At 42.4% G+C, this 60948-nt stretch overlaps 2 protein-coding genes across 2 annotated transcripts in view; both read right to left on the bottom strand.

Annotated features, from left to right (window-relative positions):
• Nucleotides 1-516: 516 nt before the first annotated feature.
• On the bottom strand, nt 517-43488 carry trappc14 (trafficking protein particle complex subunit 14; the record flags this gene model as incomplete). The annotated part of the gene is made up of 12 exons (XM_080023120.1): nt 43017-43488; nt 42215-42310; nt 38301-38430; nt 37421-37507; nt 31415-31535; nt 29381-29528; nt 19146-19207; nt 8785-8957; nt 4958-5094; nt 3332-3498; nt 1202-1351; nt 517-565 (listed from the first exon to the last, which is right to left on the bottom strand). Exons 1-12 carry the CDS (start codon nt 43437-43439, stop codon nt 517-519), a joined length of 1743 nt encoding a protein of 580 aa, XP_079879246.1. The 5' UTR covers nt 43440-43488.
• Nucleotides 43489-51728: 8240 nt separating this feature from the next.
• gal3st4 (galactose-3-O-sulfotransferase 4) overlaps nt 51729-60948 on the bottom strand; it is a 26049-nt gene continuing 16829 nt past the window's right edge. The window contains exons 3-4 of the mRNA XM_080023435.1: nt 58030-58330; nt 51729-57292 (exon numbers count right to left, since the gene is read on the bottom strand). Of these exons, the coding sequence (XP_079879561.1) occupies nt 56219-57292; nt 58030-58330 (1375 nt within the window). The 3' untranslated portion in view covers nt 51729-56218. The remainder of the gene's footprint in view (nt 57293-58029; nt 58331-60948) is intronic.

Raw genomic sequence — 60948 nt, 5'->3', positions numbered from 1 at the left:
CCAAAAAAAAAGCGACATTCCCATGATTTAAAATGCTCCTTTTAAAGCTATATCTCGGAAGATCTATGTTTTCCCCCGTATTTATCCCGGCAGTATAGAAACTCGTGTTTTTCATCCGCTGTTATGTGTTTGAAACAATGGGTGGAGACAAAAAACTAAACAAAATAAAATGAAATAAAAGCTGAAGATTAAGGTGCAAGGACCTGTGTTTACAGGTCAAACACAGATATTGCTGTGGCTGTATCCGATTGCCTCATGTTGGTGTAGGGCGAAACCTTCTTTTGGATGTTCACGTTTTTCTTTCATCGATTGTAAAAATGAATCCATTCCAAACAATAATTAATTGTAAGGTAAGCTCTGTACCTTGACATAAATTTGAGGAGGATAAATTAAGATACAGCAATGTGCAACAATTTGGGTTCATCTTACGGGCACCTGTGGTTTGATTTTGGACGTTCCATTACTTCACCAATGATGGAATATGGGCCTTTCATCTTACCTTTTCATTCAAAAGCCTCATGTGAACATGACCACGGAGAGATAAACGCCCACATCCAACGTGCTTCTATGTGACAAAAAAAAAAAAAATCTAAAACAAAAACAGAAATTCAAGCGTCTGTTCTTCAACATCTGACATCATTGATAGGATTTTTGTATTGGGGATACCCCTACATACATATTTTAGCACTTGATATCGAACTGATATCACCAGTGGTATATCGGTGCGCCCCGATCAACAACTTTACATCTCTATGAATCTTGACCTGCATCATCCTCCTGTTGATTAAAAAGAAATAATAAAAATAATAACCATAAGCTGCCATGTTTAAACACCGGCAGGAATGTGTTCGAACGTAAATGAAACTTTTTTGTCAGTACTGGATGGAAGTGGAAACAATTCAGATTAGTTATTTTCGAGCCGGGGCTTTAACCAAGGAAGTGCTTGGAGATGTACAACTGTCCCTGCAGCTCAGTGTGTGTGTGTGTGTGTGTGTCTCCTTTCATCTTCTTCATCATCGTCATTGTCATCAAGCTCTGGCATCCCTCTCTCCTTATCTATCCCAACATAATAATCCCTCCTTACCCTACTATCCCCCCTGATGGAGGGATGACAGATGAGTGTTAGGACGGAACAGTGCATTTCTCTCCCGTACGTCTGTTCTGTGACCGTGACCTGGGGGTTCCGGAGGTGTCACCTGACCTGGCCTGCTCCCAGTGCCCCAGCACCAAAACCTTGCACTGCCGCTTGGCCATCTTTTCCAGGGACGGGATGGGGCGGTCGGGGGTCACGTGGAGGGGTTGCCCCCGCGGCGAGCCCAGCGGAGGTGTGATGGCACAGCGGTCCATCATGCTGGCCGCCCTAAATGGAGAAGGTACAGCCAAGTCAGGGGTGTGTGTGTGTGTTTGACCTATTAGAACCCCACTTATACTGTATGAAACTCATTTACCTTAATGTGTGTACCGTCAAATGTGTGTTGAATTATTTTTCCGGCGCAGTGTAAATAAACGGGGATTGTTAGGGAGGGTTTTATATCATCAAACTCCTACAAATGAAATTAAAAGGCTGGTGGAGTTCGGTTGAACAAGCAGTTTGGTTGTATGTATAGGGAAATAGGGCGGCAGAATCTATTTCACATTCAAATGTGAAAAGGTGCTGGGCGAAATGAACGCGTCAGCAGTGAAATGAAGGTGGAAGGATTAGGTCTCAATGACGATGATGATGATTTTAGTCCTGATCCGTTATAGCCACAAAAATCTGTTTATCTCATTGCAATGAGTTATTAAGTCATTTGAATGCGTTACTGAAGTCTGGCAAATGACAAATTGAGCTGACTGCGCATCTATCGTGACTGCTAGTTGCAGCAGAGTGTGTCTTCTTCGGCCGACGATGCAGTGAGTTGTTCCGCTAGTGATGGAGAACGAGTCACTCAGTAAAAAGAGCCATTCGATCTAATTCAGTCTGTTTGATGCACGGTGAGCGAGCGAAAGGAGGACTTGAGGGAATGACGAACGAGTCAGAGGAGCCGGTCCGCCCTGGGTTGTCAATGGAATTCTCGCAGGAATCATCTAATTCTATGAATTGTTTATTTTGGTGGAACACAAAGTGTAAACTGGACCTTTTTTGCTTAACATTAGTCCTCAGTAATTATTTTCACTTTTGAGTCAAAGATTAAGACTCCAGAATCATTCAAGGTTAGTTCGCTATGAACGAATCATTCACAAATCGTGGATTACCAAGTTTCAGGCGGCTGCAGGAGGTTTTCCAATGAGACTGGATAGGTTTTTAATAAAAATATATATTTTTAAATACTTTATCGCAATTAATCGCATGACTGTCCATAGCAATTAATTGCACAATTCTTATCTGTTCAAAATGTACCTTAAATGGATATTTTAAGTGTTTAATACTTGATCAACATGGGAGTGGACAAATATGCTTTCTTTATGCAAATGTATGTTCATTGGAAATCAATTAACAACCCCAAATAATGATAAATATTGCCCAGAAACCTTCAAAAGGTACTGCATTTAGCATAAAAGGATATGCTCAAATAATAACATGGCAAACACAAGCCAAACAAAGATCAAAATTGTCCTAGTTTTCACCACAATTAAAATAATAATAATAATAATAATAATAATAATAAAAATAATAATAATGTTATACTTATTTTCAGCTCTTACATGGAAATGATCATGTTCTGTCCCACTTATTATCACCTAATCTAATCAGAAAAATATAAACAATGCACCAAGCGTCTGAATTCAACACTGATTTGTCTGTATGTCAATCAATCAATGTGTTGTTCATAGGCACTGAGAGCCACAAGTGCCACAGGCTGCCTATGGCGCTTGTGGCTCTGTTTGACTGAGTCTGTCTGTCTGCCTATGGTGCCTGCATAAGAGCACATACTCTCCCATTTTCCCTGGGATTCTCCCATATTTTACCCTCGCAGTCCTCCCATTTATTTTCCTTTCTAAAAAACAGCCTGTGCAATCGGAGCGATTAGACAAACGCCTTCTCAGTCACTTTCCCCCGTAGCCGACTTTTCTAACACGGTGCCTCACTACATAGTGTACAACATGATATCCAAACAAACAAACAAACAAACGGCGGAATTCTAAGTGCTATAATCAAAATTGCAAGAATTTAAAAGTTAGAGAAAAGTTCTATGTTAATTTATGCCAAGATCCTTTATGGATGACTTTAAAGCGTAATCCATAAAATTGAGATGTGGATGCATCCCCGATTTAGATTCTCAGTGTACTGGCGAGTACACCGACAGGAAATGCTTGTTGTTTTCCCCACATTAAATTATGTTTGACCTACCTGCTGAAATGGGACCTGGGGTGCTGCTGGTGAGAGAAGCTCTGGGACCTCCCCAGACTCCGTCCGCCCAGCAGCTCACGGACGGCAGGGCTGGACGGAGGGGAGCTCTTCCAGGACAGCGACTGTGTTGCTGTGAACTGGAGCTTAAGCTTCATATGCTGGCTCAACTGTGGAGAGGGAAGAAGAAGAAAAGAAGATACCAGTCAGCTCGGGGCGACGTTGGATACTTTTGACATGACAACCAGTGTACATAAAAAAATTAAAAAAATAAAAAGTGCTGCATTTGAATGTATTTTTAAGGTCATTTAAGTTCAACTTTATTTAATTTGTGTCACTTTCAACACACGTGGTGTCATTTCCTTTTCAGCTTACTTTAAAAGGAGAGAAAATGTTTTTTAGGTGTTTTCTAAACAATGTTTAGATGACACAAAGCCGACATTGAAGTGGGCAGAATACATACAACAAAGAAAGAACTTGACCCCACATGTCAGACGAAGTACATTCAGAATCATACGGTGAGGATAACAATCTAACCAATGTGGCCAATCGTGTGAACTTTGAACCAACACACACACACACACACACACACACACACACACACACACACACACACACACACACACACACACACACACACACACACACACACACACACACACACACACACACACACACACACACACACACAACTATTATGCAAAAGTCACTTTATCAGTGCTTGTGCACATACATTTGGTCTCTGATGGGCCTACTAACACACAAACTGTAAAAGAAGACAACCCAGTCAGTTTATTGTGAGCTGTCCGTTTCAGAAAACATGTCCTAAAATGAGCCGTTCACCTTTATGCCTCAGTACTATGGAGCACTGAGACATATTCTAATAAGAACCTCCTCCATCTGAGCCGCTCCACCCACAGCTGGAGCGCGACCGGACCCGCTAGCTTCTTTGTTGTTGGCTGCAGAGACCAGCACAAATCTTTTAAAAGAAAGAGAAATAAATACCCACTGTCTGTGACAAAACTGCAGACAGGGGAAATCTAAGTATTTAAAACATAATTCTGCTGTGTGTTTCTGTGTGTCCACGGTAGGTTGACTACTGTACAGTAGGCTGTACAGTAATAAAACATAGATGTATTTATTTTATTTTCCAACTTCTCCAAGTCGGAACAAACTTTTAATTGACGCCTTGTAGATCTAATATGAGTGAAGATTCAGCAACTGTATTGCTTATTTAAATAAATTTTAGCAGGCAAAAAGACGGTAATTACCGGAACCAAACACTTTTCCTGTGTTTTCGTACCTGAACACCAAGTTACATATTGGAAGAACAGCAGTCGGGGCCAGGTGGGAATGAAAGAGGTGCCATTCTCCATATTACAAGTCGGTATACCATTAAAATTATTTTAAAGCTGTTATTTTAAGGTAAAAAAGTTACATAGTGTTGCTTTAACATTCCTAGAAAAATAAATCAAAACAATAAAATACAATAGACGAAAAAAAAAAATCTAAACAAGAATAGTCAAATATATCAAATATAAAGAACCTACAATGCGATCCTATGCACAGGATAGGTAATTGGATAAACCGGGGCTTGGGCTCAGTGTGAGTCGAGCATTCTGCCCTTACCTCAAACAGTCCGCTCCTGAGTATCTGGAAGGACACGGTGAAGGAGAGGGTGCTGCCCTTCCTGCACTGCCCCAGGTCGTTGCAGGGAGACTGGCACACCACGGCTCCCACCCTGGGGTCACCCTGACTAGCTCCACCTGGGTCAGAGTGCGGAGAGGGGAGAAAGGAGATGCGAAGGAAGAAAGATAGGTAGGAAGGAGGGAGGGATGGATGTGAAGGAGTGCAAGTAGGGATGAAGCAGATGGCCGATTGAAGAGATTTCAGCGATTCTGCTGAAATGTACACCCCCCCTATTAATTCAAATAATAACATTTTGCGGGCCCCGAGAATTCCTGCTGTATAAAGCATATGTCCACCATACTGTATATCAACCACATGTTGACATGTTAAAATGTTAGCTCCCATCGCTTATAACCATTCATAGGAAGACCTCCCTGATCGTTTTATTATTGAGGAATTTACCGCTACTGAAACTTAGGCTTATATTTAAGCCTTAAAAAACCCCCGCTAAATCTCCGTTTTGAAAACGGGAAGCTCACATTATAGTTCCATGCGTCATAGTGTATCTTTTTAATGTTTTGGACAACAGCATTTTATCACATTTTATTTGGAACTACTTTTTTCATCAACAGAGCCATAAATGAAAATGAAAAACATGATGCAGATGAATCACTGTGTTTTTAAGCCACTAATCAAAAGGCATAAAACCGATGAACCAGATCAACATTCCATGAACCAGCTTCATGGCCAGAGAAGACTGAGATTTCAAAGCTCAAACTGCAGTGTCAGGCTTGCAAGGGCAGTCCGGCAGGACATCAAAAAAAAATTCAGATATGCTGTCTTGTCTCAAGGACATAGAAAAGCAAAATTTGACATTCTTCTTCTTCTCTTTTCGGCTGCTCCCGTTCGGGGTCGCCACAGCGGATCATCTGCCTCCAATACCCTCTGTTCTGCGCATCTTCCTCCCTTACACCAACTGCCTGCGTGTCCTCCCTCACCACATCCATAAACCTTCTCTTTGGCCTTCCTCTTTTCCTCTTGCCTGGCAGCTCCATCCTCAGCATCCTTCTCTCAATGTAACTCTCTCCTACATATGTGTCCAAACCATCTCAATCTGGCCTCTCTCACTTTTCCACCAAACTGTACAACCTGTGCTGTCCCTCTAATGTACTCATCTTAATCCTGTCCATCCTCGTCACTCCCAATAAAAATCTCAACATCCTCAACTCTGCCACCTCCAGTTCAGCCACCTGTCTTACTGTCAGTCCCACCGCCTCTAAACCGTACAACATAGCTGGTCTCACTACCGTCTTGTAGGCTTTCCCCTTCACTCTTGCTGGAACCCTTCTGTCACAGATCACTCCGGGCACTCTTCTCCACCCACTCCACCCTGCCTGTACTCTCTTCTTCACCTCTCTCCCGCACTCTCCGCTGCTTTGGATGGTCTACCCCAGGTACTGCCTTCTCCACCTCTACTCCTTGCATTCTCAGCTTTTCGCCGCCCTCCCTCCCATTCAGGCACATGTATTCTGTCTTACTCCTGCTGACTTTCAGTCCTCTTCTCTCTAATGCATGCCTCCACTTTTCCAGGCTCTCCTCAACCTGCTCCCTACTCTCACTACAGTTCACAATGTCTCACTTCCTCTCTCGGCACCCTCTCATATGCTTTCTCTAAATCTACAAAGACGCAGTTCAACTGCCTCTGGCCTTCCCTGTACTTTTCCATTAGCAGTCTTAAAGCAAACATTGCATCTGTAGTACTCTTTCCTGGCATGAAACCATACTGCTGCTCGCTGATCCCCACCTCTCCTCTTAACCTAGCCTCCACTACCCTTTCCCATAGCTTCATGCTGTGGCTGATCAACTTTATTCCCCAGTAGTTACCACAGCTCTGTACGTCTCCCTTATTCTTGAAGATGGGTACCAGTACACTTCTCCACTCCCCCAGCATCCTCTCCCTTTCCAGGATGGTGTTAAACAGTCTCGTTAGGAACGCCACTGCCATCTCACCTAAACATTTCCATGCTTCCCCAGGTTTGTCATCTGGGCCAACTGCCTTTCCACTCTTCATCTTCTTTAATGCTGTTCTCACCTCAGGCAAAATTTCAAGGAAGATAAACTTAAAACTAGACTCTAGACATGTAAAAACAGCTCAAAGTCTATGGCACAGGGTGAGGGACAAAGTTAAGACTACTAAGAAGTCAGCGGAAACTATATCCTTGCTGAAGCCAGCTACTCACCTGGCCAATTATAAGCCAGCGCTGGTAACTGAGAGGCTGGTGGTAGGAAATGAGAAGCCAACTACTCATTCGACCAAGGTGGTAACTCATGCGTTTAACCTAGAAACCCACTGGATTGGCTACTTGGCTTGGCTGGTCATAGCTTCCCAGGCTGGTAACTAGCATGCCCAGGCTAGTAACTGGACCACCTTGGACACTCTGTCCAGTGTCCCTGTCCTAGTACGCACACATTTATTTAACAAATCTAAAATGAAAATAGCATTTTATAAAAAAAAAAATAATAATAATTTAATTCCTCATCTTAATTTCGTTACTGTTGTACTTTTATCTGTCTTTTCAAAATCTATTCTACAGGTAATAGATTGGATTGTGGGTAATGTAGGGGCCCTGCCGGCGTGTGGCTAGAGGGGGGGTGGATGACGGAGTGATTGCTGATGAGAGCAGCTAGCTTGTGTGTTATTACTTTATGCCAAAAGTTAGACTGTGGCAGTCTACTACCGGTCCTCAGATATATGCAAGTCCAAAGAGTACTGCCTCAAGGTGTCTCTGTGGAAGACAATGACTCATTGTTGGAAGGCTTCATTCAAACTAAACTAAACACTGCATGGGAAATTGATATTTAATCAATTTTATAAATTTTCGAGAATAAAACAAAACGGACACAATTCAGATCTATTGCTTTGGAGCTGTAAGTGAACTCCATGTGAGGACACAAACACAAATGTTTTAGACTGAGTTGGGAGCGAATAAGGAATGTCAAAATGAAAATTTTAGGGTTGAAACCCCAGCAGGAATGAATATAACGTCACAGAAGGCCTATCCCGGATGTCCTTTCTCTGCAGTCTCTGTTAGCTTACTATCGACAAGGACAATGTAATGGTTACGACCTTTAATGGTTATTTAATATTCTCCAAGATTACATTTAATCTTCTGTAAAATTAAATGTCCACAGTCAAATATTGACTTAATTCAAGATTTAGTCAATGAATGGAAAGTCATAAAAACATTTGGAACTTTGCTTACTTCTACTTGTGGCTTCGAAATATTTTCATACGTGGTAGGTTGTAACCTTTATCGACACTTTGTCAGTGAAATTTCAAATGATACCGACAGTTCTTCAGAACACAAATATCGGCCGATATTATTGGCCTACCGATATATATTGGTCGGGCCCTACAATATTTATCCCGGATCCTGTTTGGGACGTTCAGCTGCCAAAAGCTACGTCATTGGCATCTACTGGAGCCCAGTGCCCGGAGCAACCTCTTCACACCAGACAAAGGCCTGGTTAGGGATTATTACAAGAGGACAGTGACAACTCACTTATTTAATTCTCAGAGGGACTTTTAGGGTGGCGTTATGAACCATGAGCTTTTTTTGTTTGATCGGTTGAATAAATAGCAATTTGTCGCAAGTCTGAATTCGAGTTCCGAGTTTTGTTTAGCATCCAACCAAGAAATTACTTAATACCCCCCCCCCCCCCCCCCCCCCCTCGGCTCCCAACCCATTTTTCAGAGACAGAGACGGAGTCATGATCCCGAGCCGTCCCTGTAGGAACCAAGCTTTTTGTCCATCTGGGTCCCTTACCCTCTGGGGTCCAGACCAAACGCACAGCGAGGAAGTCATGAAGGTTGTTGAGCAGGGTGTAGGTGACCGGGAAGCGCTCACGGGGGTGGACGGCGCTGGGACAGGAAGCGGTCATCACCAGCTGAGGGCGGTTCAAGCGCACGCTGGGGAGGGAGTAGTGGGTGGAGACGGACCTGTATGCCAGGGCTTCCGATTATTCATCTGACTAGTCTCATTGTGGTGTATGCATATATTAGTTAGACGAACAGACAGACATTCCAATTCATGGGAAATTACAGAAAAGCAACAAAGACAGAAATAGAACATTTCATCATAATGAATGGGTGTGAAAGTGATATTTTTCGTGCAAATCTGGGGGCAAATCTGGTGGTGGAACGATGAGTATGAGCCACCTGGTACCAGTGTTGTGCTAGTTACTCCAAATTATTATTTAGTTACAGTTACTCATTATCGCTATGAAAAAGGTAATTAACTTACTTTATTGTATTGCATTCCTGCAATCATGTAAATGTCATATTGAGCATAAGCAGGCTGGCTGGCTGATTGAATACTTTGTTGTGATAAGCTGATTGGATACTTCAAATTAAAAATGATACTGTTCATATATATTACTGTTCATATAATAATAATAATGTTAATCAAGGCTCCAGGGTGCGACCATTTTGGTTGCACATGAGACCAAAACACAAAAGACCAAACATTTTTCATTGGTTGCACTGGTGCGCCTGAATTTTAGCAGGTCTGATAAAAAAGATAAAATAGACATAAAAATATACGGGCTACGCAAAACGGGCTGTGTCTGTGTGTTTAGCTTTAAATATAAACAAGCAGCCAGGGCCCTAGTTCTGTGAGCTAATGGGGTTTGAGCACAAGTTACGGGTTGTGTGAGCCAATGGGGTTTGAGCTTTACTCTGGATTCCGTTGTATTTCTCTGTAAACTTTCACAGATTTCACCTTACTAGTACACTAAAATCTGTTTCTGAACAGATTTGAGGCAAGAAATAAGCAATCCAGTTGCTGAATCTTTGATCATATTACATCTACAAGGTCTAAAAAAAGTGTTCTGACTTTCACTACTGTGTTTGGAGTTGCGCGGAGCACTCGGGGATATGGTGGGGCTTGGGGCTTTTTTGTTTAATTCAATTTAATGTCAGAAACGTCTGAAAATACAAAAAATACATCTACGGTTTTGTTTGGAGAAACACGGAGTGGATCAAATAAAAGCCCCAAGCAAGGCTTGGGGCTTTTATTTTAAATAATTCCTCTTTCTTTCAAAAGATTTGTGCTGGTCTGTGCAGCCAACAGCAGAGCAGTTCCCATGCTTAGCTCTTATTTTCGAAGCTAACGGGTCTGGTCGTGCTCCAGCCATGGGTGGAGTTCCTCAGATGGGGGGCAACAGCTTGTTTCAAGACATCATCTGAATCAGAACACGCACAAAAAACTGACTGAGCTGTCTTATTTCACAGTTTGTGTGTTAGTAGGCCCATCAGAGACCCAAATGTATGTTCACAAGGACTTAAAAAGTGAGTTTTGCATAATAGGTCCCCTTTAAAATATAGCTTAATTCAAAAATATGAAAACTATTTCAGGGTGCAATAATTCACCGATACGAATCAGAAACCGTAAAATGAATCGGTTAAAGATGCAACTTTATCGAAACGCGAACCCCTGGATTGATTGATTGATCTGATTGATGAACTGGTCGATGGTCCAATTCTAAAGTTACTAATTGATTGACTGAAGCTTTGCTGCTAATTATACTTAAGTATAATCCAGTGGTCTCAAAGTCAAATGATTAATCAAGCATTATGATTTGAAATAATTATTTGCTGGCCAGATTTATCAATATATTATCACCATGTAGCGGGCCACATTAAATTGTCTCACGGGCCGGATGTAGCCCCCGGGCCTGTTGTTTGAGGCCCCTGGTATAAGCAATGACTCACTGATCTAACACTACAAGCCATGTTACCTTCAAAGAGATTGATTCCTCTCCATAACGCAAACTACCGTCCTACCTGTCCCATACCTCCAAGCCGGTATGGGACAGTCCCTTATTTGTGTTTCAAAATTTTGTTTCATACAAGTAGAAACTAACGAAAATAAATAGATCTAAAATAAAAACACAGGAAAACCGGCACGGGAATCAGGTCGGCATGTACGGCACAGCGGTCTGGAGGAGAAAAAAAACCCCCTCCAATTCTCTGAGTTAGGTTTATGTTTTTCCTTTTCCAGTATGTAAGAAGCTAGATAAATCTTAATCTTTCTCTAAATCCCTGCTCAGCCTGAAACCTGCATTGTGTCTCAATGTGCCATTCAGAGCTTCAACTGATATTGATATTGTAATGGTCTAGATGTCCTTATTACACACCGAGGTTTATTGTTACCTTCCAGGCTACTGTTTTGGCAGTAACCTACTCCGTTGAACCACCAACAAACAACCAAACACTTCTCACTCACCCTCTCTCTCGCTGATTCTGTCTTGCCACACATCCAGGCACCAGATCGCTCGCATGGATTCTCTCTCGCAAGACTTGTGAATAATTAACTAACAATTAATTATTAGTCCAACGCATCCAGGGTCATTACAATATTATATGGTATATTACTGTATCAGAATCACAATATATTGGATATTATTCTTTATAAATTATATTAAATAACAAAAATACCTCTTAATATACTTCTTAAATACTTAAATCCATTTTATGAAATATATCTATTTGAAGGTAGGACATTTTTATAGAATTAGCTTATTTTAATTTATAATGGAAATGTTCAGTGCTTGTGCCCATCGTTTTTAGTCACTGATTGGCCTACTAACACACAAACGGTGAATTAAACTCAGTCAGTTTTTTGTGAACTGTCTATTTGAGAAAGCAAGCTGTTCAGCTTTGTAGCCCTTAACTATGTCATTAAGCACATCAGTAGAACTAGAACTGCCCCCCTCCTGAGTAACTCCACCCATGGCTGGAGCGCCGCCAGACCTGCTAGCGTCAAAGCTAAGAGCTAAGCATGGTAACTGCTCTGTGTTTGGCTGCACAGACCAGCACAAATATTTTAAAAGATAGAGGAATCAATACCAACTGTCCATGACAAAACTGCAGATGAGGGAAATGTAAGTATTTGCTGTGTGTGTCCACTGTAGTGCACACAGCCAGCACTGTCGATTTACAGGAGGTGTTAACGAACCCCACTGAGACTCTGGATCTGTTAACTCGTGTCTAAATTCTCAAACAATAAGAGCGTCAATTGGGACACTCCCCAGATAGGGACATGGACTTGCAACCCACGGGACAGAACGAAAAAGACATCAGGATGACCATATGGCTGTTTTGTCGGTTTTATTTTGGCTGAGACTGGATCAGCAAACCTCCTCTCTTTCCCTCCTTTCACCCATAACCGCATTCTCTCCTGTGATCAAGTCAGACCCCCCCCACGGGGATTCTGTCTCCAAGACATGTCTGGCAGGAGAAAACCCAACATGAGTCCCTCTTCGATTAAGAAGTCTGAATTAACATGAACCAATGTCGAATCTGTCAGTAATTGAAGTAAGTTATTTCTGTTATTATCTAAGTATATATTATATTAAAGCTATTTCTGCAGATGTTTCTATGAAAAATGAACCAACGCTCATCACTGTACAATGTAAATTGGCACAATCTATTTAAAAATGTAAAGTACACAACCTAATTTAAAATGTTGCTAATTTAAACTCTCATGTTGCCAGATTGCCATCTAGTGTCCAACATGTAGAGATCGTAATCACCCAACAGGATTACAATACCCATTGTGTGTGGTATAATCAGAATAAAGATGATGTTTGTATGCCATTTATCAGGAGTGTTGAAACAATGTTTTAATAGTTACAAATTAGAAATCGTCTTGATAGTTAGTCATGAATGTTATGTTACTAATGGAATGGTTTTGTAAGATGACCAATGTCTGAATCATGTGTTTCTTTTTATTTTATTTGTTTGTATGTAAACATTATTACTAGTTTACTTTTAAAATCATCACTTGGTTTGAATATAGTGTTGTGTAAAGATATGTGACTTTTGCGTATGAAGTTAAATTACCTTCACTAGCCAGTTGAAAGAAAGGAGGAGCATGAAAAATCTGCCTACTCCACCATTTTGAGGAAGGGAGATATGCAAACTCCTCCTCAGTCTAGTGTTTAAAATAAGCATTCACCAGGTATCAAAGGGCGGAACCTCACTCGAGTTTCACTTCACTTTCTTTTTATTTCATTTTAAAGTTTTTGATTTTTTTCTTTCTTATTTTCTTAATCACTAAAACCTTGCATTTTTACATTAAATTCTCTTATTTTGGCTTCAACCGATCAACAAAAGATTCAAGCCTACCTGATTAAGTTAGTGTACATGTAGTTAGATTAATTTGATTCAACACTCAACCACAACAAGAGAAGCACACAGAAGCCATTGCCATTCAACCTGGAAGTCATCAGAGTCTAATCAGCTCGCCTGGACCTACTCTGTGATGGTGAATTCACGGCCCCCGGAGCCTCCCCAAGCAAGCGATTCAATGTCCTGGGGACATTGGACTTTTTTTCCCGACACCTGCCGAACCACCGATCGTGATTTCCACATGACGTGGACGAGACGGTTGGACGCGACCACCGATGGAGCTCTGGAGCGCCGCTTAAACTCTCAACCACGACTAAGGTGAAAGCATTCCAATTCTGCTTCATGATGAGGGTTGATGTCGAATTACATTAATTCCCCCTTTATTTTAGAAGTTAACTGCCCATAGTGCATGCCTTGTTTTATTATTTTGATGAGGGAATCACTTCATTTTTTTATTTTCTTTATGATTTAATTTCTTTATCATTTATTTTACTATTATGGTCATTTTTCATGTTTTATTGGTGCCCCATAAGTAACTAATTGAATATAATAATTTAATAGTTTAATAAACCATGTAACGCCAAATAAATTGATCCCGAGTGCTATTTTAATTGTTAATGTGGTAATAACACTACACCACTGTAGGGTGACGAAGATGTATTTATTTTATTTTATGACATTTCCATAATTAAATGAAACAAAAAAAGCCTCACCGTATCCCCCATGGGATCTAAGCTGCACTGCACTGCACTGCGGTGAAATTCAGAACTAACTTTTAAATTAGGCCTTGTAGACCTAATATGAGTGGAGATTCAGCAACCGGATTTTTCTCACCTCAAATTTGTTCAGAAACAGATTTCAGTCTACTGATAAGATTTTTTTTGTCAAGAAAAATGCTGCAGTCCCACGTTACACCTGTCCCCAGCCCTGAAAGACCCAGCCCAAACCCGACATCATCGGCAACATCTCTGCCTGTGTCTCGGTGTTGGAGGGCCCTGGAAATGCCACTCAGGTGCCATTAGGCGGATCTGCCACAATGACACCTGAACAGGGACTCTTGAGCACAGGGTAGGGACACAGAAAGGCTGTCTGAAGACACACAGGAGCCACAGCACCAGCACCCAGGATGTTCAGCGGAGGACCGGGCAGAAGCAGCCGCAGCAGCCACCATGGATAACCACCTGCAGCTAGCTTCTCCGCCCAGCAGTCCAGCGGCCCAGTGGCTAGGCCACTTCCGGCAAACAGCCCCGGCAACATCCAAGCCGGCTACACTTCCACCAGCCAGTGCAGCAGCTGGGGCCCCACATTCCAGAAGGAAGGAGGGGAGTCCCCTGGGGGAGGGTTGCCCATGGACTGTGCTGTTCTGGGGTTCCAGGTCTCCTGGAAAGAGGACTGTTCTGTTGGACAATTGTTTATTTATGGTATGGGGACCCTGTTGCAGAGTCTGGTGTTTTATTATGTTAGGTATAGGAAACCTGTTTCAGAGTCCAGACAGTTTGGGGGGGCAGGCTTCTTCCTGGCCTCAGTTAGGTCTTGGGGGTATGTGGTGTGGTTTAAGCAGCCACACCTGTCTTGGGTCTAGGTAATTGGGCCCGGAATCAGGGTGGCTGTACTTGTTGGAGGGAGCAACTAATTAAAAGGAGCTATTAAAAAACAAAGGATGGGAACTGAAGGTTTCCACAATGGGCATGAACGACCAATTTTCCTGGGAGACCAACGACTGACGGAAGGTCCTTGAAGGAACACTGACAGAAGGGTAAACGGGTACCACTGGTTGTCAATAAAATATATATAGACGGTGTGTTATTGCGAGACTTCTCCACCACACCCAGGTTATTCTGAGAATTCTGAAATGCAAGACGTAAAAATTAACATTTAATCTATCAGGATTGTAGATTTTGCTCACTCTCATCATCTCACCCTCCCAATCCCTCCCTCCCTACTTCTCTCATTACTCTCACAATATGTATGTCAGTTGTTTCTATACTGATCAATAAAAATATCCCAAATCAGAATAAAACTACAAGTTCAGACACAGAAGGGAGAATTCTCAGACTCAATTATTAAACTGGGATTAGACTTCAACACAGTACTCAATCCAAGTTTAGACCGTACACAAACAATTCAAGCTTATTTATTCAGACCTGAATGGCTTTACAAACCCACATTTCACAGAGAAATCAATGGCATCTCCTAGTCTGACCACTCATCCGGGCAAGTAAAAACTCCCAGAAAACCCATTGGGGGGAAAAAGGGAAAAACCTTGAGGAGGGGCCACAGAAGAGGATCCCCCTTCGAGGATGACCAGGCTGCAATGGATGCTGAGTGAGCAACAACAACAATAATACAATCCAGAGATAATTAAAAGTGCTGGCCTTCATCTGACACTATAAAAAATAAATATGAGTGATCTTGCGCTTGGTGATTGTTGGCGATCAAATTGTTAGAACAGAGCACGCATTACTCACCACCCCACAAAAGCTTCTCCAGAATTTACTACTTATTGACAAGTAACTCCAAAATCACTCATCCTGAAATCCACCCTACCATAATCACCGATCACAAGCTGATTAGTTTCAGCCTCATTTATTAAACCAACCCAAACCCTCCTGGCAGGTGTCAGTTTAACACCTCACTTCTGACTGATATGAGATTTAACTTATTTATTTTAACTTTATTAATTAATTTGACAGAGGATGGACATCCTTCATTGAACTGAAGGACTCTCCAGAAATGTCAACATCCTTACTCTGAGAAGTGGCAGTTCTGAGAGGTAGTATTTCATTCTCGCAAGAAAAATAAAGGGCAAGAATGCCAAAATAAGCTCTCTCCTCAATTGACTCACCACCCAAACACCAGAAACCCATTTTGATCGCCTTAACAATCAAAGAAAATAAAATTACTCAATTGGAAAAACAGATCATCTCACCACATTTCAATGGTTACATTTATTAATAGAATACATCTCAATGGAAAGACTATTGGCAACATCCAAAAACAAGGTTGATTTGTTTAATGAAATATGTGACGCACCGGATACTTTAGCATCATTTGGTGGCTTTCGCCTTTTTCCCCCGCATCATTTGAAAGTGGAGAATCGGAGCTTCCAAACAAGGTGTCACTTGCGCAAATCAAGCAAATATTTTTAAAGCTATGACTTGTTAATGACAAGGGTGTAGCAAACTGTGATTATGAGATAATCTCCTCCAAAGTTTTACCCACACTTGCTTCTTCAGCTAGCTCCCAGAATGTAAATGGGGTTGCCGGACAAACAAAGCCTCATGGCTACTTAACATAATGCTGAAAGTGCCAATCACAAACAGCGCTGAACAGCGTCATCAACACACAACTATTTTTGTTTTTAAAAAAAGCTTTTATATAACAGTAAGAATATACATGTTTATAAAAGTGGAATTATTTTGGAGTTTCAAAGTACAGACAACACACCAAAATGTAGAGTCTATCAATTATGAGTCTCAGAAAATCGGAAATCTGAAAATTTTCCAATCATCAACCTCATTGGACTTCATCACTTCATCAACTTCTCCCGTTGCAACAACAGGCGTATCGTCGGTCTACTCCAGTTCTTGAAAATATTCAATTTCATCGTCACATTCAGGTTGAAATCCGCTGTTTGAAATGTTCTCAAGTCCGGGATAATATCAGATTCAGCGTTGCTGTCGGAGAACTATCATCGCGGAAATTGAAGTCCAGTCTGCGCTGCTAACACAGAAATGGATCTATCGCACTGGTCAGATTAAGGTCTGCGATATGATTTAGATCTTCCTCCACCCGCTTCTCCTCATCCATAACAACACAGGGAAATGAAAGTTTTCACAGACAAGTGAAACTGGATCCTCCTCTTGTTTCCAGAAGTAACGTCAGCAATTCTTACTCGATGATACACGTTGGTACACGCCCCCTCCACAACAATGTCTCCGTGTGTGTGTAAAAGTAGTACGATTTAAAGGTTGAACTATATCAAAACGGTTTCACATTGTGACTTCAGATCACATGGAATATGAAGGAATGATCTTGATACCTGGACACCTGGATTGTCGCTTTAAAGGTAACAATCGATTGACCTTGTTCAGTGCTATTCAGCGTCTAGGTAAGTGAACTGAGTTTCCCCATGTAATCTAATGGGAATATTTAACTACACGGTTTAACATTTTTCTACTATTTATAAATCACACTCGATTTTGAAAATACGTTGAGAGATAAAATAAACAGCAAACCCAAAGGACACAAATCTGGAAAAATTGAATTTTCCTTCAAGAAAGGTTTCTTATTCTTATTTGGCTGCTCCTGGCGATTTTAGAAATGCGCGAGATGTCTTGGTTTGCTGCGGTGGGTCACATATGGGCTACTTTTATCAATGGCATACAGTAACTACATCCATCAACACCTGAGTCTTCCTAAGTCAGGGTGATGTTGTGGTGTTTCAGAGCATGTGGGGGTCTTTCGGGGGTCTGTGGTTGGGTGGGTGCTGTGCGGCTGTGGGGACATCCTTGGCGCTTGGTGCTGTAGCCATGGGGGGTACTGTGAGGTTGGGGGCCTGAGGGGTGGCATCTACTCTTGTCTTTGGATTGAGCTGGCCAGTCTCCCGGGTTGGAGAGCGGGGTTGTGCCCTTGGAGGTGCCTGTGGCTGGCTTCCGTGTGGGGGTCTGATTGGCCGAGGGGAGGCCAGGTGGGCCCCCTGCCGTGTGGGTTCATGTCCTGGCTGCTAACCTGGTTCTGGTGGGGTGTTGGTCTGTCAGTATAGGACCTGGCTCCGGGCTGGTGGTCCGTGCCTAGAGCCTGTGGCCCGGGTTCTGCGTCTCCACACGCTCTCTGGTACTGCTTTATGCTTCTCACGGCCATGCCTGGGTGTTGCTCTGCGGGCTCACGGCTTCTCGGGGGAATGAGGGGTCTTCTGTGGCTGCAGGGCATGGTGGTCGGAGCGTTCCTGTAGTTGTGGAGTGTCTATATGGCTGCGGGACTCAGGTGTGGCCTCAGGGCTTTTCTGCATACAAACACTCTTTTATATGCCAAGCATGTTGGTAGCACAGGTTTAAAAAAACATAAAACAAAAAAACTAATACTTTTACTGCTATGATGCCACTGGTGAAAAGAATCCAATACCGTTTTCACACTAAAATTAGCAAAATTTGTTTTTTAAACCTGTGTTAACCCGCGATTGACAACGTTCCCATTGCCAGGAGAAATGCATTTTTTTCTCGTGTGTCAGGTTAGACATCACGAACACGGTGGAAAATGGCCATGTCATGGTTCCAGTGTGATTGGGAATAAAACAGTAGAGGAAACAGCAACTTAAACAAACAACATAAAACTGTAAAACTTGAAAAAAAAAAAAAAAAATGTATTTTGAGCTGTTCAAAAGAATCTGATCGTTCATGAATGACCCAACACTACAGTAGAAGCAGCATGGAGCATGCACTGGTCCCTCAGCGGGGGGACCGGCAGGGAGCGTGGAGGTTCTTCGCTATGGTACCCACGGTGCGATCCCCACGGTGCGATCCCCACACTCGCAACATTTCACGGTCTCCCATGTGGAAAAAGTCAAGAACTTCTGATTCTGGATTCTAATTGGGATATGAAATGATGGAATGATACAAGGATATTCCTGTCTATTTATCTATTTGGCAGACTCTAAGTGGTCCACATACAGTATCAAATAAGTTTGTAAAGTTCTTTAGATATCATGATAATGTGAACACATCACATTCACTAGTGCGATCGGCCTCACATGTTGAAACGGCCATTAATAGGAACAAGCCCATCACTATTAAAAAGTTTTTAATCATCCAATGACAATCTGCGCAATTTGTTTTGCATTGACTTTATGTTGTCAGTTAGAAAATTAAAGGCACACTGTCTAATAATAATAATTATACTTTCATAACCCAAATGTCAGGGCTCGTTTGTTGAGGAAGTAAGCTCTACAATCCCATTAACAACAACAACAGAATCTATGGTCCCGGCGCATCATACCTGGTGAAGGGGAGTTTTGAAGGGGACCACTGTAGCACAGCGACCAAGGGGATCTCCAGACCCTGGGGGAAAGACCGACACCACAACATAGTACACACGTGTAAATACAAAAGGTGATGGACCTTGTTTCCGAAACGTTCCAATAATATTTCCATGGTACAACTTTTTACAACAGTAACTAGGTACATTGAGTTGTATTAAGTTCCTGTTTTACTTCCGCAAAAGTCAAATATTAACATCAGACACTGGCGAATAAAGAAAATACTACATAAAAAAATGACTAATGAAAAATGATGAATAATGCAACAGCATTTGGGGGGGGGGGGGGTAGTAAGTTCTGTCAACCGCCTCCGTCCTAACTTTCCCACAACGCTTTAGATGTGAATGATACCTAATTAAAATCGAATTAATGATTTTAAAAGCAAAATTCATCAATCTGGTGCACTTAGAGGTGAGAATGTAAAGACTAGATCCACATTAAATTTATGATGAAAAAATCCAATAACGTACACCCATTCAAACCATTTAACTAAATAGCATAGAAGAAGAACTTTCCACTACTCTGTACTGATGCCTCTTTCTCTGCTGTCAAACTGGCACCTGTCCCTCTCTCGGGCCGGGCTATTTCCCCTGCTATCCCAGTCCTATGTGGGACTGTACTTGTAGTCTACAATACAAAAACAAGAATAGAATTGCAATACTCTAGATATTATTGCTCTTATTGAGGGGTTTATTGAAGGGTAGCAAGCCTGGCTATTTCCAGTTGAGGTTGGCTGCAGGGGTTTCCCCAGCACAGTCTGTGTGGAACACGAACACAGCTCTGGGAATAGCAGGAAGGGAGGGGGAGGTAGGTTGGGGGAGGAAAGCTACAGCCATAAGAAAAAGACTGAAGGTGTTAGCATCCGGATCTATCTAATAGTAAATCCCCTGGGACACCAGTAACTTCAAGGAAAGGCTGGATGGCAGCCAAGGAAGATTAGTGACTCTGGAAAGACAGGCGTGGGTGAGTGAGACTAGCAACTTCAATCGCAGCACTCGCAAGATCGCACCAGCAAAACATACGGAACTCAACAATGAGTAAGAGTCTCCGGGGGGGGGGTAACTCAACAGGATGGACACAAGGGTAGCGGCCACAGAAAACATACGGATAATGACAGATAACAGTGACAATAACTGCATTACCGCAGTTAGGTGATATTACTACAGTATTGCGCTCATTACCGTCATCACTGCAAATTATATGAAAAAAAAAATCTTTCTGTATTTCATATATTTGCTGGTGAAAGTTACAGGAGGATATGTGCGTATATAAACACAATAATCATTGTTTAGTTATCATCATTAATTGAACCGCCTCTACGGACACACCTCCAGCCACGAAACCGACCGGCAGTCATGAGTAAAGATCCCAGACATTGGACAATGGATGTGTGAACGTGCCGCGTGCAGTCAGTACGCCTGATCAACATTACTGTACTGAGTTGAACAGCTGTCTATACCATTTTATTTTCCAGTTTTGCGTGGACAATGGACATTTGGAATGCTGTTTGTGTTAATGCTTTTTAGGTTTTGTGATTCACGCTGTTGTAATGGAAGATGACCGCAAGTGCACACACGCAGCGAAGCAAAGCACAATCAGTGGTCACCGTCGATCGGCTCATTGTTACCCAGAACTCCTCTCTGTGTTTCTTTCTCACGTAATAGGTAAAATATGACTAGTCAACTACTATAATGAAAAACTTGTCAACTAGAAAAAATCAGTAGTCATGAAACTGCGAGCAGCATCTGCACCAGGACCAAGCTATATACCTTATAAAGTATGCAAAAGATGCCCGACACTACTCCACATGCTATGGAAACTATTAAGGAGGGTATGGGCAAAAGGCATCATCTCATCATCCTGAAAAAGAGCAGATGACTGTTTTGTACCGAAGGCAAGATCGAAGGAAGCGGCCTCCTCTGGGATTAACCAGTCCCAAAACATTTAGCTCCTGAGCGTCAAAGGCAAGATCGTCTTCTCTGTCATGGCCAAAAGGATGACTACCTACATGGCAAAGAACAAGTATGTTAATAAATCAATCCAGGCCTCTCTGAGTGTTTGGAACACATGGGTGCTCTCAACCAGCTGATCCAGGAGTGAAGGAGAGGGCAATCTAAGAGTAGTCTGGCTCGACTTGGCCAACACGTATGGATCAATCCCCCATGAACTCACAAACACAGCTATGGAACATAACCAACTCCCCCCACATCAGGGGAATGATCACCAGCTACTCTGGAGGATTCAAGTTACGTTCAAGAACGCCCGTTTCAAAACCCAATGGCAGGACCTGGAAAAGGGAATCGGGCTGTCTCCCCCATCTTGTTTATCATGGGAATGAATCTGCTCATAACAGTGGCAGGGAAGGAATCCAGAGGGCCGGTAATGGAGTCTGGCACCCGCCAACCTCCAATAAGAGGCTTTATGGATGACCTAACCATAACAACGTCAACCCGTGCACAATGCAGGGTGGATCCTGAAGTCACTTGATGACATGGCAATATGTGCAAGAATGAAGTTCAAACCAAGGAGATCAAGAAGCCAAGGGGTATCCAGGAGAGAGAAACAGGCAGATGAGTGGCTGAGAAAGATAGAGGGATCATGCTTACCAGGAAAATTCGAGGCCTGGATCTTCCGGCAGGGTCTGCTACCAAGACTCATGTGGCTACTGACAATCTATGAAGTGCAGATGACATCAGTGGAAGGAGTCGAGAGGCGAGTGAACAAACACCTCCGCACATGGCTCAGAATTCCACCAAGCTTCACATCAGTAGGGCTAAAAATCAGGTCTGGACATAATGCTACACCTATCATCAGTGGTCGAAGAGTTAAAGGTGGCAAAGTGCAGGGCTGTGATGATGTACAGAGACTCCAGCGATGAAAAGATCAGAGGTGCATTCGTCATCAGAAGATCAGTCCGAAAGTGGGCAGCTGACACATCGATGGCACAGGAAGAAAGCATGCTGAAGTTGAAGGACATCATCGGGAACCCGTGCATGGGGAGACAAGGACTCAGAACCACATACATTCAGTAATGGGGGAAAGCAGGCCCAAGGCAGAGGAGAGACATGATCCAAGCCGAGGTCTGACACCTGGAGGAAGGTTGAAGGAGCCTGGACAAAGTGGGACCTGCTAAAGCGGAAGATTACATGGCCTGAACTTTGGCCATTGGAGCCCTTTCTCATCTCTTTCCTGCTCAGATCAGTGTACGACACTCTTCCAACACCAACAAACCTGCACAGGTGGGGAATGAGGGAGGACCCACTGTGCAAGTTCTGTGAATTGTGAGGCACGTTGGCACACATACAGGCAATGTGCAAGACTGCACTTAACCAGAGGAGAAACAGATGGCATCATGACAAGGTCCACAGAGCACTGGCTGACATCTTTGAACAGGAGAGATGGAAAAAGGGCCAGACTCACATGAAGCCAGCCCCTCTATCCAGTTCATCAGGGTGGGGGAAAAAACACTCTCCTCCAAGAAGAGCCTCCTGCAGGCAGCACAATCATTGGAGATGAGGGTGGACCTGGGAAGAAAACTACACTTTCCCCAGGTCGTCCAAACATACCTGAAGCCAGACTCACATCGTCTGAGTAACATATAGTATATTTACATTTAGTCATTTAGCAGACGCTTTTATCCAACTTACAACTTTTATGCGACTTACAAGGGAGAATAACATTCAAGCTACATTGCGACAGTGATTAGTGTAACAACAACATTAGTGTAACAATAAATACTGCTAGGTAGTGCTAAGTAATTGTAGGTGAGGACAGGAGGTACTCACTGAAGAGCTGGGTCTTCAAGTGCTTCTTAAAGACAGAGAGGGAGGTCCCTGCTCTGGTCATTTTTGGCAGCTCGTTCCACCAACGTGGAACTACAAATGAGAATAGCCTAGATTGCCGTGGCTGTATGGCCGGCAGAGCCAGGCGACGCTCATTTGACGAGCGCAGCATCCGGGGGGCAACATGTGCTCTTACAAGAGCATTTAAGTAGGCGGGAGCATTCCCAGCAATCACTCTGTAGGCCAGCATAAGAGACTTGAACTTGATGCGGGCGGCTACAGGTAACCAGTGGAGCTCGATGAGCAGCGGCGTGACATGTGCCCTCTTTGGCTGGTTGAACACCAGTCGCGCCGCCGCATTCTGTATCATCTGTAGTGCCTTCACCGCACAGGCCGGCAAGCCTGTTAAGAGGGCGTTGCAGTAGTCGAGACGGGACATCACCAAGGTTTGTACCAGCAGTTGAGTGGCATATTGGGTCAGGTACGGCCTGACTTTTCGGATGTTGAGTAGTGCGAAGCGGCAGGACCGGGAGACATGGTCCGAGAATGTCAGTTGGTCATCAATAATGACACCAAGATTCCTTGCAGCCTTGGTAGGAACAAGAGATAAAGAGTCGATTTTAATATCAATGTTGTGATTAATACCTTGTTTGGCCGGGAAGACCAGCAACTCCGTTTTCGCCAGATATATATAGTAAAGTATATAGTAAACTTTAAACGTTTTATATAGCACCTTTCAAGGGCAGAGACATCAGAAAATGCTTCACATTCAAGCATAATCATACAAACATAAAACACAAAACAGAGGAAAGCCACCAAGTACCAGTAACTGGTCCAACATTGTAGGGACAAAGGGTGGCAAGCCTGGCAATTTCCCCTCCAGTTGAGGATCGCTGCAGTGGTTTCCCGGCGCAGTTTGTGTGGAAGATGCTCACAGCTCTGGGAATAGCAGGAAGGGAGAGGAAGACAGTTGTCCACAGGTTGGGAGAGGCAGCGGAAAGAGCCTCGTGCGGGCTCTGGAACAGGCGGGAGGAGTCGAGTTAGAAGCCAGGAGAAAATGCACAGTGACTGACCATCACTGCTGACCCGCCAACTGGAGGACGTTTTGGTTCAGGGTAGAAACACCCGAGGAAAGTCTGACGGTACTTGACGACGTCTTCTCCTGGCCGAAAGCTACAGTCACAAGAAAGTGACTGAAGGTGTTAGCATCTACATGTATCTCATAGTAAATCCTTTCACACATGCAGTCTTTCCCAGCAATGTCCCGGAACCGTTCTTGCTTGGCATCATGTGTGAATGGGAGTCGGGATAGATATTCCGGGAAATCTTTTCGGGTGATTTCCCACCTCAAGGGGCGCCTTTTTTCCACATAATTTGAAAGTGGAGAATCAGAGCTTCCAAACAAGGTGTCACTTGTGCAAATCAAGCAAATATTTTTAAAGCTATGGCTTGTTAGTGACAAGGGTGTGGCAAACCGTGTTTCTGAAATAGTCACCTTCAAAGTTTTCCCCCACACTTGGTTCATTCAGCCAGCTCCCAGAATGCAAATGGTTGGAGGACAAACAGAGCCACATGGCTACTTAACACCCTGCTGAATGGGGCCTTGACACCCTGCTGAATGGCGCAATCACTGCTTTGTTCTTGTGTTTTGAGGGAATGTTGAACAGTGTCATCAACACAACTATTTTTGTTTTTAAAAAAGCTTTTATTTAACAGTAAGAAAATACATGTTTATAAAAGTGGAATTATTTTGGAGTTTAAAAGTACGGACAACACAACAAAATGTAGAGTCTATCAATAATATGAGTCTCGGAAAATCTGAAATCTGAAAATCTGCCAATCACCAAACTCAACGGACTTTATCACATCATCAACTTCTGCCGTTGTAACAACCGGCGTATCGTCGGTCTCCTCCAGTGGTTCTTGAAAATATTCAGTTTCATCATCACATTCAGGCTGAAATCCGCTGTTTGAAATGTTCTCCATGTCGGGGATATTATCAGATTCAGCAGCGCTGTCGTTCTCAGCGTCGCTGTCGGAGAACTGACTATCATCGCGGAAAATTAAGTCCAGTATACGTTGTTAAACTGACTTGGATCTATCGCACTGGTCAGATTTAGGTCCGCGATATGATTTAGATCTTCCTCCACCCGCTTCTCCTCATCCATAGACAAGTGAAACTGAAGGATCCTCGTTGTTTACGGAAGTGATGTCAGCAAGTTGGTACACACCCCCTCCACAATGATGTCTCCGTTTGTGTGTAAAAGTAGTACGATTTAAAGGTTGAACTCTATACAAACGGTTTCACATTGTGACTTCACATCACATGGAATATAGATGAATGATCTTCACCTAGACTGTCACTTTAAAGGAAACCATCGATTGGCGTTGTTCAGCGCTATTCATTTTTATACTATTTAGAAATCAAACTCAGTTTAGAAAAAACGTTGAGAGATTAAAAAAAAAAAAAAAAAAAAAAAAGTAACCTGGGTTCAATTTCGGCACGAGGCCATTTGCTGCATATCATCCCCTCTCTCTCTGTCCCCTGCCTTCCCCTTGCTCCCGGCACTGTCACTACCAAATAAAGCATGAAAATGAAATGAATGAAAGAAAATTAAATTAAAATGAAATTAATGAAAATCGTCACGTTGAGTGAGCATGGGGGTCCCCTGGAAAAAAATTTAAGTACGGCCTTTTTTTTATTGGACTTTACAGGGATTTAAAAATGTGCTAACTAAGCGAATGACTATCTCCGCGTTCTCCATGTCAACAGTAAAAGTGTTTTTTGGCCTATTCAAAATGTTCTAAAAACTTAACTGTTTTCCAAGATGGCCTAGCGGCAGCAGTGCCATGGTGCAGGTGCAGGAGTTTTGCTTTCTCATTTTGCTAAGATTCAGAGGAATCTCACGGAACCGACGCAATGAAAGTGACAAAAGATCCCATGAATCACTATGAAAGCTTGCCTCCGCCCGGTCTATGTTTTTTTATTTGTTTGTAAATGTATTTATTTTTTGTATTTGACAATCTGCTTGCTATTACTGTGTTACCTCAAACGATTCTTCCTCATCATCTGTTTTTAATGCGGTACTTTAATTTACTCGTCTGGAAATAAAGGGTGTCAACATTAACATTAAAACTGAAATTGAACTGGATTATTATTATTATTATTAGTAGTAGTAGTAGTAGTAGTAGTAGTAGTATTAGAGATGCACCGATCTGATACTCAGTACCGTATCAGTCCGATACGGTCCAAAATCACTAGATTGGATATCAGAAAAAAAAAAGTATAATCTGATACAATCCATTAGCTTTAACTTTCACGTAAATGCTTAACTAAACTTTAACATGCCATAAAGGGAGATGTGTCATGACACGAGTAATACAGATGAGCAGCATGTGTCATGTGAACAGTAGCTAGAACGTGAGCGAGACCTTTCAGCAGTGCTGTCATCATGTAAACTGTGTGGAGTTATTTTAAGCTCAAGGAAGAAAAAAGCAAAACTGCCAAGTGCAATTTATACAATGCGAGTGTTTCGAAGGTCGAAGCAGCATTGGAAACTTCCACAGCACAAACTTTATTAAACACTTGCAGAAGCATCATGGCAAGTAGTATGCCGAATTTATACAGGCAGCTAGTGCCAAGAAGAAAAGTGTACCACAACAACGAACATTGCTGTAAACAATTCAGAAGCGTGAGAAACTCCCTCCAGACAGTACCAAAGCAAAGCTGATAACAGAGAAAGTCGCTGAATTCATTTGTGCTTGATGACCAACCCCTTTCTGCTGTTGAAAATGTAGGTTTGAAATACTTTATCGAACATTTGGAGACTCAATACACATGCCAAACCGGGATTTCATCTCCAAAACCGCTATCTCAAATAAGTACAACCAAGTGTGTGAATTCATTTTGAAATGCTTGGAAAACATTGCCATGGTTAGTTTTACAACTGACATCTGGAGCTTAGATGTGTGTCCAATGTCATTACTAAGTTTAAAGCACACTGGATAGACTCAAGTTTTACTTGGCAAAAAGCAGTGCTGCAGGTTAAGCAGTTTAGCGGCTCACGTCCATCGCTACAGCAATAGGGGAGATGTTAAATGCATGGAAAATTTAGGAGAGGAAAGTCCAGGTCATTTTAAGAGACAATGGCAGTAACATAATAAAAACAATTAATCGCCTTGGAGTTGCCAGTTTGGGATGCTGCACGCAAACCCTGTAACTTATTGTGAACTAGGGACTGTAATCACAGCATAGTGTAAGTGATGCACTGGCTTTCGGAAGAAAAAATTGTTGGTCACTTCAAGCATTCGCCACTTTTGTATTCACACTTGGAGGACATTCAAGTGGAGCTGAATATGCCGTCCAAGCGTCTGAAACAAGACGTACAGATATTAGTTAATTTTATATGATTGAGCGCCTTTCACAGAAACGGAGTACAACCTGCCAGCCAGATTGACTGCAAACCGGTGGGAGGTACTTGAAAAGACCGTCGCATCTCTTGCCCCTTTTGAGGAGTTTACGAAAGAGGTGCTCATCTGCATCTGTTGTTATCCCCATTATCAGTGTCCTGAAAGGAGTTCTCACTCGGGAAAACAAGGCAGACGAGGGAATTAAGAACATGAAAGGCACCCTCCTTGAGACTGTGAATGGGCATTTCAGAGACGTGGAATCTGAGCCATTATACTCTGTTGAAATGCGACTAGATTCAAGATATAAAAACAGGTACGTAGGGTCTCTGTTAACTTTATTTAATATGATTCTCGTGCATGTGTATGTGTGTACGAGTGAGTTAGTGAGTGACAGATTAACACACAAATCCCACACCTTTCAGCGTTTGATATGAAAAACTCTTGTTCGATGTGCAAAAGTAAAAATTCCACACAATCATCAGCCTTCAGAATGGGATTAATCCCTTGATTAAGTGTAGGCAAATTCAAAATGCTACATAGGTGTCTTTTTGGCGTTGCAGGTACTTTACAAATGCAGAAATCTAAAGACATGCAAAGGATGCAGAGGTAAGGAAGATGGAAGAAGTGTTGAGGAGGACCACATCAGAAGCTTCAGAGCCAGCAGAGGGGACCTTATCTGAATCAGCAGCCTTAGAGCCAGCAAAGAAGACTCCACCGATGGAGGCTGCAAGCAAGAGCAGACTTGGAAGCGTTTTTGATGAAATCCTGGCGGAAAGCACAGTACAACCTGGTCTTGAGAAGTCAACCACCATAAGTGCAAGCATTGAAGTGCAGAACTACCTCAGCGAGCCGACTATTTGGTGTTCGGACAATCCACTGCTGTACTGGAAAGTCAAACATGATAGACTGCCCTCCCTGGCGGTCACGGCAAATACATTTCTCTGTGCACCTTCAACAAGGGTAGAGAGCGAGAGCCTCTTCAGCACAGCCTGCATTATTATCAATGAAAGGAGGAGCAGACAGAGAGCTGAGGAGGCTGAAATGCTAATATTTTTCTAAAGAACAATCTGCCCCTCATGTTGTCTGACTGGAAAGAAGATGGGCCAGTGGTTTTTGTGAGATTTTAACGGTCAGGCAGCTATTGCGATGTCTTATCATCTTAGGGGAAAACTTGAACCAAATGTTTTAGTTTACATTGCAATTATCTTTTCATTCTGGTATTCATAGGTGTTTTACAGTTCAACCCCAGAGGTTACATGTGAAAGAAACTTTAGAGCTTGCACTGTCTACCCTTGGATATTTTTTTTCCCAATGCAGCAAACTTGTTATCAGGTGTAATAGCCTAGAGTTTAAGTTGAGTGCTTTGAGATTTTATACTGGAGACGTTATTATTTTTATGTTAAGTTATAGTTATTGAAGTTATGGTCTACATTGCACCTTGTTTTTTTGCTATGTCATTGAGGTATAGGCTGTGTTGAGTAGTATCACTGTTTTATACTGGAATTATAATTCCTTTGTTATTGAAAATACCCAGATTTTAACTTTTGAACAAAGTTGCACTTTAAATTTCATTTTGAATGTTTGAATGGTGCCGACCAATCAGAAATGCTGCTAAAAGTTCTGTGTGTGAAAATGTTTGAATAAAAATAATCATCAGTGTTGCATAAGTGAGTCATGTTGTGGGCTATGTATTTCTTCCTTTAGGGTAGGAGAATATTTGATTCACAGTATGAGCATGATGTTTTTTAGATGGCTAGGTTAAGCAATGTGCATCCAGACAAATGTATTATTAACAGCTTAGTTGTTCAATAGAGGGGACAAATATGATACTGGATTGGTTGTGGGTTTGGACATGAAAAAGTGGCATTGAGCCATTCATAATTATTATACATGCCTTTGTTGCCAATCAGCTGCTTGAGCCAGAGTTTTGTTTTACCCTCACTCTATTCCATTTTCAACCCTCCTCATCATCCTCCCTCCCTCACTTCATACATTTCTTTCACCTCACTAGAGCATTCTTCAGGCTGGTCTTGTAGCTGCAGCTGGAACAAGAAGTTCTGTTCCTCCAGAGCACAAAGCATGCTGGGTAAGCGTGATGACTCGCTGTCCACCTGGTAGAACGAGGCTGTGGCGACCTCAGAGGGTTGGTGGCTGACAGAGAGCAATGGAGAGGGAGGGTATTTGTTAGAAAAGGAAACAAAAAAAGGCGCTCAAGCTTTCAATGTTTCCGCTAAGACTGACGACCAAAATACATAGAATAACATCTTTTGTCTTTTTGGATGGATTTACATAAATCCATCCAGGAAGACTGAGATGGAGGAGAAGACTAATTCAAAGGTCACCTCCAGTGTTTTTCTGCAATGTGTTATCAAGGTTATCCACGAAAAATTAGGTGTGGAGGGCACAAATCATGCCCAAAGGTAAAGTGCAATTGCCCCATGAATTTATTTCAAGATTCAAGAGGATATTTGTCACACTCATACTAACGTGTATATATACACACACACACACACACACACACACACACACACACACACACACACACACACACACACACACACACACACACACACACACACACACACACACACACACACTAAAGCTTTGTGACATGCCAGGACTTCTACTCTGTGAGGTAAGTACCGGAGGTAAGTTAAGGTAAGTTTCATTTAGGAGGATTTAAATGTATATTTAATACAACATAGACAATTAATTCTATTATGTAATTATAGAACCCAGAATCGCAATTGTAGCGCTACCCCTTGTGGCCACCTGCGCGAGCATTTTTGGCTTAAAAAACGGATAAATATGTGGGTGCAAGAATGTCTGCAGATTTTTATGGTTAAATCTAGGGATGTTAACGATAGTTGTTTGCTAGTCGTCATTGTCGGAGGCATTTACCAATTAGTAGTTGTTTTTGTGTTAGTTTTTTTAAGATTCTGATGTAGACCTATCAGCTTTAAAATGCACTAAGTATATAATATATATGTTATATGGCTTAATTTTCCACAAAATGTATCTTAATGTAAGGTTATTTTCCCAGATAGACCTTTTTCCCATCAATATGGATTTCCTTTTTCCACACTTCACCACGGCACCGTGTCTGCTCTGTTTCCTTTCAGCACCACAATTGCGCCGAGTGGGGACAGATGTTCGAAATTCTTTCTTTACTATGTTTTGGGCTAGGTCTATAGCCTACATCAACATTTATTCAACAATTTTGTAAAATTCAAAGCAATCATTTTACCGAATCAACAGTGCATTTCTTTGTGTGCATTTGCGAATGAAGGCTACAATTAATTAGCTAATTAATTAATAACATAATTAATTAATTATTATATGAATTATTATATTAGTTAATTATATTATATATATTTATTATTATATTAGTTAATAATATTATTTATATTAATTAACTATATTATTTATATGGGGAAAATAAGCGTTTCATATTTGCTTTGTGCGTGCATTATGGGACAGAAGGCTTAATTCTAAGAAAGCGATCTCCCGCAGCACATGCACATGCACATTCTGCTCCCTCCTACCCCTGCACATGCACACTCTGCTCCCTGTCCTGTTTGGAAAACAGTACCGTTAGCTTTTATTATTTTGAACAGGCTATAAACAGTCAAAAAAAAAAAAAAAAAGATTTCCAAATTTTTATTATTATTTTAATTTTTTTTTTACTGTCGACACAGAGAACCCATCGACAGTCGGTCGAGTAGTCGACACATTATAACACCCCTAGTTAAATCTGAATATTTTAAACGGTTTCCACACAAATTTTCCTAATGTTTTCATTAATTTCACCTTTAATTCCATTTTCAAAGCTTAATTTCAATCCTGGCCAACGGAAGTCCAAGAAAAAAGAAAGAAGAGGAAAAAAAGGCCAACTTAATAGCTAATTTCACAATTCATATTTAATCAGTTACCCTCGCTGTTAGAAGATTGAATTATAGCTTATATAATTATACAGACACACATTCGGACAGACAGACTGACTGACTGATCGAGCGAGGGATTAAACAGACACCAACCAAACGTCGTCAACCACGAGAACCGAACCGTCGGGCATCATGGGAAGGTAGGAGGAGTTGTAGTTGGGATAAATCTTCACCTCCCTCACACATACCTCTTCCTGAGAACTGGAGTTCAACACTAGAGAGACAGCAGAGAGAGGGACAAAACAACAACTACATTGGGTTATGTTGGTTGCAGGTTTATATGTGGGCGTGGAAATTTTAGTTTAGCAAACCTATCTGACAAATGTTTTTTTGAAGGCAACATATCACTTAAATAGTAAGTTATTTCCCGGAAAGAGGACCTTCACTAAAGAAAAATCACATTTTGCTAAGGATTTAATGTTGTTCATTATCGCTTTTTAGTAATCCCCCACCCACTAAGGATGCAATGATTCACAGATATAAATCGGAAACCGGTTTGAACGTTAAAGATGCGACTCGATACACAGACCCCTGAATCGATCTAAATGTACCATGAAATGGTTGATGGCCGGATTCTGAAGTTACCAATTGGTTGACTGAAGATTTGCTGCTAATTCTACTTTAGTATAAACTAAGCTGCTGCGGAAGACTCCCTAACCTAACATTACAAGTCATGTTACTTTCACCTTGTTGAACCGTCAACCGAACACTTCTTTCTCCGCACTCTCTCCAACACGCGCGTACGCGGACGGACACAGACACACACACACGTAACCATCCTGAGTCGTTACAATATTATATCATATATTACTATATCAGAATCACAATATATTAGATATTATATCTAAATATATCTAATATATCTACTTGGGACTCCATGGTCTTTTATGAAATATATATATTTAAAGTTACATTCGTACATACGTGTACTGAAGAAGAATTTCTTATGGTGAGGTTTGGTGCACTTCAGTACAGACCATAAGCATTAAAAAAAAAAATCTTAACGGTCTGGAAAAAGGAAAAATATAAAAAATAAAATATAAAAAGATAAAATAAAATAAAATAAAATAAAAAAAATGCAATGCAATTAAAATTTCAGATATAGAACTAGAATAATATATATAATTTGGATGTATACAAATTGCCAAAAATACAAAACAGAAATCAGATATTTAATACTTTCATAGAATTGGCTTATTGTAATTCATAATGGAAAACGAATGTCAACATTAAATTTTTTTTTTATCGTTAAGAACTGTATCAGATTGCATCGTATAGCACCGAATCGCTCCGTATTCAAATGAATCATCCCTGAATCGTATCCTAGCCCATGTATCAGAGATACGTATCGGATCATCTTATAAGGGAGAGATGCACACACCTACCACAGACTTTCAAATTCTTAAAAAAGAAAGAAGAGGACGCAGCAGAGATTACTATTTAAGGAAACCCCTAGAATAAGCTATTTTTTGTCAACACACACACACACACACACGCACGCACACACACACACAGTGTTGCATGCCACCAAAACAGCTCTGACCCATCGAGGCATGGACTCCACAAGACCTCTGAAGGTGTCCTGTGGTATCTGGCACCAAGACGTTAGCAGCAGATCCTTTAAGTCCTGGAAGTTGCAAGGTGGGGACCCCCATGTTGTTCCCGCACATCACGCAGATGCTCAATCGGATCAGACCCTAACCCCAGCCATCCGCATGATGTAGAAGACAATGTGATTCATCAGACCAGGCCAACTTCTTCCACTGCTCCATGGTCCAGTTCTGATGCTCATGCTTTTGGAGGCTCTTTTGGCAGTGGACAGGGGTTAGCATGGACACTCTGACCAGTCTGCGGTTACACAGACCCATAGGCAGCAAGCAGCGATGCACTGTGTGTTCTGACACTTTTCTATCATAACCAGCATTAACTTTTCAGCAATTAAATACAGAAGCTCTTCTGTGGGATCGGACCAGACGGGCTGTATCACTGGGTAAGATTGTGTACATTAACCGCCCCACCCTTTTTTTTTTAATTTGTATTTTTTATTTTTAAATCACAGCCTTTGCTATTTGAAAATTGGGTTCTGTATTACATTGCGATGTCGGTTTGAATTAGATTAATCGTCCTATAAAAGCCCTACTACAATAGCTCTTCTGTAGGATTGGACCAGATGGGCTAGCCTTCGCTCCCCACACGCATCAATGAGCCTCGGGCGACCATGACCCTGTCGCCAGTTCACTGGTTGTCCTTCCTTGGACCACTTTTGGTAGGTACTAACCACTGCATACCGGGAACACCCCACAAGACCTGCCGTTTTGGAGATGATCTGACCCAGTCGTCTAGCCATCACAATTTGTCCTTTGTCAAAGTCACACATATCATTCTCACGCTTGCCCATTTTTCTTGCTTCCAGCACATCAATTTCAAGAAATTACTTTTCACTTTCTGCCTAATATATTCCACCCCTTGACAGGTGCCATTGGAATGAGATGATCAATGTTATTCACTTAATCGCTCAGTGGATTAAATATTGAGGCTGATCGGTGTATACAGTGGTACTTTGACTTACCAGTTTAATTTGTTCCGTGACAGAGCTCGTAATTCCATCTGCTTGCATAGCAAATCAGTTTTCCCCATTGAAATTAATTGAAATTGAAAGTTATTGAAATTCCTCCAAAAACTACCCCAATTTTTTTTCTTACGTGTTTTTCAATAAGAAAAATGTATTTATAAATAACAAATATTGTATAAAAACATAATAAAACATAATAAAAGAGAATGTAAAGAAATAAACTGGTTTTATAAAGTGTATTTACCTTGGAGATCAGACGACTTGGACTAACGGAAGATGCTGGCGGAGGTGGAGGGTGGAGGAGATGGGCGGAGGAGGTTTGGGGAGTTTGTTTCGTGCTTTTTGGGTCACTTTCGTTTGTTGCTACACTTTATTGCTGAACTTAACTGCTACAATTTATTAATTTTTTTTCCACTTCACTTTCGCTTAACCTAAAAAAAACTGCCAATTCCATCACACGCACACCTCGCTCATGTTTTTCTATGAATTCATGCTTTAATTCAATCGACATCATCCGCTTCTTCTTCTCAGCACTTACTTTCTTAGGACCCATGGTTAGAAAACATTTTTGGGGCAAAATAACTGCACAAAACGCATAAATCGTGAGCACAAAACACAAAAGAGATGCTTCCATGGTCAGGTAACCAGATGAAGTGAAGGAGTGAGACGCGGGATGCTGGCCGGATTCGCCCGCCACGCTAACTAGCGGCGGCACCTGAAGCGCGCTCCTGGTGACTCACATTTATGCTCGCAAATCAATACAAAGAAAATTGCGGCACAACGGCTCGTAACTTGGATAACTTGGAAAACTTGCACTATGTTAGTGCACTCGTAAGGGTGGGTGAAGACGACGTTGTTGTGTTGAGAAATAAATGGAGACTCCTCGCTCCAGGCATTACCAATCTAAAACTGTTCAATCCAGTGCCTACATATGTATTTACATTTACATCTTGATTCAGTTATGTAGTATACAAAAATCGAACCGCCTAGACTCACGACCGGCAGTCGTGAGTCAAGATCCCAGACGTTGGACAACCAATGTCTGAACGCGTGGCATGAAGACTGTCCTGATCAACGTTACTGTACTGAGTTGAACAGCTGTCTATACCGTTTGAATTTTGTGCGGACAACAGATATTTGGAGTGCTTCTTGTGTTATTACTTTTTAGTGTGCGATTCACACTGTTACAATGGAAGATGGCAACGAGTGCGCGCACACCGCACAGTAAAGTGCAAACAGTGACGTCACCGCTGATGGGATAGCCGTTCATTGAAACTCCTCTTTCTGCTTCTTTCTTACATAATGAGTAAAAGAGGACTAGTCGACTGCAATTATGAAAAACATCCAGAAACAGCCTTGAAAGGTGAAATTTCAAGACATTTCTCCTTATTTTAGAAATTGTCGTTGATGGTCTTTATGACATAATAAAATTTATATTTCAAGATTATTTTTTTTTTTTTCTTTTTGCATTTTTAATAAATTCGACAAAGTACAATCTCATTGACACACAATTAATACTTACTTCAGACATTATACAAAGAATTGAATAACAAAAGATACTGGGGGGAATAAAAAATAAATAAAATACACAGAGCACAAATTAGTGTCAAAGATATATAAGGAGATCTATGGAGGCTGCAACTTCAGACTGATGGGGAAAAATCCTTGATACATTAATGTGAAATGCACACCACATTATCACTGTGTAGACATCGCTGGCAGTTGCATTAGTCCACTGCAGCAAAATGAGGACAATGACGCGTAGCAGAGCAATTATAGCATATGGATTAACTGATTAGCGCAACAGAATTAAAGTGGATTTAATCACATGAAAAGGTTCAGGACTGGGGCTAAGCCCCACAGAGCTAGTTAGGCTGCATGAAGCACAAACAATGCTTTTATTTGGCCTAGCTGCATCTTTGGCCTTATGTTTGGATCATTGGAGTAATAGCATTGTGCTTAAAAAGCTAAGTTGCATTTATAAAGCTAATGGCCATTGGTATTAAATTAGCTATTACAAACCAGTTTCTGGACTACTGGCTCCAAATAATAATAAAAACACTCCAACAATGAGTCAGATTGGGTTGATTGATGAGTTGCAGGTTCATCAGTCACAAAAACTGTAAAATAACTTAATGTGTTAAGGCGAACAAAAACAGGCAATTCAAAAATCATGACAGCACATGCCAAAAATGACAAACCGCAGACACTGCCTGCCTCATGTGGTGCAAGTATTGTCATTGGTTTATGTAACAAAGAAGTATTAGCAGAGCTTGATTTGATCCAAATGATCTCCCTAATGCAAATGCAGCAGTATCGTCGTCTTGCAGAAAGGAGATTGCGTCGTCATAAATCAAGATCTCAATAAGAATGCAATTCATCGTGCAGCTCTTATCTAATGTCAACACCAAAGAGGCATGACATGGTCTAAGGAGCACAAAACCTGGAATGCTTCGCAATGGAAAAAGTCTTATGGTCTCATGAGTCATGCCTTCGACAAACAACGCCCGTCTCCAACTCCAAACATAGTGACATGTAATGGTATTAGGTCCAATATGACTATGGCCATTTTACCCCTATTGTTACCTCATAATGTTCCCATATTCTAGGACGATAATGGCCCCATACACAAGTAAAGGTATGAGTAAAGTAGAGTGGTGAGAAGAGAGTGAGGTAGATTTCCAACTACTCCATTCCTCAAAGCTCTGGAGGCTTTTCTTCTTGAGGAATGGTGCAACATCCCACAAAATGAGGCGTAGCTTGCGGAGCTAGTTCTGTCAGACAACTCGACGGTGCCACAAGCTTCCACACCCTTATGGCCCTGCCTATTTAAGCAGCCAATCCCTTTTGCCCTACTTGCTTTGTTTCCTCCTTTGCATTCTGCTTTGCTTGCTGTGGTGCTGTGCTGTGGTGCTGTGCTCCCTGCTCCTCCCCTGCATCCTCCTGTTAGGCTCTACTCTACTATCCAATGGGGGGATTTGAACTCATCACTCCAATATTTTGAGCACATTAAGCATGCATACGTTTTCTGTACACCTTACCGGTGATGAGCAGTGCTAAATAAATAAAGATCATTTTGAAATAAATCAATAAGAGTTAGAAATACAGATTAGAACTGTGTGACTGCATTCTAAAAATGATTGCAGCTGTTTTGAAGGCAAAGGGTGAATCTATCTCCGTTATTACATCCACACCCTGTAAGTAGATCATTATTGGATGTTGAGATTATTCTGGCAAATTGCAATGATTTGATTTTATGTTTCATGATCATACAGAGTTAAGATAAACCATTTGGACTAATTTAGGTAAAGTTTTCATGCATATCAACTATTTTTTCTGTCAGCAAAACATTTGAATTTCCTCAACGATCATGATTCCCGTGGGTAGTCCAAAAAAAATCGGGGCACTAATGCTCATATCATGGTGATGGTTAGAGTACTGTTAAAATAATAGTTATTCACCCTCTGATATCACAGACATGCAGAGAACAGAGAATCCCTGTAACAATTTATTTTTCTCAATCCTACCTTTGAGTATGGTCAGGTTCTTTCCAGAGATGGTCATCTGCTGACACTTCAGTGTGGGGGGTGGGAGAACATTCAGAGTGGTGCTGACTACATGTGGAGACCATGGGAGGATGGAGAGAGGGAGACAGCACAAGACCAGTTATACCACTCATCAGAAACTGCCATTAAAACTCAAAGAACAACATGGAGTAACTTCAGTGAGGATTGGAACTGGAAGTGGAATTAATGTGAACGCTTTTGTAGTGGCTACGACTGTATGCGTTTGCCTACCTCAATATAAGCACATTTTTCCACTCTCCAATCACTTCTATTGCCCTCATAAAAGAGTTGCATAAAAAGCATTTTTCTGAATAAAATATGGTAGCAAGTTTAAATGTTCCATGTAAGCATTTTTAAAAAAGAGACATATCGATCATATAAAAACTGTTCCATTGGTATTGTGTTGCCGCCACTAACAAAAAAGCTAGCTAGCTTTAAAGCAGCAAGCTACTTCATTGTTTAAATGAGAGATGAGTTTTTGAAGTCAAAAACTGAGATCCCAGTTTTGTGATTTTTTGATATACAGTAGCTGTACAAGATGATTTAACTAGATTCATAGATTAGTCAGAAGTAGGTTTTTGAAGCATTGTTTGTGAAAGCAATGGAAGGGGAATAAAATACTGAGGTAGGGAAAATATATTGCCAAATGTTCCACAGAAGTTCCACATTGTTTTAATCTGTATGACATACATAATCAAATGTGGATGTTGGAAAAAAATAGATGCACTACTACAATGCACTACTTCCATTAAATCAGCACATCCCCAATTACTAGCATGTGTACAATGACAGACTATCTGCTGAAGCTGGAACAAAGCAGAGCTGATAGGTGGCTCTGTACCCTGCGCCTTAAAGGTGCTGAGGTCCTTCCTGAAGGTTTGCATAGGGCTCCTCAGCTGGAGGACAGTGAGGTATCCATGCTCCTTGATCTCGGCTTTTTCCTCCTCCTGCTTCCACACAGTGACGACGACCTGACACACAAGACGGACATAAATTTGGCAAATTCCATATCCAATCGCTAAGGGTGTAACAAAACACGTTTGCACTGAACCATTCAATATGAGGCACATGGATAAATGAATTTATAGCTGAACGATACCTTAAATTTGCTCAATAAAGTGGACACAAAAAAGTATAGTTTTAACAATAAAAACAAAAAAAAATGTATCGCTAATCGCTCGAACAAGAGTGAGTTGATCACAACTCTAACTGCAGGCAGGCACACATAAATTTAATAGCGTCTTGAATCTATGGAGCTGCGAGTCACGCATGTGCAACAACACACCCAAACAAAATCCTTATGTTTTGATTCAGTGAGTGGGCGAGAACTGGAATCCAAACTTTAGATATTCTTCCTTTATAATTTTTTTCTAATAGTTAAAAAAAGATTGTACTTTTATGATGTTAGATGAATTAATAAATAATAAAAAATGTGCATGGAACATGGAAATTTAATCCACTGCTGCCTTTAAACAACTTTGTCTCCTTTGAATATCACGCCGTCTTGGTGACTGCTCCGGTGACAGCCTATGTGGTCGTCATCTACCGCCCACCAGGACAACTAGGTGACTTCCTACATGAGCTTGACACCCTGCTGTCATCAATTCCTGAGCATGAGTGTCCCATGCTCGTCCTCGGAGACATGAACATCCACTTGGACAGTGCGAGCTCGGCTGACTTCCTGACCACTTCTTCATCCACTTCAATGTCCAGCTACCAAAACAACCCCCCACCCATGGTTACCATCCGCCGCAATCTCCGCAACCTGTCTCCCACCCACTTCTCCTCTGTGCTCTCCTCTTCTCTTCCGCCTCACGGCACTTTCTCCTCTCTGCAGGTTAATGATGCCACTGACTCCCTCTGCTCCACCTTGAGCTCATGTCTGGATAGCCTGTGTTCACTATCCACCAGACCTGCTCGATCAACCCAGTCGCACCCTTGGATGACCGACAGCCTCCGGACAACGCGCACTGACCTCAGAGCAGCCGAGAGGAAATGGCACAAATCCAAAACAATTGAAGATCTTGCTAGCTACCAGACACTGCTGTCCTCCTTCTCTTCCAGCATCACTACTGCAAAGAAGGCCTTCTTCAACGATAGGATCAACGGTGCCACAGACACACGTAAGTTATTCGCCACCTTCAAGTCTCTGCTTTACCCTCCACCACCTCCCCCAGCTACTAACCTCACTGTTGACTGCTTTGCCTCCTTTTTTACTAACAAAGTGGCAGCCATCAGCAGCCAATTCACTAAACAACTTACTCACAACCTGTCTTCTCCAGCCCTAGGCTCATCGTTCCCTGGTTTCACCCACCTCGCTGAAAGTGAGGTATCTAAACTACTAACATGTAGCCGTCCTACTACCTGTCCGCTAGATCCGATCCCATCTAACCTCCTTCAAGCCATATCACTGACTATCACCCCGGCAATCACACATATGATTAATTCTACCCTAACTTCCGGCACTTTCCCCTCCGCTTTCAAAGTGGCTAGGGTTGCACCACTGCTCAAAAAAACCCTCACTCGATCCAACTCAAGTAGAAAACTATCGGCCGGTCTCTCTCCTCCCATTCCTTTCCAAAACCATAGCGAGGGCGGTCTCTAGACAGGTAACAGAATACCTGTCAAGAAAAAACCTTCTCGATACACTTCAATCTGGCTTCAAAAGTGGTCACTCCACCGAAACAGCCCTGTTGTCTGTGACAGAGGCCTTAAAAACTGCTAGAGCTGCTGCCAAATCCTCGGTTCTCATTCTGCTTGACTTATCAGCTGCTTTTGACACTGTCAATCATTGCATACTCCTGTCCATACTCTCAAGCATGGGCATAACGGGCAGTGCACTTTCCTGGTTCGAATCTTACCTTACTGGGCTCTCCTTCAGTGTGACATGGCAAGGCCAGCTGTCTGTGCCTCACAACCTCACCACAGGGGTGCCCCAAGGCTCAGTGCTAGGACCCCTCCTCTTTACCATATACACCACCTCACTGGGCCCGATCATCCGCTCACATGGCTTCTCATATCACTGCTATGCGGATGATACTCAACTCTATCTGTCCTTCCCGCCCGACGACCCCACTGTATCGACGCGGATCTCAGATTGTCTCGCTGACATATCCACATGGATGAAGGATTACCATCTTCAACTAAACCTGGCGGAGACGGAAATGCTGGTCTTCCCGGCCAAACAAGGTATTTATAACAACATTGATATTAAAATCGACTCTCTATCTCTTGTTCCTACCAAGGCTGCAAGGAATCTAGGTGTCATTATTGATGACCAACTGACATTCTTGGACCATGTTGCCGCCGTCTCCCGGTCCTGCCGCTTCACACTACTCAACATCCGAAAGGTCAGGCCGTACCTGACCCAATATGCCACTCAAATGCTGGTACAAACCTTGGTGTTGTCCCGTCTCGACTACTGCAACGCTCTCTGATGCTGGCCTACAGAGTGATTGTTGGGAATGCTCCCACCTACTTAAATGCTCTTGTAAAAGCACAGGTTACCCCCCGGATGCTGCGCTCATCAAATGAGCGTCGCCTGGCTCTGCCGGCCATACAGCCACGGCAATCCAGGTTATTCTCATTTGTAGTTCCACGTTGGTGGAACGAGCTGCCAAAAATGACCAGAGCAGGGACCTCCCTCTCTGTCTTTAAGAAGCACTTGAAGACCCAGCTCTTCAGAGAGTACCTCCTCCCCTAACTTACAATTACTTAGCACTACCTAGCAGTATTTATTGTTACACTAATGTCTCTGTCGCAATGTAGCTTGAATGTAATTCTCCCTTGTAAGTCGCTTTGGATAAAAGCGTCTGATAAAAGACTAAATGTAAATCTTATTAAACCCAACCATGAATTTTATCGACCGTTACAACACAACAGATCAGACATACATACACATGGCTGGACATGTACCGGAGCAGCATGTCTGATGACTGGATACAGTCAGCCCAGTCGTCAGGTACAGAATCAATACTACTATGGTAGAAATATGTGCCATTGTATGGATTTAGCTGTATTGTTTATACTGGTACAGAATAGACTTGGATGTTAACTGTTTTGAGAAAACACATATTTACATGCATATCAAAGATAAGTTAAATAAAGATAAATTGAGATCGCTCTATAATCCTTATGGCCCGGATGTTGAAAAAAGTTGGACCTTGCATGGAAAACGACAAAGATGATACATGTATGCTAGTATGAAAATGAAAGTAGGCATTGTGGAAGGATAAATCTTTACAAACTTCATTTTATTAGCCTTTTCTGAAGAATGATTATGATGTTCAGAACTTTATTGGTTTTACTTTAGCTTTCAGTTCAGAAAATATTCTTTAATTGTTCTACTTAAGGTCAATGGGAAATTCATCTTCATATACGGAATGTGGCAGAACCGAAGAAGAGTAACATTGGTCAGTCTGACATGAGAACCAGAGAGATCTTTGATTGACAGAAAAACAACCTATAGTGCATCTGTCTTCTATCCAATAAAGTAATATCTACAGAAGTTATTTCAATGGGTCAGGACTGATTTAACCGAGAAGGAAACCAGAGCAATGTTACTTTTTATCATGGGGATCAAATGGGGGTCAAAAATAAAAGAGTAAAAATGTAACTTCATACCACTTAAAATGGAAACTAAATCCAAAAGTGTTATGTTGTGTTGGCATCTGGTTGAGGTAGTGGAGCATCTTTACTTGTACAGGAACTTGCACCCACACAAACACAATCAAGCCACAGAACACACAAACTGACCTTAGCTTTGACTGTGTTAAGGGGCAATTTGTCCAAGGAAATGGTCAAAGGGAAAATGACCTCCTCGTTGAGCACCATCGGTGCATCCAAGGGACACTAGGGGAGAAAAAGAGTTGCCTACAAGTTATGAACATGGTAAAGGAAAATTGTGTTAGCCAGAAATAAAACACAGAGGTATAGAAAGAGAGAGAACGTCACCAAAAAGGCAACCATCTTTTAAGAATCATGTTCTAGAATCATAAGAATCATTTAGCATACATCCCAAATTCGACCTCTGCATTCAGCCCATCTGAATTATTAAAAGCAGTGGCAGTCATAGTCCAATGCCTTGGGACAAACTCCAGTTCTGGAACCAGTGCCTTAGTCCAGGCAGGGGTGTGTAACTAAACATATACATGGAAAGAATGACGTGCAAGCTCCACACAGAACAAACCCGTCGCGCAACCATGGAACTCATTCTGTAGGCTGGTGGTAAAATAGGGGAACTGTGAGCAGATCCACAAATAACACGATGCAAAAAACGGGTAAGTACAAGGATTTTCTTGGATTTCATTACAGGTTGTTTAGGGGTTTCTAACATCAAAAATATTAACTGATGGAGAAGATTTAACTCATTTATGGCAAAATAGATAAAAACATTACATTAGACTAAATTATTATTGTGTGTGTGTGTGTGTGTGTGTGTACATATACATATATATAGATAAATAACATTTATTTAAAAAATAGTTTGGGAGTTTTTAGGAACCGCAGAGTGGCGTTCAACAACGCCACACCAGTCACAAGTTGTTAAATACACAACCTGCACGGCTGCTGCTTTCCGGCTGGCGTGAATGAGGAGCGGCTGGCAGGGTCGAAAGCTGCGCCTCCTCTCTGGTTCGCCGGTGCAGACGTCTGTCGACTCGTCGGCACCCGCCTTCTCTTCTCCAACACTGCTCTGAAACTTGCTCTGGAAGCGGTCGGGTCGCTGCTGTTCGCCTTCGCCCGGGCAGACACTCGCCACGGCGGAGAGAGACTTCGCAAGCTCACCGCACCCGGCGCTGGGTGATCCGTCAGCCCGCGCTGCCGCCGCCCGCTCCCTGAACCGCAGAACAAGCAGAAATTCCACCGTCTCGCCGAGGTAGAGGTGACTCCGCCGAGGTAGAGTCCGATATTCGGCTGGGTCAGGCAGGTCCCAAATGGGAACGGCTGGGAAATACATTAAGTAGTCCGACTGTGATTCCATCACTCAAACGGTTCCGCTATAGTTAACTCCGGCGTAAACAAGAAGTTCAGAGGCGGTTCGTTTTTTTCCCCTTCTGGTAGCACGGAAAGATTTATAAATGTCACCAACTTAAAGATGGCAGTGGGAGACGTTTGAAACACAGTTACTGAACAGGCATCGTAATGTAGCCCGTGCATGCTAGCTCTCGCTTTCAAACACGGGCTCTGGGATAGCCAATCAAACACGGGCTCCGGGATAGCCAATCAAACACGGGCTCTGGGATAGCCAATCAAACACGGGCTCTGGGATAGCCACTCAAACACGGGCTCTGGGATAGCCACTCAAACACGGGCTCTGGGATAGCCAATCAAACACAGGCTCTGGGATAGCCACTCAAACACGGGCTCTGGGATAGCCAATCAAACACGGGCTCTGGGATAGCCAATCAAACACGGGCTCTGGGATAGCCACTCAAACACGGGCTCTGGGATAGCCACTCAAACACGGGCTCTGGGATAGCCAATCAAACACGGGCTCTGGGATAGCCAATCAAACACGGGCTCTGGGATAGCCACTCAAACACGGGCTCTGGGATAGCCACTCAAACACGGGCTCTGGGATAGCCAATCAAACACGGGCTCTGGGATAGCCACTCAAACACGGGCTCTGGGATAGCCAATCAAACACGGGCTCTGGGATAGCCAATCAAACACGGGCTCTGGGATAGCCAATCAAACACGGAGATGGAGCGTGTTCTAAGTAGACGAACTTAATCAAACAGGAGCACGAGTGCGTTGAATTGACAGACTAGACAAATCGATTCCTATTTTAATTTTTATTTTTTTACAATCGTTTGTATTTTAATTTGACGTGCCCCCCCCTCACCTTTAAGTAAGCATGCTTTTCATGTATTTTTATTTAACACAAAAAAGATCTGTTTGCGCCAGAGGCGTTTTCATCAGGGTGGAGGACAATTACTTAAGCGCTTATTTTTACCCTATTGTTTTTGCCCGGATTTTTATTATTATTATTATTATTATTATTAATAATAATCTTCTTGGTATTTTTCGGGTTAAAAGTATCAGAAACACAGCAACCACAGTTCGCACAGACATGATTGAGGCCCCGTTGTTTGTGTTTCACAAAACCCCCGAAAACTATAGTCGGTCACTGAAGGCGTTTTCAATCCGCAGGGAGTCCTAAGAACCTTCGGAGGAACCGTCCCTTCTTTTGTGTGCGCACTGCATGATCCAGGAGAGATCATAATTGTTAAAACACTGTTCTTGAGGGACATTTTTTCTCTCTACCCCAGGCTAGGGAACTAATTGACAAAAGAGGAACATTTAGTGACATAAGTCCACGGTGATGGGCAACACATGAGCCAATGAAGCACCAGTAACCGACATACTTAAAAACATGTCTAAAACATGAACAATAAACGACCAAAATAAGATGCTTCATTTAGAGTAAACATGTCTTGATTTATACACAATTTCTTTCTTTCTTTCCAAAACATTAAATCTACATAAAAAAAACAGCATCCCTCGGCTTGACCTTGAAACGGTGGACTCTGAGCAACCCTCGATCACGACAGGTTTTCCTCAGTGTGACCCCACCAAGTCACATTTATAAATATGGGATATTTTGTTCTGTGGTGTGGTCCAGACTTTTCATTAAAACAATTATCTGACATGTGTTGTCATCATTCCTCCAAGTTACCAATCCGCTCTATTTTGCAAAAAATAACATGCTTGATTCAAATGTGTTCAACTGGCCTAACATTTGATATTGAACAATTGGCACATTTGGAATTGGTGTTGCAATAAAACGCTGTGTTTTGTGGAACCTCGGAAACCTGTAATATGTACCTAACATCACTAAACTGAACCCAGGATTGAAAATGTAATCCACGGAAAGAAGTCACTACGTAGATTCAACTACTATCTTTTTATTTTATTTTAACCTGTGCTGTCAGCATGCTGGGCATACAACACAGAGTATTTGTATGCCATTGCATCCAGGACAGAGTTAGTCTGCAAGTGGAGTTCAAGTTCTCAACCTGCAATGCAACTATTTATTAATTCTTAAATCATCAAGAACTGCAGCAATAACTCTGTCCTGTGGATGCCCTGTAGAATGACAAGAGCACAGTTTTGGTTATGGAGAGCCACCACCAACCCCCCTCTTTGGAGAACTATTTATCATGTTTGGGTCTATAAGCAACTGATCACTACTCCAAGAGGGGGGGAATCACCATGGTGAGACAAATAAACATAGAAACAAACAACATTTACACAAAAACATGAACACTGGATGACAACATGTATTGAAAAACTGAATTAGGTCCAGGAAAACTGGAACTACAACTGGTCACGTGGCCTCTTCCTGTCAAAGTTATGGCAGAAAATGAGGGAGGAAAGGAGAGGAAAGCACCCCCAGTTGCTGGGGTGCACTCCAAGCAGGGGTGCGTGTGTGCATGCGTGGGTGCGTGAGTGGGTGTGTGTGTAAGATGTCCACCAGTGTGTGTACATGACTTATCCCCATTGGTACTGGTGTAGAAGGTCGGTATTCTGTCACGACGCCTCCAAGCAGCGCAAGGGGCCCCGAAGCCCCCCGAACTCCATAGCCCCGCGGACAACCCCCGCCTGCAGGAGATCCCCAGGTTCCCAGCCCTGCGGCCACGGAAAACCCCCGGGCCCCCAGAGAAGCCAGAGGGCCGTGGAGCAACTCCAACGCCCAGCCCGAGGAGCATGACCAAGTCCCAGGGAGCACGAGGAGGCCCCGCACCCCAGGGGTGCACACATACAATGGGTGCACTATGGGCGGGCCGGCAAAACCTTGTGCCCACCCACGCCCCGCACAAAGGGGGGCGTGGGTGGTGCCCACACACGTAGCAGCAAGTGCCCAGCACGGGGCACCTTGATGTTACATCCCCCCCCGGCGATGCCGGCAGGCCGCCAGGTATACAGGCCCTTCGCCACCCCCAGCACCTGGGGCACCCACCGCAGAGAAGCCCCGCTGCAGAAGCAAAAGGCCAACAGCCGCCCCCACACCCCAACTCACACCCACAACGACAAGCAGTCCCCCCAGGGGCCCCGGAAGAGGATTGGTGTGCCAGTGTATGTGTTCTAAGATAATGTGAGTGGGATTAAAATTTTTGGGACAGACGAGAAGCACGTTTGGGCAGGAGCGTGACAGGCAAGATGGCAGCTGCCTGCCGCATCCCCACCCACATAGCCTGCACCCCGCCATCCCACAAGCCCTCAGTCTATTGTGTGGTGTATGTGCTGAGTATGAGTTTTGGCACTGGGAGAGATAGGCGAGTCGTGACCGGTACAATCCAGGGGCGCAGCAGGCCGGGGAGCAACCACGCAGAACCCCTCCTCCCGGACCCAAACATGCCCCAGTGAGCCCACCTCCCGTACCTGGTGGCAGACAACCCACATCAATCAGCCAAGGGCGCAGAGCATCCGCATGCGCCTCCACCATGTCGGGCAGCTCCGCGCCCACATCAGGCCCTTGGTCAGCCCCCAGCCGCCGAGCACCCCGCGCACCGAGAGCATCAGAGAGCAGGTACCTCGGCAGCCCTGTGGGATGACAGGAGACCGCCACCAACGAGGGAGGCCACATGGTGAGCCCCGCGCCTAGCACAGCCAGCCAGGTTCAGGACTCAGGTTGACAGGACCAGATGGAACGCCTAACCAGCCCCGGCACGACGGGCCACCCCCCACTACTATCATAAACCTCCATAAATATGGAAACCTGCGTAAATAAGTCATAATGGACACAGGAGACCAAATGTCACCTTCCGTCACTGGGATTCTACATCTACTTATACACAAAGTGAGTTATAACAATGACAAGGTTTGGTTTAAAGTAAAAAATAAACGGTTGTTTTAAAGAAACTGAACGTAGCAAACTTAAATGAAAAGGCAGAAAGTGTTAAGTATAGACAAGTTCTTCCATAATAATTAATGCCAAATTAATGTTAATGTTTGTCGTGTTCAAAATTTCCAAATCCGGAGTGATGCGACGAAACTGGAACTTTGAGCTATGGAGAGTTTATTGAACGGTTTGAGAATCTACCAAAAACATTATACGTCGACGTAATGAGTCCTAAGCTGCGTGTCTCATCTACCAGACATTTCACCCAGGAGTCCGCTAAAACTTTTCCCGCTCATTATTTTGTTACAAACGACACACACCCCTTTGCTCTGACTGATCAATGAAGCTGTATTTCATAATTACCCACAATATGAATGGTAGTAATGTATATAAATACATCCATGTAATGTATACTGTAGTATACACACATATAGTTTTGCTGTCGATGATTAGTTCAATCTGTAATGTTATATACAGATTGAACTGTTTATTTATATATATATATATATATATATATATATATATATATATATATATATACTCACATGTTCCATAAATGCATTACAATATAAACAATTAAGCTATTATACTGAATTTTCTAATTGCAGATTATTAACAGAAAATACTGAAGTAATAATTAAAACTAAGATTTGTTATGTTTATGAAATAATAGTATTTATTATTATTAATATGCCAAGTAATTAGGTTCGTTTTTTGTCATTGTTCCAGATACCGAAAAATAGCCGAAAGACAATAAACAAGCAATTGTTTAAAAAAAAACAAACCTGTTTTTGAGGTCAGTCACAAGATAAAAAAAAAGTACCAAAGAAAAATACAGTGAAAAAAACACTGATGAGAAAACGTTAAATCGTTCTCCAAGGGTTCATTCGCCATATCTGTCAGTGTTAAGAGGCTCATTTCATCAGGATGATTTACAGTTCGGAGACTCCAAACTGTAAATCGGTAGGAGAGAGTCCCTCGGTCCGCTCCAAACGTCCCCGCATATAATCACAAAGCGCGTTTGGGGAATCAGCTCCGCGTGGACGCTGATTCTTCTAATTCGAGGCAGCCGTGCGGCCGCAGCGGCGGACCAAGGAGCGTGGGGCGTGGCGTAGCATGGTCCATTACGGAGTTTTAGAGTGCCACTGATGTTTGTCTAGTACGAAGCACTGAGTAGTTTGCCCTTACAGCTTCGACAGCGGTGGAGTTAGGCGGTAATGTCGAAGGTGTCTTGTTTTCCGCTCCACGACATGTGTCTGTTAAAGCGGCAAGGTTATTTTAATGAATGATGGACATGTCTGACATACAGTCGATAGAGTTTCTGTGTTCCTCGTACATGTAAGATACACAGTGTTGGACTGCAATTCAGTCTCTTCCACAGTGGAGTCGGGTGTTACGGGGTTCGTAGGATTGGGAATTAGATCCTGTGAAGTAAAGATAAAGTAGAAGTAAACACAAAGTGTAATGCATGCAGTGTATGTTTTTGTTTCTTTGATATCAGTTATTTATGTAGTTGTTTTTCTGTGGTGTCGGTTTTTCGACACAAAATCTGTTGCTCTTTAATGTACATGTAGAGTGCTCTTTATTAGGTACACCTGTACAATTGTAATCCAATACAGCAATTGAGTTATAAATGTAGTATTATGGTGTCATGTTTAGGCTTTTTGTACAGTCATAGAAGTGGTGTTAATGCACTGATATGCTTTAGTATTGAGGGCGTAGTTGATGGTGGTGTTGTACTGAGCTGCTTTATATTCAGAGGTGGTGGTGGTGTCCCTCTCAAATGTATGTCATTATGAAGGAGGGGAAATTAGAAAAACCCTTCAATGTAATGTAGTTCAGTACACCACAGTTAACTATGAGCTCATATGAGTCAAAAACATGCAGTTGAATGGGTTAGGGTTAGTGTATGTAGGACTCATTACAACAGAAACAGAGCCCTATAAATTTCTTAAAAATAAAATTCATGGCAGAGCTGGTGTATTGGATTGTACCGATGTATCAAAGTGTACACTGAGTGTATGTTATTACAGTGTATAATCATTTACCTCCGTAATCATTAGTCATTGTGGTAGTGTGTAAACTGAGAAAAAGTTTTAGTGTCATATTAGTATATAATGCAAATGGTGCTCTTCTTACATGACATGTAGATAATAGATGTACTTACTTGTATTCTTGCTGATATTTCCCAGTTTTACAGGTGTTTGCTGGTTGGCAAATATTTTGCAAAGTTGCTCTACTGCAAATGTCCAACTGTGCTGCGTGGGTGTGAATCTACATCTGTATAACATGATATGTGCTTAATAATTGCACATGTATTTCCAGCAGTTGTTAATAAGCATGCGTCATTATTTACCGGTGAACTCTGAATGGCTTTACCAATTGGCATGGCTATATTCTGTAATGCAAAGTCCTAATTTTCAACACCAATACAGCCAGTAACCACTTAAGCATACGTTAATGCAAATGTGGTCTTACAGAAGATATGTTGCTTCGCTGATATTGCAATACAGTGGTAGCTCGACTCACGACTGCATCTACTTACGACTAATCCAAGATACGAGTAGCTATAGTCGCGAAAATTTGTATTGACTTGCGACTGACTGCTCCAAGATACTACTGTGGAAATTTGCAGTTGGCGCGTCAGCGGCCAGTCAACAGTCAGGCAGCGGGCGACCTACATCGTATGTGCATGTAGTTCGTGGCTTATCAAGATTTTTTTCATATTTACTATGTTTGTGCTGTGTATTGTTTATTTTCACCCTTCATGATTTCATAATTGATATGGGGAAAAATTGCTTCGACATAAGACTGTTTTAACATACGACGGTTCTTAGAGAACGAATTAGTCGTATGTCCACTAAGTACCACTTTATAATCTTTTCCTAAAACATTGTCTTTTATTTTACCAGACGTTTTTGTGTCCAGATAAAGTCTAGTTCTTTCTATCAAAACATCATTTCGGTCACTTGCTGCCCATGTCCAAAAAGTTTGGGTCTTGCTATTAAGTACTGCTGTCAAACTGATAGCTGCACACTGCTTTTTCCTGGAGTCTCCAAACCGTGCATTACCCTGATGAAATGAGCCTCTTAACACTGAGATGTGTGGAGAATCAGCAGGTATATTTAAAGGAACTTCATCTTTTTTAAATGTTGTCAGGGATTTAGCAGTAACTTCTGTAGGCGTTTTTTTACAGTCGTTCTTTCTGAGTTTTTTGCAGTCCTCACATAGGTTTTTTTTCAGAGTTTTGTTCAGAAGTTTCAGAAAGTATTTTCCTTTTTTTTTTTTGAGAGAGAGAGGAGAGTAATAATCCAATTCTCATGTGGTAAAACAGTACCTTTTCACTTTGTAACTTTGAATGGTTAAGATTCAAGAGGTTATTTGTCACATACATATACATACAGTCATACATATATGCAGCGAAATGTCATGACACCCGGTGATTACGCACAATTAGCTCTTAAAAAACGAAAAATACTAAAATGTGCATAATGGACACGAGGCGCTTGCAAATTGGTATCCTTGTATTTCCTTCGTTAAAGTCCAACTGTGACCATCTGTACCTGACAGTATTTTGGTAAGGTTTCAGTTATTGACGCACATGATTTGTTTACTCCGTCAACTCACGCATGTGTGCAACGATTTCTCCGTTGCAGCATTCGTGGCGCCATCTTGGTGAGGTGGCGATTGTTGACGATTGTTATTGTCCTTCCACAATATTGAACCGATTTGGATCAAACTCAAATGAAGCCATGTTGGAACTGCCCCAAATACACATCTTATTCAGATTGTCTGTGGGGTTGTCAAATCCATGACGTCAATGAAAGTGACATCAGTGCCATCTGCACATGCAATCATCTCGGTGAGGACCCAGTTGTTGAGCAATCACTAGACTGCAATGCTATCATGTGACCTGTGCGAGCCATCGTTTGCACATCTGCCGGTAACCAAAAAATACAGTTCTTTTACCAAATTATTCCACAATAATGGACCGATCTGGATCACACGTGGACGACTGCATGTTGGAACTGCCCCAAATACACTATTATTCATCTTGTCTGTGAGTGCGGTGGACCCATGAGGTCCACAATCTCAAACAAAATCAATAGGGCTCCCGCCCCTTTGGGGCGGAACTAATAGTAATAATAATAATAATTATAATCATCACTGAAATAATTGTCCCCCACCCTCATAAAAAGGTGGTGCATACATGTGCGCGTGCATTAACCTGCGATACGTCCCGATTTGGTGGTCCTTAACTTATTATGAGAAAAGATCTAGTAATGACGAGATCCTGATCTTGTAATTACGAAATAAGGTGTCTAATTTGTCTTTCTTTTCTGAAATTATCTGGATGAAAAAATGACACTGAGCATCCTGTATATCAGTAGCATTTAATGGAGATTCACTTCTTGGTGACTAGGCCTACAGTACAGTCATTGAGTTTCCCCAAAATAAATTTAAATAACATTTGACGCAAATACTTTTTTATTTTTATGGTTGACAATGTATTGTTTGCACATACAATGTAGCATTGTACACTCACATGTGAAAATGTCAACCATAGTAAAGGGCTACAAAAAAAAGAAGTCACAGTACCTTATTAATGAGGTTTGCCTGATATCCACAGGAAGATGGAACAAAATAAAAAAGCAAAACAAAGTATGTTGGTAAAAATGCACAGACAAATTATCATATTTATGGAGGATGTACATGAGATTAGGTGTGAACTGTACTAATTGAAAGCAATAGTTCAGATTTTGTTTTCAAAAGTTTATTACTGTTTCATACTTACCCCTCATGTGGTACATACAGTAGGTGGCTCTAATTGCTGCAGCAATCCAGCCTTTTCTCCCTACTGGATGTGTGGCTCCATAGCCCCATCAGGAGTTCAATGCAGGTAATGGGGGTGGACTCCACAATCTGCCTTCAGTGCAAGAAGTCGCTCAACTTCTCAGGCAAAGCTCACATGATCCCACAGCAGTCTGATTTAGCAATTTTACATTTTTTTTTTATAATATATGTTCAGTTTAATTGCTAAATTCTGTGTTTGCTGGTACTATTTTCATTGCTGAGCTACAGTGTTGTTAGATTGTGGATTTGTCCCCCATTACTTGCATTGATTGGGAGTATTAGGCTGTGCCCAGTGTGAGGGGGCTAGACTACATGAGTAGAAAAGAGGGATACACTTAAAAACAAAAATCTGAACTATTCCTTTAAGCATGTGCTAGGCTTTGTCATGCAGCACCGTTGTCTTATTCATTTTGTGACTGTTACAAATGGATATATTCCATCTTCACCCATTTAACGCAACTTCAAAGCAGATTTTTGTGCAGATGCTGCTGAAAAGTCCTTTTATCAACAAAATGAATAGTGTATTTTGAGGTACCATAACATACAAACTTGCACCAATATCATCTCCACATGTGTGGAGTTTGCATGTTCTCCCCGTGCTCACATGGGGTTTCCTCCACCTCACGTCAGTAAGGACCCCCCTCAAAAACATGCACACATCATCGTCTGACCAGCGATGGACACTTATCACCTGGTCCCCGGGCGCGTCCACGTATGCTGCCCACTGCTCCTGGCTGTGCCCCCGGAGGAAGGACAAGCCAGGATGGGTTAAATGCAGAGGAGCCATTTCACCGGCCACTATCCAAAAGCATGTGTGTGTGTGCAAGCATGTGTTGTAGTGTGGTGTGCTGTGTGACAAATAAAGATTGTTCTTCTTGTTCTAATACAGATTTTTTTTTTTTTTCAAAAGCCATGGCCAAAAAATGGGACCATATCTTAAGGCATAAAAAGAACTGTATTATTTGGTTTTGAAATGATTTGATGAAGGAACCTTGCCATTTATTTAGTTATGGATGGCCGTGAGCAGCAAGAAGCTGTTCATGAGATACCATATAGATGGAGATACCAGATATAGCAATTTAATTTAGTTTATTTATATAACTTCAGCTCTGTAAGTTTACCACACCCAAAGTTTAAACTTTTGAAAAGTTTTCGGAAGAACACTATTCTGTAATACTGTAAAAAGTGCAACCATTTTGAAGCGGCTTTCTTCATTTGTTCTGAGTTGTTACACACCGATTCCAACTTCCATGGCCATCGTCCTCCTGTATATATCAACCAACACCTCCTCTGGTGTGCGTGTCGGCATCGGGCCCCAGTTCTGATTACAAGTCATTCACATCTTTTTTATGAAACCTTTAGTCCTTCTATTCATATTTTTTCCTTCTACTGGCATTATGATCTTCTGGACCCCTGGTGTGAATGCTCACAAGCTAAATAATTCACTAAGTCACTATGATGACAACAACGAAAGAATCCTTGAAACAAGTTGTCTGTAACTGTGTAACATGTTCAGTGTGGAATAGAAAATGGTTGTGGTAGTCAAACGTGTATGAATTTACTGAATTTTTTTTGTTATAAGCGACTTCAACCATACGGCACCTTGCTCCATCTGTTCAAACAAAACTTGCCCCACTGCTTAAGAGTGTAGAAGATAAAGAATAGGTTCACACTTTTCACAACCTCTGCCTAAGCTCCAATCATATCTGTGAGACAGACCCCAAAAGTGAGTAGCTTTGTAATGGTTGGGACGAAATACAGTAAACAAGGGAACCGTTGGACACCCTTGTGTGGGGTCTGGGTTTTCATTCATCATATTGGAGCCTGATTCAACTACATTTATCTTTAAAAGGACAGGTTTCCAGGTTTCATTTGTCAACCCAGGCCTTATAAAAATGTTGGTTCCCATCATTTATAACTGTTCACAGCACAGCCTCACTGAAAAGTTAATTGTTGAGAAACCTACCATTCTGTTGCAACTTCTCATTATGCTTAGATGCAGTCTAATGGTAAGAAATGTTTAAGCCTTAATGCAAAATGTTAAATCTCCAAGAAACTCAGAAAACTCAAAACTCCGGAAAAACAGGAAACTCACATTGTAGCTACACTTGCCTTATGTAATGAATTACCATAATATCATAGTTTATTTAAAATAACTGCAACTGCCACAGTAAATCCAAGGCATAACGTTGGCTACAGTAGGTTGCCAGATGGAAGTGTTTTGGGTTTTTTTTGGCTTGAAAGTCTGTCCCGTTGGACTCAAATTAGTCGCTGTGTTAGTCAAGTGCAGCGAGAAGCTCCAGCAGAGCAGTAAGTTTCTCACTAAAGTGTTCAGCAAGGCTGTGCTATGAACTGTTCTGCAGTAAATAATGGGAACCAACATTTGAATAAGATGGTGAACCTATCATCTAATACAGAATATAGTCTCATTAAAACAATTGGGCAAGTGGTGTCTGCCGTGGTGTACAATGCAAATCTAGACATTTAACAATGAGTTCTGGCATAGCATAGGTCGTATAAGGAAAGAGTGGGGACCGCAGAAGTGAGCCAACAAGATACAATGCAGCAAACCAAAAAGTCCACCTCAGACGAACTGCTGTAAAATGAAACCATTTAGAACCAAGTGGACTGGTAGCCCGCTGACTATGCAAGAAACAGAACAAGCCTTGTTTGTGTTGCTCTAGAAACAGCCTTCAAATATTCCTTAAAAGGAATATACACCCAGAAGAACCACGACATGTTTCCCCAGCACAATATTACATGTTTGAATCTTATTTCTCAGACTGAATTTGATGGCACCATTTCCACTTTTTCCACATTTACCATTTCAGTTACTCAGAGGGAAAGTATATATATTTCCTCCTCTCTGTGGAAAGTGTAGACCATTTTTATCTCATGCAAATTAATGTAATTTAATGTTTCTACCATTGTCTCAAAAGGATGTTGAAATATAGTCATTGAAAATGAGTTTGAATGACAACTATGTCCGTCTATGCATTGATGTCCACTTTTAGCTTTTTTAGCCCTTTCTTTTGAACCAAATTTAGCCTTGACTTACAGACCTCTTATAGACTTATGGATTTCTTTTCAGACCTTATGTGTCACTTGACAATTAGTCTCTCTGGAAATGATTGCGTAAGGAAGGAGGAGTCGGGCTGTATTGCAAGTCAACAGCCATATCAGTCGGGGGGGGGCACCAGTGGATTATGAGGTATGCAGACTACCTTTGCAAGTATGCACACATATAGTATGCTAAATCACACACAGCGGCAGCATAATTCTGTGCTGAGCAGAGCATAGTACATACAAAGGTTTAACTGCACTATGCTGTATGGCTGTTGCAACCTTTTCTGGTGCCTTCAAGTTCACTTGAAAAAAAAAGTAATTACATCCCATTGATCTGCATTAGACAGACAAACTTATTACATTAATAAAGCATTTGAGAAGCTATACCATCTCCCTTTGGTACAATATAAATCTGTCTGAATGTACCAGGAGTTTCCAGGTTTGAATAATGTTATTTTTCATGCTTTTGAGACTAAATCATTTGTCACATTTGACTGTGTTGAAGCTAGGTAAAAAGGAAGTAACATGCATCTGTCTCCATATTACAGCTATCCCAAAGTAATAAGTGTCTGTGTGACTCATGGTAACATCAGACAACGTTTTAACACTTGGTTGAAAAAATTAACCAAAACAAAAAAACGACAACTATCAGTTAAATTGGAACTAATGTATAAAGCTCTCATCATGAAAAATGGAAACGTTTCTGTGGAAACCATCTAGCCATCTGTTGAACAAAATCGTACCATACTTGTAAGTGCCTTATCCCAGCCATAAAAGAATATCAAATGTTTGGAGAGCAAGTCCTGTGGCACAGGAAGAAAGCCATTGAGAAAGACGAGTTGATAAAAAGAAATTCTGACGTGGAAGTGAATCTTTCGCTGTTGTAAATCCACACAAGGCTCAGAGTTCAATTTATTCTATTTAGTTGGTCCAGTTGTTAAAAGGCGTGAGGTACCATAGCTTGGTGGCTTTAGTAGGGTCATGGTCACCTCACACTATCTCAACCTTACTTTGCCTGCTTGTAATAAAGTCTGGTTGCCCACCGCTAACTGGCTTCCATCCCAATCTCTCCCTGCCTCCTCTATTGTCCTTCCTCCCCATGGAGGTCCTCTTTCTCTTGCTGGAAGCCGTTCTCCTGTCCTTGACGAATCTGGTCCTACATGCCCTGTAGCAACCCCTATTAAAGTTTCCCTTCCAGGCTGGGCCAATTGGGGCTGGGGCCGCTGAACCCTTGGAAATTGCTTGGCATCTAGTACATCTTTGTATTGGATTTCTGGCCTGATCATCCGCAAACAGGCCTGTCTGGTGGTGTTGTCCAGCCCTGGCTGGAGCTCATACCCCAGGATCTTCACCACCCCACTTTGGAATGGCCGGATAGCTTTGTCCCGGATCCGCTGGGCCTCCACAGGCTTCCCGCCATCCCTAAGGCAAACGCGGGCCAAGACCTCCCGCCGTGTCCTTAGAAGAGCCACTTCCTGGTCCATGCGCTCCAGTCCAAACTTGTGGACTTCCTTCCAGAAGGTCTCGTTGAAAGCCTTGTACAGGTGCCAGTCTAAAGCATTCCACTCTCGTAGCTTCTCCCGCTGCCCTTCTGTCAAAAACAGATTTGGTTGGGCCTTGACGATGGCTTTGCCAACCCAGGTGTCGCTGGCTGGCCCCGCGCTGCCCGGCTTCTGTTGGCGAGCATTGAGGCTGAAAGAAACAATAACATCCAGAGGCCAACAGAGGGCATGTCTCAGCAAGACCATTGATTGGTCAAAGTACTCCGACACCAGAATCAGCTTGAACGCCCTGCGGACCGTGGTTTCACCGCGCCGGGCAAGCACCTCAGAAAAGTTGGCGTTGTGGTCCAATCCAAAATCAAACCACAGGAGGTTACGTGCATAGTGGTTGTTCCGAAGCCGGGGGTCGTAGTATTTCCTGGGGTTGTCGGCAAAGTCCCCCAGTCCTCTTACTTTGCGAAAGGCGGGAGCCACTTCTTTGTAGTAGGCAAAGGAAGACTCCGCCAGAGCCACAGGGTCTCGGACGATGGAGAAGTAGAAGGTGTTTGCAGGCATCACCTTCTCTACCTGTGCAATACCAGTCAAGAAAAAATGGCATTTGAGTTGCACAATAGGAATATAATTGTTTCTTCCCTTCCTCTGGTTAAATATTAGCAATGGCATGGGTAAATTCTTAGTCTGAATATTGTGCCTAATATAAAATTTATTACAAGATCATATACAGTAAAACCCTGTTTATCCAAACTTCACTTATGCCAGCCAATTGAACCAACATGCAAGACACACATTTTGAGTCATATTTGATGTCACAACCTGGCTCAGGGTTTGAACTCTTGATCTTTTTAACCCTTTTAGTGTCTTGAACGTCAAAGCCTTGATAGAAGTTCATAATGTGACAAAGCAGTAGTTTTGTAATGAACACACCGTTCCTATACAAACTCTCCAACTATATCTCATCTGATAACAGATAAAACAAATATTCTCTCAGCTTTATAACTTCAAATTCATTTTTTTGTGGCATCCTCCTGATTTACTGTGAGTAACCCTTGCTCTTTCAAGCAGAATGAAAAGTTTGGTTGATCAAAATGCAAATCCATACACAGAAGCTGTTCCTCAATCCATTCATAGCATATTAAAACGGCAGGAACAAAACATAGGAATATCCTCCGTCATCTCCTCACCACATTAAAAACGAAGTCAGAAAAAAACATGATAGAACAAAAGATAAGTGAGGTGTTGGATAAACCATGTTGCAGTGTACTTGTATATTCATGTAGAACATTGCACAACGACAGAAAACGAACCTCAGGCTTGTTAAACCTCATGTGGTTTCCCATTATGTTGAACTCCAGGGCACCGGGCCCCTGGTAACCTTTGACGTGATGTGCATTGAAAGGCAGCGGGTAGCCAAGCTGGTAGCCCAGTGGCAAGGCAAAGCGCAGTCTGCGCTCCTCACCAAAGCGATATAGCATGTTGAGAACTGTGCTGCTGGCCGTCTTGTGGGTCTTCAGGAACATGACGTGAGTGTGGGGCCGACAGGAGCCCAGTGCTGGCCCCTGGGACTCGGGGGAGGAGAAGAATGAGCGAGCGGCTGGCTGCATGCTGCTGAACGAGACAAAAAGAGAGAATATTGGCCCCGGGCATTGGGAGATTGGTTGGTCACATGCACTAAAAAATAATTATCTTCACCAATCAGAAAATCTTGAATATGAACATGAATGAATATGAAGTCTTTGACTATCTTACTAAAAAAAACAAAGCTCATCATAGCGAACTTTTGATAGCTTTTTGACTTTTATTAATAGCCAGAAAACACAGGAGGCAAGCAGGTCGACAGGCAGATCAGTAGACTGGCTAAGAAAAACTTGTCCTACACTCTCTGCCTCCGGAAAAGGAACTTTCCCCACCTGTTCTAGCTCTCCCTGTTCGCATTCCATCCCACATTTTGGGATGGAACCGCACCCCCAACTTTAAGGCACATCTAGGGTCTGAGTGTAATTTTTAAGAAGTAAAAGAATAACATTAAAGAACAAAGACCTGTCTCTGTAGAGACTGGACGTGTTTGAGTTTCCCGTCTTTGCAGCCAAGCGCCACAGTTCAGGTTGGATTCACCATTTTTCTGAATTATTTTTTTTTCTTCCCGAAAATAAATCATTATTTAAGAAATATTCGTAAAAACCCACTGTGAGGGTGCGTACTGGCGCCGGGCCAGGGAATGAGGAAGAGGAGGCCGGCGGAGCCGTAACAGCACCGGTTGGCCTGTTTATTAATTGCTCTTTTAAAATCAAACGGTGGCTCGTGGGCCAAAAGAACAACTCAAGGGCTCGCAGGCCAAAATATATACATAGTCCAAGCGGAATCACTCCTTTTCACAGTCTGTCCGGCAGGAACTTGCCCTGTGCGTCTCGTCTCTTAGGCACGCCAGGGACCTTACTGCGGGGACAACCAAACAATTATTCCTTTCTGTTTTGGGATCAGTTCACTCAGCGGAGTCCCTCCGTTGATTCGCCTAATCCACAGCAGCTGAGTGGCCCCGAGATGGGAGCCTGCACCGCCTGTCTGCAGCGGCGGCTTGACCACGGCCCCTTGGTCCACCACAGGTTCCCATACCTCAAACCAACAAAAGTCCAACAAAACATAACTGGTCCCATTCCAGGGGGCCTGGTCCCCTAGAACAGCGCGGTCCACCAGTGACCCTCCCCCAGAGCGCCGACAGACTCCCCTCCTTCCTTCCAGAGCGCGGCGGGTCCTTGGGCTGCTGTGGTGGCCGGTGGAGGCATGGCCAGGTTTGGCTGTTGCAGGTCTTCCAGTTGAGCCGGGAGCTTGGGTGGAATGCTACTTTGCAGCACCCAAAATCAGCACTGTTTTGGATGGTTCGGCCTTTACAGCCGTATTCTCATTTGGATTTCTTAAACTTTATTTTTCCATTATCAACAGAAAACAGCTGGAAATGAAGGCCTGGCTTCCCAATTTAATTTAAAAAAAATAGTGTTAAAGAAAATGTATTCAAAAGAATGTAGATAAAGTGTCTATTGGCATATGTGAAAATTCAGTGGGAACAGCATAGGATGATTTTTAATTTGCTGTTGATTGCCGATCTCGTGAATGGTGTCTGGATTTAGATGAAAGTGTGAAGAGCTTTATAAACTTCAAATTCGTAACTTTCCCCCCCTGTTCTACCCTCCCTGTCCACTTGTTCCCTCTCCGGCTCCGCGCTCCAGTGTAGCCGGCAGGCAGGGGGACTGCCCATTGTTCCGACACCCCATTATTCTGAAACCCCACTAGTCCGAAACATGTCCCATTGCACCTGGGAAGGTCCGATGGCATCATTCTGCATAATATTTAGCCATGAGCCTCTGTATGTTTGAGAAATTATGGAAGATTCAGTGTGAAGAATGGACAGTTGAAGAAATATAAATTTGCCTCAGTAGATTCATTTCATGATAATTATTACTTGGAAAGTTTGTTTGAATCAAAGTTAACCTAATTTGTTAACTTGGTACACATAATACAGAACACACTGCAAATTCTTCTGCAGAATGACATCACCAGACCTTCCCGGGTGCAATGGGACCGCACCCCTAACTGTAAAAGACACATCTAGGGTCTGAATATAATTTTTAAGAAGTAAAAGAATAACATTAAAGAACAAAGACCTGTCTATGTAGAGACTGGACGTGTTTGTTTCTCATCTTTGCAGCCAAGCGCCACAGTTCGGGTTGGATTCGCATTTTTCCGAATGTTTATTTTTTTATTCCCGAAAACAAATCATTATTTAAGAAATATTTGTAAAAACCCACTGTGAGGGTGTGTACTGGCGCTGGGCCAGGGAATGAGGAAAAGGAGGCAGGTGGAGGCGAAACAGCGCCAGTTGGCGTGTTTATAAATTGCTCTTTTAAAATCAAACGGTGGCTCGTGGGCGAAAAGAACAACTCAGGGGCTCGCAGGCCAATATACCTGTATATACATAGTCCAAGCAGGATCACTCCTTTCCACAGTCTGTCCTGCATCTTGCGTTTTGGCGGAACTTGCCTGGGCGCCTCGTATCTCAGGCACGCCAATCCTTACTGCAGGTAACCAAACAATTATTCCTTCCAGTTTTGGGATCAACAGAGGGACTCCGCTGATTCGCCTGATCTACAGCAGCTGAGCGGCCCCTGGATGGGAGCCTGCATGCCTGTCTACAGCGGCGGCTTGACCATGCCCCCTTAGTCCACCACAGG

This window comes from Zeus faber (assembly GCF_960531495.2).
Source record: "Zeus faber genome assembly, chromosome: 22".
Taxonomy (NCBI): Eukaryota; Metazoa; Chordata; class Actinopteri; order Zeiformes; family Zeidae; genus Zeus; species Zeus faber.
This window is presented reverse-complemented; position numbering and strand designations above follow the sequence as displayed.